This window comes from Hyperolius riggenbachi, chromosome 12 (assembly GCF_040937935.1).
Source record: "Hyperolius riggenbachi isolate aHypRig1 chromosome 12, aHypRig1.pri, whole genome shotgun sequence".
In the NCBI taxonomy this organism is placed as follows: domain Eukaryota; kingdom Metazoa; phylum Chordata; class Amphibia; order Anura; family Hyperoliidae; genus Hyperolius; species Hyperolius riggenbachi.
The window spans coordinates 220,964,222-221,036,310 of NC_090657.1; the positions used below are offsets into that span (position 1 = coordinate 220,964,222).

General features: G+C 47.1%; 1 protein-coding gene across 1 annotated transcript; it reads right to left on the reverse strand.

Moving 5' to 3' along the window:
• Positions 1–26,372: 26,372 nt before the first annotated feature.
• LOC137542470 (uncharacterized) lies at positions 26,373–48,606 on the reverse strand. The gene is made up of 6 exons (XM_068264407.1): positions 48,422–48,606; positions 41,943–42,029; positions 40,612–40,652; positions 35,895–36,024; positions 33,483–33,653; positions 26,373–27,939 (listed from the first exon to the last, which is right to left on the reverse strand). The coding sequence occupies exons 2-6, from the start codon at positions 41,997–41,999 to the stop codon at positions 27,148–27,150; spliced, it is 1,191 nt and encodes a 396-aa protein (XP_068120508.1). The 5' UTR covers positions 42,000–42,029; positions 48,422–48,606; the 3' UTR covers positions 26,373–27,147.
• Between the last annotated feature and the right edge of the window lie 23,483 nt (positions 48,607–72,089).

Here is a 72,089-nt window from a genome sequence, read left to right on the forward strand (position 1 = left end):
GAGACCACCGCTAGGTCCCATGGCATAAGCGACACCTGCTGCTGCAAAAAAAAAAAATTACTAGTGGAACCACTAGGTCCCATGGGCTACTATTTAGCAAAAACGAGGTTTCATTTGCGATTACTTTAATTTTTCCGCCGGAATGTGGAAATCCGCAAAATTCTGCGGAAATGTAATGGTAATGAAATTTAGCGCTGGTGGAATTCTGGCGGAACCGAATTTGCTCTTTCTGATCATCCCTAGTCCAGACATCTCAATTTCACCAGGACTGCCCCGGATTGGGAGATATATTTCCATGTTCTGCAACACAAAAACCCTCAGGTCCTTCTCTCCACCCAGCAGTATAAATGCAGACCATTGGGCACAGCAGAAGCCATGAATCTCTCACTTCTCAAAGGCTGTGAATCCTCCTGTAACCACTCCCTCTAGTGCTGGCTTCTCCATTTCCTCACATCAGGTGTAATCCTCACCTCAGGAGGAAATGCCGGGTACTACAGGGAGCGGTGACAGGAGGATTCTCAGTGCTGGAAAGGTGAGAGATGCACTGCTTCTGCTTCTGCTAAGCAGTATGCCGCGGGCAACGTGGGCTTGATTGACAGCAGTGCTTCATGCAGGTGCAGTAAGGAGGACCTCAAGATCGTCTTCTGCACCGTACGGGGACCCCAGGCAGGCGTCTGCGAACGGAGCTGTCAGCCTTGGACAGACAGCTGCAGGGAGGGGGGGGGGGGGGGGGCTGGAGGAGGCCCCAGTTAAGTAAATCGGATTTGCATTAACTTTGCCAGATGATTCCTTTAAAGGGACTCCGAGCACAAAAAAAAAAAGAAAGTTGTACTCACCATGGGCTTTCTCCAGCCCAGTGCTGGTCGGGAGGTCCCACGCCGGCGTCCTGGCTCCTCTCCTTCTCCCCGCTCCGGAATGGCTGGCAGGCCGCAGCCCGGGCGACACTCTCCCGAGTGTCGGGCTTCTTCTTCCGCATATGACGCGGATTACGTCACACGCCGGCCGCCTCGCGTCATCATGGCGGCCGGCGTGAAAGTACTGCGCATGCGCGAACAAAGCGCGCATGCGCAGTACTTTCACGCCGGCCGCCATGATGACGCGAGGCGGCCGGCGTGTGACGTAATCCGCGTCATATGCGGAAGAAGAAGCCCGACACTCGGGAGAGTGTCGCCCGGGCTGCGGCCTGCCAGCCATTCCGGAGCGGGGAGAAGGAGAGGAGCCAGGACGCCGGCGTGGGACCTCCCGACCAGCACTGGGCTGGAGAAAGCCCATGGTGAGTACAACTTTCTTTTTTTTTTTGTGCTCGGAGTCCCTTTAAGCCTCATCTACACAGTTCAATTTTCCATCAGATAGACGGATCTTCTAGAGGAATCTAATAAGAAATTGCATCGTGTCTAAACGTCCAGATTGTTTCAGATCAATTTTGTGATCGATTTTGCTTTGATCTATTGGGTACCCGGCAGTAACTTGTCCTGGAAAACTATTCTGGAGAGCTGTACAGCCTCATCTACACAGTACAATTTTCTGCCAGATTGGCTCTGTTAGATAATTTCCAACCGGTCCAATCGGATTACATTATGAGTACTTATCAAAATCTATCGCAAAATTGATCTGAAACAATGTGGACGTCTCCACACGATGCAATTTCTTATTAGATCTATCTAATAGATCGGTGTATCCGTCTTTGTGATGTACTGTGTAGATGAGGCTCATGCTGGGGACACACCATACGTTTTTCCGCTCGATAGATAATTTCTGACATCTCCGATATTCCTTCCGATCCTTTTCTGAAACGATTTCTCATAGAAGTAAATGGAAAAAGGTAAGAAAAACAAGCAGCAGATAAAAGAATAGAGCGCAGAATCGAGCAGAAAAAATGATCGGATGGAAAATCGAGCAGAAAAATGTATCGTGTACCCAGCATTAACCCCCTTGGCGGTATGAAAAATACCGCCAGGGGGAAGCGCAGCAGTTTTTTTTTTTTTTTTATCATGTAGCGGGCCGAGGGCTCGCTACATGATAGCCGCTGCTCAGCGGCATCCCCCCAGCCCCGCCGATCGCCTTCGGCGATCACCGATCAGGAAATCCCGTTCAAAGAACGGGATTTCCAGGAGGGCTTCCCCCGTCGCCATGGCGACGGGGCGGGATGACGTCACCGACGTCAGGGACGTCATTGGGAGACCCGATCCACCCCTCGGCGCTGCCTGGCACTGATTGGCCAGGCAGCGCTCGGGGTCTGGGGGGGGCGGCCGCGCGCCGCACCAGATAGCGGCGATCGGGCGCGCGGCGGCGGCGATCGGGGTGCTGGCGCAGCTAGCAAAGTGCTAGCTGCGTCCAGCAAAAAAAAAATTAAGTAAATCGGCCCAGCAGGGCCTGAGCGGCACCCTCCGGCGGCTTACCCCGTGTCACACACGGGGTTACCGCCAAGGAGGTTAAGGCCTGCAGTATGCTTCTGTTGTGTAAAAACAAGGCCATTGTTCAATGACGTCACTAAGGCAGGCCGGTCCCGCTGGCAAAGTTTCAAGTCTCCTGAAACGAAACTTCTAAGAAGATGTTTATTCTTCTCAATACCCACTAGAGGGCTTTCTGAGAGGAATGCAAATGACTGCTGTTGTAAGAATGCAAGATTGTGTTTTTGGTAGTGACGCACAAAGTTTTGAAAGAGAATGATTCCAATAGTCTATTAATGCTTGGGATGCAGAAAGACTGGATAGCTAGCGGGGAACTCCACCTGGTCTGCCATTTCCTGGCAAGTACTAGACTGACTAGTTTCCTGAGGAAGCTGGGATACACCATGTCACCAGGGCTGTCTTCATGCAAAGGCTGACCAGGTCTGGCCCCGCAGTGCTGCCAGTCCAGGCCGGATTATCCACATTATTATTATTCTTATTTATTGTATTTATAAAGCGCCAACATATTACGCAGCGCTGGACAATAAATATATACAATGATACAAGGATGACAGACATAGGGTTATACACATAGAACAAAGTTATACATGCAAATTGTACAAAATACATGATCATGCAATATGGGCTGGTTAGGTAGGCCCAGTAATACAAGTACAGGCTGTCATAGGACAGGAGCACATGATCCTGTAGATTACACTAGGGAGTGGAGGACCCTGCCAGAGGCTTACAATCTAAAGGGAGGGGTGGAAACACTAGGGGGGGTTATTAAATATTCCTTAGAGAGTTACTGTGTGGCAGGAGGTGGGTAGGCCATCATAAAGAGGTGGGTTTTGAGGGCTTGCTTGAATGTGTTGAAAGAGGGAGCAAGTCTGATGGGTGGTGGAAGGGAATTCCAGAGGGTGGGGGCAGCTCTTGAGAAATCCTGCAGGCGGGCATGGGAGTGTGAAATGCGTGGGGTGGTGAGGCGAAGGTCGTTGGAGGAACGGAGGGGGCGACCTGGTGTATACTTGTGAACAAGCTCCGAGATGTAGGTAGGGCACGTTTTGTGCACAGATTTATACGCCAGGCATAGAATCTTGAAATCTTGAAACACATGCTAATTAAAGGCAGCTGCCTAGGGCTATAGAGTCAAGGGGCATTCTGGATGCTAGCACCAACCAAATCTAGTTAAAAAAGCCAGGTGATCAGCAGCGGTGGGCAAAAACTGCTATCTTGCCTAGCGCCCCGTTTCATCTCAATCCTTCCCTGCTGCCAGTGCAAAAGGCATGCTTTTATGTCCCCGACCCTTTAATGCTCCTGCGGCATGACCCTGTTAAATCACGGGTGCGCAGCTGGGTCAGGTCTCCCACCGATAGCTGTCGCCGTCTCATTCCTAAACCCCCCCCCCCCCCCTCCCTCCCGTTCCAAATTTGACAAAGAATGATTAGAGGCACTGGGGAGCGGAACCTTTTGTAATATTACTTAGCAAATGCTTATACTGTAAAGACAAGGCCTGGAAGTGCAGCGCAGGGGAATCTGGAAGGCCGCACATGATAGTGCAGCCTGCCAGTAAGGAAAGGGTTAAGTGTGGGAAGGAAGTAGGAGGAGAAGAGAAAGTAGTTTGGGGAAGGCCGGGGGTGGGGCTAATCAGTCAGGCGTTGGACGTCAAGCTGAACAGACCTACCCGACTGCAGCATGGCGGATCTGGAGGCCCTCGTGCAGAGAGTGAGAGCGGAGGCAGCGTCCAGGGGTCCCGAGTGGGTCCAGCGACAGATGGCGGCGATGGCGGCTGGTCCCAGTGATCAGCCACAGGAGCCGGAGGCGGCGGCGGGTCCCAGCGAGCAGCCACAGGAGCTCGCGAGAAGAGAGTCCAGGCCGCCGGAGCGGCTCAGCCCGGAGCCGACCTCCCGGTCGCAGAGGAGGAATGGAAGTCCTGTTCCCCACCCTCCGGCGCCCCCTGCCAAGAGGAAGACAGCGGCGAAGGGGCCAGCCGGGAGGAGAGAAAGCGGGAAGAGCGCCTCATCCGGAGGAGGTAGGCGGGGAAAAGTAGCAAAGAAAACAGGGGCGTCAGCCTCTTCGCAGCAGGCCGCACGCACCTCCGGAAGCAAGACAGGCGGCAGCAGATCCAGCAGTGCGGGCACCTCTTCCTCGCAGAGCGGGGAGGGGGGGGGGGCTCGGGGGACATCTGCAGCAAGAGCATCCACCAGGAGAGGAGACGGGGCAGCGGCAGCTAGTTCCGGGGGCGAGCGACATGGAGGCAGTGATCAGCAGAGGAGCAGCCAGGCGGAGTACGAGGCCCACCAGCACGGTGGGGCCTCCAGGAGGTCGAGTGACACAGCACCGCAGCATGGTGGAGGGGGACCGAGCGCAGCAGGATCCGGACCAGCGGTCGGGCAGGTGCGAGTACCTGCGCCACCAGGTGAGGCCTCTATACCGGCTACTGTTACCAGCATGACATGTGGGTTAGGTTCAGGGATGTTAGGGGGGACGGGGCAGGTTGGAGAGGGCTGGGGGGGTAATGCTCAAGCGGTCATTCTCCCAGCTTTAGAATCTTTTATGACGGGCATGAGGAACTTGTTGGGGGCCCCTCGTCACCTTTGGGATCACCGGTGGGGGCATGGGCAGGTCAAGCACAGGCTCAGGTCGCCCCTTGGTCGGGTCAGCAGAGGGAGTTGCCACTTACTGGTTCGGGACAGCAGGCAGCTCCAATAGGCTTGGTAACAGCGGGTTCAGGGTTGCACCGGGATCTTTCCCCGGGGGTAAGGGTACAGGCGGCCTCAGTCAGCTCTGAAGTAGCAGTACAAACCGTTGAGGTTCCTGGGGAAGTGTCAGCAGTGGGGGAGGTTGAGACAATTCGGTTGGCGGACGCGGCTAAGGCGGAAATGTACGTGTGCCTGACGGGGCCGTTAGGGATTCACTTGAAGGAGGAGGTGCGTGAACGGATTTGGAAAGGCGAGTTCGTGGAAATTTTTTCGCTGCTGCAACTTGCGAAGTTTAACTTGGACAAGGTAAAGTCTACCGAGTCCAAGAAGGAAGAGGAGGAACGGCGTAGGTATCGTTTGATTCCGCGCACGTTTCAGAATTGGCTTCAGGCATTTGAGATTTTGGCGTGCGTGATTGGCGAAAAGAACCCTGAATGCTGTTTAGCACTTTTCTGCTACCAGAATGCGATTGGCGAGGCATACAGGAGGTATGGGGGTGACGCTTGGCTCAGATATGATGAGTTGTTCAGGCAAAGCGGTTCGGCCCTCTGTGTGTTGGAACCACAAGGATATTGAACTGTGGATGAGCTTGATGATCCCAGCTACGGGGCAGCAGTCCTTTCGGGGGCGCGAGGAGGCAGGTGGCACAAGTAAGGCAGGCTCAAGGACAAAAGGATTGTGCTGGCAATTCAATGACGGCACATGCAGATTCGGGTCCTCGTGCCGTTTCAAGCACGAGTGCTCGGGATGCGGCGGTTCTCATCCGGCAACAAGATGCTACAAACAGAAGAAGGGAAGGGCTGCAGAGACTGGAAGTAAGAGGGAGGACTCCGGTGAGGGTTCAAAAGATGGAGCCATATCTCTGTAAGTATCCGCGTGCCGACGATGCCTCGTTCCTCCGGCGGGGTTTTTTCCGAAGGTTTCGTCATCCCCAGCCAATGTGCGGCGCTGGGTGGGGAGCGACATAGGAATCTTCGATCGGCATTGGAACTTCCTGAGGTAGTGTCTGTAAAGTTGGCCAAGGAATCTGCAGCTGGACGCGTAGCAGGACCTTTCGCGCAGTGTCCACTGGAGGGATTGATTGTCTCGCCGCTAGGGGTGGTCCCTAAAAAAGAGCCGGGCGCTTTTCGCCTCATTCACCACCTGTCTTACCCAAAAGGGTCATCAGTCAATGATGGTTTGTCAGGGGAAGACACGTCTGTAGTGTATACGTCATTTGACGTGGCACTTAGATGGGTTAGGAGGTTGGGCCAGGGTTCGCTGTTAGCCAAGACGGACATCGAGTCGGCTTTTAGGTTGCTGCCGGTCCATCCTTCCAGTTTCAGGCTGCTGGGGATTGTTTGGGAGGGGAAGTACTTTGTTGACCTTTGCCTCCCAATGGGTTGCGCGATTTCGTGTTCATTTTTTGAAAAGTTCAGTTGTTTCGTTGAATGGGTGGTAAGAAAAGTTGCAGGTGTCCGTTCAGTGATACATTATTTGGACGATTTCCTTTTTATGGGAACGGCGGCTTCTTCTGATTGCGCTGCTGCCTTGGCAGTAATGTATCAGATCTGCGAGTCCTTTGGAATTCCATTAGCATTGGAAAAAACGGAAGGGCCTACCACAGCCTTGAAGTTTTTGGGGGTTCACATTGACACGGTTGCCATGGAATGTAGCCTTCCAATGGACAAGGTCAGGGATCTTCAGGCTACCATTCAGTCCATAGTGATGAAGCGTAAGATTACCCTGCGGGACCTTCAGTCCCTTCTCGGTAAATTGAACTTCGCGTGCAGAATTATGCTCATGGGACGCATTTTCTGCAGGCGTTTGTCCAACGCCACGGCTGGAATTGCCTCGCCACATCATCGTATTCGCATGACGGGGGATATGAGGGATGATTTGAAGGTATGGTTAACATTTTTACAGGAGTTCAACGGCAGGTCCTTGTGGATGGAGGAAGAGGTAAGTAATTATGCCATAGAGCTATTCACGGACGCGTCAGGGTCTCACGGTCTCGGCATATTCATGGCAGGAGAATGGTGTGCTTCCCTATGGCACCCCTCGTGGGTGGAAGCTGGGTTTACTTCAAACCTGGTTTTGCTAGAGCTGTTCCCTATAATGGTGGCTCTGGAGTTGTGGGGGCAACGGTTGGCTAACAAACGTATTCGGTTCAATTGTGACAACTTGGGGGTAGTGCTAGCAGTAAACAGGTTTTCGGCATCCTCGCCCCCAGTGGTTCGGGTTATGAGACAACTGGTTTTGTTGTGTTTACGGTGGGATATTTGTATCTTTGCGGTGCACTTGCCAGGGGTGGACAACATCATTGCTGATGCCCTCTCTCGATTCCAGTGGGACAGGTTCCGGGCAGCGGCACCTGCGGCGGAAGAGAGTGGGGTCCCTTGTCCAGAAGCGTTGTGGAGGATTCCGTTCAAGTGATTTCGCAGCTGATTAGGAGATCTCTATCTGAGTCATCATGGGCAGCGTACACGCCTGTCTGGAATGCGTGGGACGCTCTGGTGGGAACGATCGGGGACTGCTCAACGGATGAGGATCGCGCATGCTTGCTCCTGTACTTTGTAGGAAAACATTTTGCGGAGGGCACGTCAGCGGCGGCCATGTCAAAAAAGTTGGCGGCATTGGCCTTCTTGTTTAAGTTTAGGGGTCAGAAGGACGTGACGAAGGATTTTAGGGTAGGGCAGGCGATGAGAGGTTTTAGGGCTGGTTTGGTTAGGAGGGATTCCAGACGCCCGGTCACATTTGAGGTATTAGGTAGGGTGGTTTCGGCTCTGCATGAGGTGTGCTCATGCCAAAATGAGGTGGTTCTTTTTAGCACAGCTTTTGTTTTAGCTTTCTTTGGGGCTTTTCGTGTGGGGGAGTTGGTGAGCAGGTCAAAATCTACGGTGGGAGGCATCCTCACCGGAGACGTGATGGTACAAGATGGAGTAGTGGCTATTACTCTACGTAGATCTAAGACGGACCGGGTGGGAAAAGGAAGGATCATCACCCTTTTCCCGATAGGGGGTTTGTTGTGCCCCAGGGAAAATGTTTTGCGTCTTCTGCAGACTAGGCCGCAGTCGGCTCAGGTCTTTTTGGCTCATGGGGACGGGTCGCCATTGACACGTTTTCAGTTTTCAGCTATATTTCGCAAGTGCCTGGCGAAATCGGGCTACCTTCCCGGCGAATTTGCCTCCCACTCGTTCAGAATAGGGGCGGCGACTGAGGCATCGCGTTGGGGCCTCGGTGAGGAGGTAGTGAAGAGGATAGGCAGATGGGATTCAGTTAGATACAGGTCTTATGTTAGGTTGCATTTGATTTAAGACGGTAGTAGTTTTAGGAGATGAGCGTTAGTGGTTCTTTGTTTATTATTTGTTTTTCAGGTGAACCAGCCCTGGTATGGATCTTCGGGCACTCCTACGTCGCTAGGGGTGCGAGAAGAGCTGCGGTTCGCCCTGAGGGGCGACAACTTGGATTCCCGAGGCAGGAGGTCCTTATTTCGGTGGCTGGGTTTCCCGGGCATGGTGTGGGCACGAGTATGGCCAGAAATTAGTAGACACGTTGGGTGAGACAGGGCCCCGGATGTGCTGGTGCTGCACGTCGGGGGCAACGACTTGGCTTCCAAATCTACAAGGGCCATCATTAGGGAGATTAAGTTTGATGTGCTTAGGTTAAAACGGGAGTTTCCGGCCACAGTATTAGTCTGGTCAGATGTTGTGGCCAGGTCAGCATGGAGGTTTGCGAGGTCAGTTGATAAAATTAACAAGGCCAGGGTAAAATTAAATAAAGAAGTATCAAAATTTGTTACTCTTAATGGGGGCATAGCAGTTAGGCATGTGGAGCTAGAGAGTGACCTTCATTTGCTCCTCAGCAGGGATGGGGTTCATTTAAACGATCTAGGGACGGATTTATGGGCGTTGGCAATAGAGGAAGGGATCCAGAGAGCGTTGAGGGTGTGGGCCTCTCTGCCGTGAGGGGTCACGTCGGTTCGTTGTGGAGGGGTAAGGGCTCCGAAGGTTGGTTGTTTCTGGGGGGATTCGCCTTAGGTGCGAATCAACCGTTTAGGATCTCTACAAGTGAGAGTAAGTCGGTGGTGCAAGCAGCTGTCCCTGAGCCGGTGACCGCGGCGGGGGCCGGTTCCAGGCTGCTCGCCATTTTTAACGTTACATGCTAAATGCTTGGTAACCTCGGACCCCCTTACCTCAGCTCTCTGGAAGTTATATGTTAATTTTTGTATTTGGTAAATAAACGGGCTGCTTTGGCCTATTAAATCCATACTGGTGGTCGTTTGCCTTATTTGGGAGGGGTATTGGGGTAGTGTTGCCGGAATGGCTAGGCTATACTACTATCATGTAATGTTTGCTAGGTATGTTAAGAAGAACAGTGGGAACTAGGGTAATATTTTTTCTTTCAAAAATGTTCATGCATGCTTGATCCCATGCCAATGTCCTCTGAATGGTGATTAAAGATTCCCACTGCCCTTCGGCACAAACATTGCTCCCCACTGGAACTTGCAATAATTATGTATAGCAAGCCCTGGCTAATGCTACATACACACTTGAGATAAAAGTCTTTGGAAAAGGCAAGATCACAGACCAATTTTACCCCCTTCCATGTAGTATGAGAGCCATACACTACACAGTCTATTCTATGGAGCTGAACTCCCCATCAGACAAAAATCTTTGCAAGATGCTGCACACACAGATGCTGTACACATGCAACAGATCAGTATCTGCAAAAGATCTGTTCCTGCAAAAGATCCATCCTTGCAAAATGCATTCATAGTCTATGATATCTGCAGATCCTCATACACACCGTGTTTAACAGACAATCATCTGCAGATCAGATCCACCGGGATGGATTTTCAGATCTGCAGATGATTGCCAGATATGCAGATGAAGTCTGTTAAACAAGGTGTGTATGATGATCTGCAGATAGGGGGGGGGGGGGGGGGGCACCACTCAGAAAACCCTCTTGCGTGTTGGGGATGGAGATAGCCCAAACCTCCGATTTTCAGTTCACGAACCTCCTGCGAAAGTTCGGTTTGCGTGAACTTTCGTGAACCCTCAATAATTTATGCTGGCCACAAAAGTGATGGAAAAGATGTTTCAAGGGCTCTAACACCTGGAGGGGGGCATGGCGGAGTGGGATAGACGCCAAAAGTCCCGGAGAAAAATCTGGATTTGACGCAAAGCAGCGTTTTAAGGGCAGAAATCGCATTGAATGCTAATTTGCAGGCCTAAAGTGCTTTAAAACCTCTATACATCAATCAGGGAGTGTAATTAGAGTACTGCTTCACACTGACACACTAAACGCACTGTGTAATGCACCGCAAACAGCTGTTTGTGTAGTGACGGCCGTGCTGGATTGGTGCGCACCATGATGAGTGCAGGCCGTGGCAGTTTTCAAGCCCATATGGTCGCCGGGCTGAGGTAGCTGAATCGCAGAACAGTGACTGTCCAGCTGATCGAATTTGGTCTGTCCACAATGAAGCAACAACCTTATTATCTTGGGTGTGCCACCCCCTCCCGAGACACTCATATAGCGGCGGTCATTGCTTCATTGTGATACGCAAGCCCCTTCACTGCGGCAAGGTAATGATCACGAATATGCCCCTCTTCCACCTGCCTGGTTAATGCTAATTTCCAAAGTTTCTGTATCCCTCCTTCCATAACAGTTTTCACTCCTCCCCCCCAACATCCATGCCTTGCTTACCTGCTTTTTATTGGTGGTCAGTGGCAATGAATCACTGCCTGCCCATGACCCACTTAGTATGAAACCCTATGGGCCACATCCCCACCCAGTACTGACAGGTGGAAAAGCCATTATGATTCGATCATAGTGCAAGAATCTGTCAGTAACAATTGATGCATGTATGGCCAGCTTTAGATTATGGTTTCTAATAACAAGACTGGAGAGAGGAGAGAAGGCAAAACGGGTGGTTTTGGTGCACGGCGCTCAGCACCGGTTACCCAAACTAGGAGTACCATAGCAACAATAATATGCTGCGCGGGGCGTGTAAGGGAAATTCGGGGCTCCGGTGATCGCCGTACCCAAAATTACACCTCCCTCAGAGTTGCAAAGACTTGGAGGGGGAATAGTATTTAACACCGCCACGGAGTTTAGTGGCAGCAGGAAGAGCAGTCATTCGGCGCTCCTGGTGCCCAACTTACCCGCAGCGTACAAATACTAGGGGCTCATGCACACTATAAGCGCTTTTATGAGCACTTTTTAGCCATCAGAACTTTCAGAGAGCTTTTTTTAAAAAAAAAGGCTTCCATTGACTTACATTAAAATCATGGTAAAATCACGATTGCGGTAAAATCGCTCAGAAAAGCGCTTATAGTGTGTCTGAGCCCTTATGCAGAGAAGGGGAGAAATGGTGAGGAGAGAAAAGCTGAAAGAGGGAAGAAGATAGTTAAGTGACAAGACAATATGTTCTGTACAGTGCTGCGGAAGATGGTGGCGCTATATAAATACTAAATAATAATATCAATAATTTGTCTCACCAGGATTGCACTTTCATTTAGATTTCCTGTATAAGAAGAAGACACAGCCAGCTCTAGGGGAAGAGGGAAACAAAGGTGAATGAGGGAGGGCTGCTGCACACCAAGAGGGCTTCTGAGCGTTTTTCAAATCGACAGTGATTTGGAAAGCGCTTGGCTAATGTTACCCTATGACGATGTTCTCACAGCAGAGTTGTTGTTTTTTTAAAATCGCAAACACACTGCATGTAGCATTTTTTGGAGCGATTCATTAAAAAAAATCGCTCTGAAAACCGCTTCACAAAATCGCACTCACAAATTGCTAGCGATTGCTATTGTGATTTTGGCGTGCACTAGCCCAGAGAGAGCAGGAGTGGAGAGAGAGTGAGAATACCCTTAGATGGAGCAGAACTGTATTGCAGTCCCACATCACACAGAGGCTACTTGCCTGTAATATGACTCCTGTCCCTGCCAGTCCCTCACACAAGTCAGAATGCAGCCCTCCTGGAGTCTAGGAACTGTCAAAAACTTTTCAACTTGTTTAACACCTTATCCACACATGCAGCCATTATAACAATGGGGAGAGACCAGGCAGATATTCTGCCACAGACCTTCCAGGCAAGCTCTGCACCACGCTGTGTATATTTACCAGCTTGCCTGCCCTCTAATTGCACTTTTATCAGCTAGCCAAGTGCTTCACATTGCCTTTAAATAACAAACCTGAATACACCGGACTCCAGGCGGCCCTAAATCACTGAATGAAAGGCGGCCTGGGGGGAGATTGCCCCCCTTCCCCCCCCTGGCCAGTCCGCCCCTGGTGCCAGTAAAAACACTTGCCTTTCAACATCATGGTACAGTTTGGGTATCGCCTTTTTTGAGAAATAATTGCATATCTTCCACTGCGGTGTGTGGATTTGCTTTTGTGTGCTGCTTTCCCTCAAGTGGTCATCCCATTGCAGTTTGTGCTTTGTAATCATGTGCCTTCGTAAGGTAGTTGTTCCTACGCGGGTCTTGGTCTTTCCACGGCTCAATTTTCGGTGGCAGAGAGTACAGATGGCATTGCTCTCATCTGAGGAAGACACACAAAATAATTTCCACACTGCTGAGCACTGGGGTGATGGCACTTTGGTGGTGGCAGCTGACTGAGTGTTAAGTGGGGTGCCAGAATCAGAGCAGGAGGAGGAAGATATGTCATGGTTCTGTGCGGAAGGTGAGAAAGATGAGGTGTTCTGTGTTAAATAGTCAACTACGTCCTGACAATATTGGGGGTTGATGGCACGTGCCGTCCTCTGAACACTGTACTTTGGTCGCGGGCCGCATGAAATCATGACGGCGCAACCTCGAACAGACCTGCCAGGTGGCCTGCCTCTGCCTTTTGTTTTGTCTATATTGGGAGGGATGAAGTGAAAGGTATGCACTGACTTGTCTAATACAATGTGCAGTCACACAGGTGCAGTTAACAGGTATGCACGGAGTTGTATATCACACTGCGTGCGCTCACGTAGGTAGGTGGGTGCACTGAAGTGAACACAACAGGTAGTAGGTATATGCAGTGATGGGTATTACATGTGCACCTGTCACACACAGACAGGCACAGTGACGCTAACTGACAGGGCTGTATATAATGCAAGTGGGCCACACACAAAAAAAAAATAGATCACAAGAACAAGATTAGAGTTGAGGGGTGCTTTTTTTTTTTTTAGCAATAACCAGCCAGGAGCAAGCTAACAAGCCTGCAAGAGCCTAACTAAGCTTTCCCTATGAGAGTCTGCAGCAGCTATCCCTTCACTAATTACTGAAGGCACATGAGTGAGTCCACTGCCTGACGCTGCCTGCTTTTGATAAGGGGGGGGGGGGGCTCCAGGAGGGAGTGTAGCCTAATTGGCTACAATGTACCTGCTGACTGTGATGTAAAGGGTCAAAATTGACCCTCATGATGCACTATGGGGGCGAACCGAACTTCCGGAAAAATTCCCGGTTTGCCGCGATCGCGAACCACGGAGGTTCGCCGGGAACCGTTAGCCAGCGAACCGTTCATGCCATCTCTCGTTGGGGAACCCATTGGGCCTTCGCTAAATCTCTTCCTGACAAAGTTTTCTCCAGAATTACCCAGTTTTTCAATTTCAGTTCATATGTCCAGTCAAGCAGTCTATTCATGTCAATTGCTCTTTAGTATTGTCATGAACCGCAGTCTCACCTCTGCAGCCACGAGCGCCACTCTCATTCACGTACGGGTCTGTTACTTCCGCAGCCCCCAGGCGTGATCGGGTTTCCTCTGCGCACAGGCCTCTCGAGGATGCTAGTAATGCTGGCACTTTCAAACATACGCGCGCAGCAAGTGAGAGGCCTTATAGACTTAGGAAGCGTGTCAGCTGATCAAGCAATCAGCTGACACATCTCCGCCCTAGTTTACTCCTGATTGATCACCTGTTCAGGAGGCAGGGCTACAGACCCAGAGCTGCCTATATATTCCTTGAGCTGCCAGTGCTCTGGTGTCTGTTGTAGCTCACAGTTCTCTGTTAAGCCTCACTGCTGACAATTTACCTCCATAAAGCAGACACGAAACACTGTCTGAATAGTAGCAATCATATTTATTTTATAATACCCCAAAAAGTGCAGTGCAACGCGTTTCGCAGGCCAAGCCCGCTTCATCAGGCAATAAACGTGTTCCCATGTTTGCCTGATGAAGCGGGCTTGGCCTGCGAAACGCGTTGCACTGCACTTTTTGGGGTACTATATAATAAATGTGATTGCTACTATTCAGACAGTGTTTTGTGTTTGCTTTATGGAAGTAAGTCCACCACTTCCTCCAAGCAAATTTTAAAGGTTTTATCCATTTTTACCCTGCTGGCGCCTCTGTTCTCCTACTGCTATACTGTGTCCACCCCTGGTGGAGGGGTGATCTACCATTTTGTTCTGATCTATAGAGAGCAACTTCTTATCCCTGAGTGAGGACAGGTCTAATCTCCTCACCTGCCTATACAGTGGTGCCTATGTGGTAACCCACGCTTGTGAGTATACTCTTCTCACTGATTATCCTTACTTTATTTTTGCATAACATACTACATTATATTGGGCTCACGGTTTCTCTAAAATTTAATCAGATTAATAGTTCCACTAAGATGTCTCCTTTTCAATGCACTTTCTGGTATTTCCAATCTTTCTGAGTTAGAAGAATGGTCCTCAAGGTGTAATTCAATTTGGAACAAGTACAGAATAACATAGGAATGCTGTAAATACCAAGAAATTGCTTTCTGATATGCACCGAACTGTTGAGGATGAATTTATACCTGAGGATTTGGTATGGGTTTCAACCCATCGCATTCCATTACGTCAGCCTTCTGTGAAGCTGGGACACAGATTTATTGGTCCATATCCAGTGGTGGAAAAGATTAACCGGGTTACTTATCGAGCCAAATTGCCCAAATCCATTAGAGGGGTTAATTCTTTTGAAATCCGCAGGTAACTACAATACTTCGGTCCCACCCTTTCCACCCATGGAAGTTGACGGTGAACAAGAATTTGAAGTTGAGAGAATTCTTAATTCCCATTTTGTGAGAAGTTCATTACAATTCTTAATTGATTGGAAGGGATATGGACCAGAAGAGAGATCTTTGGTTCCTGATAAACAGGTTCATGCTAATTTAGCAGTTAGAGTTTTATGAGAAGTAACCTGATAAACCTGTCCAGAGTCCACTCCTAGGGGAGGGGATACTGTAAGGTCTGCAACTCGTGTCAGCGGCGGAACACCGAGACCCGACATGTAGCTCTAACTTCCGGTTCTCAGTGGGCCGCTGACGTCACTGAAGCGCACGAGGATGCACAGCTCCCATTGGACAGGCAGAGGACGTGCTCTCAGTATGCGCTCCGCTGATGTAAACAGTAGCCACGTGTGCCCCTGCGAGTCAGCTGATTGCTGACACGCTAAACTATCATTGGTTTGCTATCAATTCCGCTTTTTGTTCATTGGTTAGTCCTTGTATTTAAACCAGGTGAGCGCTCCCATATAATATATATTTGTGAATAATGTGCCCCATAGAGATGTCCCCTCTCTCTCCTGGAGCCCCACCCCCCTTATAAAAGGCCCTTGTGCCGTTTTACTCACTAGTCTTCCTGCACTTATTAGTTAAGGGACAGCTGCTGACAGACTCTGCTAGGGAGAGTTTAGTTAGGCTCTTATAGGCTTGTTCCGAGCTAATTGTTATTACTTTCCTTCCTCCCTCACTCCTCCCGGAGGGAGGAGGGTCTTATCTTCCAGGGAATTGTAGAATTTCAAAAGCCAGCTTATATACCTTGGCCGGGAATTGAACCCAGGTCTGAGTGCTTGCTAGTCAGCTCTCTTAACCGCTATACCACCACCAACACTTAGTGGTGGTATAGTGGTTAAGAGAGCTATCTACCATGCACTCAGACCTGGGTTCAATTCCCGGCCAAGGTATGTAAGCTGGCTTTTAAAAGCCTACAAATCTTTAAGCAAGCTCATTTTTCTCAAGGGATATATAATAATGGTGCATGCTAGGCTGCCTTCAGCATGTAGTGTTGGTGGAGGTATAGCGCTGATGGTGGGGGTTGAGAGCTGACTACCAAGCACTCAGACCTGGGTTCAATTCCCGGCCAAGGTATATAAGCTGGCTTTTGAAATTCTACAATTCCCTGGAATATGAGACCCTCCTCCCTCCGGGAGAGGGAGAGAGGGAAGAGGGAGAGAGGAAGAGATGCACTGCTTGCCTGTTGTAAAGCAGTGTAGGCCTGTAATAGGGGTTTATGTGAAATCTAGATTTTTGCCTGGGACTTTTGATGTGTATTTCACTCAATCATGTCTTCCTCCAGGTATTAGATCTAGAGATGTTGCGAACCTCCGATTTTCGGTTCGCGAACTTCCATGGAAAGTTCGGTTTGCGTAAAAGTTCGCGAACCGCAATAGACTTCAATGGGGAGGCGAACTTTGCAAAATAGAAAAAATTATGCTGGCCACAAAAGTGATGGAAAAGATGTTTCAAGGGGTCTAACACCTGGAGGGGGGCATGGCGGAGTGGGACACATGCCCAAAGTCCCGGGGAAAAATCTGGATTTTACGCAAAGCAGCGTTTTAAGGGCAGAAATCACATTGAATGCTAAATTGCAGGCCTAAAGTGCTTTTAAACATCTTGCATGTGTATGCATCAATCAGGGAGTGTAATTAGAGTACTGCTTCACACTGACACACCAAACTCACTGTGTAACGCACCGCAAACAACTGTTTGCTTAGTGACGGCCGTGCTGGACTGGTGCGCAACATGGCCAGAGTGCAGGCCGTGGCAGTTTTCCAGCCCATATGGTCGCCGGGCTGTGGTAGCTCAATGATCGAACAACTGTCAAGCTGATCAAATTTAGTCTGTCCACAATGAAGCAACGACCTTATTATCTTCTTGTATGTAGGTAGGCATAGGTAGGAGTCCCAGTGTAGGTAGGTAGGCATAGGTAGGAGTTCCAGTATAGGTAGGTAGGCATAGGTAGGTGTCCCAGTAGTTAGCTAGGCATAGGTAGGAGACCCAGTATAGGTAGGTAGGCATAGGTAGGAGTCCCAGTATAGGTAGGTACCATAGGCATAGGTAGGTGCCTCAGTAGTTAGCTAGGCATAGGTAGGAGACCCAGTATAGGTAGCTAAGCATAGGTAGGAGTCCCAGGATAGGTAGGTAGGTGCCTCAGTAGTTAGCTAGGCATAGGTAGGAGACCCAGTATAGGTAGGTAGGTGCCTCAGTAGTTAGCTAGGCATAGGTAGGAGACCCAGTATAGGTAGGTAGGTAGGTGCCTCAGTAGTTAGCTAGGCATAGGTAGGAGACCCAGTATAGGTAGGTAAGCATAGGTATGAGTCCCAGTATAGGTAGGTAGGTGCCTCAGTAGTTAGCTAGGCATAGGTAGGAGACCCAGTATAGGTAGTTAGGTGCCTCAGTAGTTAGCTAGGCATAGGTAGGAGACCCAGTATAGGTAGGTAAGCATAGGTAGGAGTCCCAGTATAGGTAGGTAGGCATAGGTAGGTGCCTCAGTAGTTAGCTAGGCATAGGTAGGAGACCCAGTATAGGTAGGTAAGCATAGGTAGGAGTCCCAGTATAGGTAGGTAGGTGCCTCAGTAGTTAGCTAGGCATAGGTAGGAGACCCAGTATAGGTAGTTAGGTGCCTCAGTAGTTAGCTAGGCATAGGTAGGAGACCCAGTATAGGTAGGTAAGTATAGGTAGGTGTCCCAGTAGTTAGCTAGGCAAAGGTAGGAGTCCCAGTATAGGTAGGTAGGCATAGATACGTCCCCTAGTATAGGTAGGTGTCCCCGTATAGGTAAGTAGGCGCCCCAGTAGTTAGGTAGGCATCCCAGTATAGATAGTTAGGCAGGACCTGGCTGGCACAGTAATAACAATTACCAAGGTCCAGCTGCAACAGATAGGGCTGTATAATGTCCGTGTCAGTGAGCAACACACAAAAAATAAGCACATCAGGAAAACATTAGAGCTCTCAAAAGAGCTGTTGAGGGGTGCTATTTTAGCAATAACAATCAGCCAGGAGCAAGCCGAGAGCCTAACTAATCTTTCCCTGGGAGAAAAAATCTGCAGCAGCTCTCCCTAGTCTGTCTATTTGCAGTAGACACACGAGTGAGTGTAATGGCCGCCGGAGCCTGCATTATATAAGGGGGGGGGGGGGGGGGCTCCAGGGCTTAGTGTAGCCTGAATGGCTACAATGTGCCTGCTGACTGATGCAGAGGTTCAAAGTTGACCCTCATAGTGCATTATGGGGCAAATCGAACTTCCGCAAAAGTTCGCATAGTCCAGGCGAACGCGAACCCCCAAAGTTCGCCTGGAACCGTTCGCAGGCGAACCGTTCACAACATCTCTAATTAGATCCCTTGAAACATGTTTTCTATCATTTTTCCAGCCGGTAGAAATTTTTCTAAATTTGTAATTTCGCCTCCCCATTGAAGTCTATTGCGGTTCGCGAACTTTTTCACGAACCGAACCTTCAGCAGAGGTTCGCGAACTGAAAATCGGAGGTTCGCGACATCGCTAGTGCCCTATTGCATTACTCAAAGTTATTGGTTCTGTTTGGTGGATTACTATCTGGTTCTGTTTGGTGGATTACTATCTGTCAGTCTGTATGCTACATCTACCTGTAGGGTGTACTGTAGTTTTGTGTTAGGTAGGAGTTTGCGCAGGTGTTGCAGGCTGGGCTATAGGTCAGTCATATGGGCATACAGCCTGACCTATAGTCATTGACCAGACAAGCCTGACAGCCACTGTCTGTGTGGAACAGCTGGCTACCTAATGCCATTTTCTGTGTAGAACAGCTGACTACCTAATGCCACTTTCTGTGTAGAACAGCTGACTACCGAATGCCACTGTCTGTGTGGAACAGCTGACTACTTAATGCCACTGTCTGTGTAGAACAGCTGACCACCTAATGCCACTGCCTGTGTAGAACAGCTGACTACCTAATGCCACTGCCTGTGTAGAAAAGCTGACTACCTAATGCCACTGCCTGTGTAGAACAGCTGACTACCTAATGCCACTGCCTGTGTAGAACAGCTGACCACCTAATGCCACTGTCTGGGTGGCACAGCTGGCTACCTAATGCCACTGTCTGGATGGCACAGCTGGTTACCTAATGCCACTGTCTGTGTGAAACAGCTGACTACCTAATACCACTGCCTGTGTGGAACAGCTGACTACCTAATGCCACTGCCTGTGTAGAACAGCTGACTACCTAATGCCACTGCCTGTGTAGAGCAGCTGACTACCTAATGCCACTGTCTGGGTGGCACAGCTGGCTACCTAATGCCACTGTCTGTGTGGAACAGCTGACTACCTAATACCACTGCCTGTGTGGAACAGCTGACTACCTAATGCCACTGCCTGTGTAGAACAGCTGACTACCTAATGCCACTGTCTGGGTGGCACAGCTGGCTACCTAATGCCACTGTCTGGGTGGCACAGCTGGCTACCTAATGCGCCATCCTGGAGGAGAAATACCGTCTACTGGTAAGTCTAACGAGTATTTTATCCCTACGTCCTCCAGGATGGCCCCTGGTTGAGAGACCACAGAAAAGTCATACCTCATATTTTTAGGGCGGGATAACAGACTGCAGGACCTTCCTTCCAAAGGTCATGTCTTGACTTGAAAGAAGGTCTATTCTGTAGTGTTTGACGAAAGTCGTTGGCGTAGACCATGTTGCTGTTTTGCATGTCTGCTCTACTGATGCTCCTGCCCTTTCTGCCCACGAGGTGGAGACTGATCTTGTCGAGTGAGCTGACATTTGAGCGGGTACTGGTTTGTTTGCCATGACATATGCCTGGTAAATTGTTTGTCTGATCCACCTAATGCCACTGCCTGTGTAGAAAAGCTGACTACCTAATGCCACTGTGTAGAACAGCTGGCTACCTAATGCCACTGTCTGGATGGCACAGCTGGCTACCTAATGCCACTGCCTGTGTAGAACAGCTGACCACCTAATGCCACTGCCTGTGTAGAAAAGCTGACTACCTAATGCCACTTTCTGTGTAGAACAGCTGGCTACCTAATGCCACTGTCTGGATGGCACAGCTGGCTACCTAATGCCACTGCCTGTGTAGAACAGCTGACCACCTAATGCCACTGCCTGTGTGGAACAGCTGACTACCTAATGCCACTGCCTGTGTAGAACAGCTGACTACCTAATACCACTGCCTGTGTGGAACAGCTGACTACCTAATGCCACTGCCTGTGTAGAACAGCTGACTACCTAATGCCACTGTCTGGGTGGCACAGCTGGCTACCTAATGCCACTGTCTGGGTGGCACAGCTGGCTACCTAATGCGCCATCCTGGAGGAGAAATACCGTCTACTGGTAAGTCTAACGAGTATTTTATCCCTACGTCCTCCAGGATGGCCCCTGGTTGAGAGACCACAGAGAAGTCATACCTCATATTTTTAGGGCGGGATAACAGACTGCAGGACCTTCCTTCCAAAGGTCATGTCTTGACTTGAAAGAAGGTCTATTCTGTAGTGTTTGACGAAAGTCGTTGGCGTAGACCATGTTGCTGTTTTGCATGTCTGCTCTACTGATGCTCCTGCCCTTTCTGCCCACGAGGTGGAGACTGATCTTGTCGAGTGAGCTGACATTTGAGCGGGTACTGGTTTGTTTGCCATGACATATGCCTGGTAAATTGTTTGTCTGATCCATCTGGAAATTGTATTTTTACTTGCTGCCTGACCCTTCCTCTGGCCCATGAATATAACTAGTAGGTTATTACTCTTCCTCCACTCTTTTGTCCTATTTAAGTAAATAAGAATTGCCCTTCTTACGTCCAGTCGGTGTAGTGACCTTTCCTTTTCATTTTTTGGTTTATCACAAAAGGGTGGGATGATTATGTCTTGTTTCCTATGAAAGTTTGAACTTACTTTTGGTCTGTAGGTCAGGTCTGGCCTGAATATGATTTTGTCGTCTAGGACTGTCATGTAAGGTTCTTTAATCGATAAAGCTTGCAAGTCGCTAACTCTTCTGGCTGATGTGATCGCTACAAGGAAAGCTATTTTGAGAGTCAGGAGATTGTCAGAACAATCCTCTAGCGGTTCAAAGGGTTGCTTTATTAGTTGTTGCAAAACTAACAAAAGATCCCAAGGAGGAAAGGTTTGTAGCTTAATTGGTCTAGTTTTAGAAATTGCTTTAATAAAAGATATGATATATCTATTTTTAGCTAGCCTTCTGTCCAGAAAGACTGAAAGTGCCGCAATTTGCACTTTGATTGCACTCACAGACAGGTTCATGTCGACCCCGTCTTGGAGGAAGTCCAGAATCAAAGGTAGACTGTTCAGTCTCAGCGTAGCCCCTTTCCTAGTCTTCCACCCACAGAAAGTTTTCCATACTTTCAGATAAATTTTCCTTGTTATTTCTTTCCTTTCTGAAACTAGTGTTGAAATTGCTTTTTCTGAGAACCCTTGTCTTCTTAGAAGCTGTTTCTCAGGATCCATACCGTCAGTCGTAACCTGTCTACATGCGGATGATTCTGACCCTTCTGAGATAGCAGGTCCTGTCTCATGGGGAGCGTCCAGGGGTCTTGAGTTGCTAATGATTTGACCAGTGGGAACCACGCTCTCTTGGGCCACCAGGGGGTGATGAGAATGACTGTAGCTTATTCCTGCATAATCTTTCCCACCACTCTGGGCCGTAGGTTGAATGGAGGGAAAGCATAAACTAGCCCCCTGCCCCATGATGTGGTTAGAGCATCCCTGCTTTCTTGTGAAGATGAATCTGTGAGGGAATAGTAATCTGGGAGTTTTGCGTTCATTGGTGATGCAAACAGGTCTTTGCTTGGAAGACCCCATCTTGCTATAATTTGATGGAATACTTCCGGACAGAGTTCCCACTCTGACTCCTGGAGACAGTTCCTGCTTAGGCTGTCCGCCAGCCAGTTTTGGGTGCCTTTTATGTAGGTAGCTGTTAGGGATTTCACATGAGTTTCCGCCCAGTGTGAAATCTCTAGCGAAAGGGTAAGAAGATCTTACCCTTGTCCCCCCTTGCTTGTTTATGTAGCTTACCACTACTAGATTGTCCGAGAGGACCAATACTTCTTGGTCTCTCAGACTCTCTTCGAAGTAACATAGTGCTTCCTTGACAGCTAGAAGCTCTTTGAAGTGGGACGACCTTTCCTTTTGGTGTATTGCCCAACTCCCCTGAACCTGCATGTCCTGGCAATGGGCCCCCCAGCCCCATGCACTGGCGTCTGTTGTTATACGTATAGTAGGGTGCTGAAGCCATGGCCTCCCCTGAGTAAGGTTTTTTGGTTGTAACCACCAAGCTAGGGACTCTCTTGCCGAGACGTCTAGAGTTCTGCTCTGGTTCAGAGATCTGTGATTTTTGTCCCAATTTTTTAGAAACCATTGTTGAAGTCCCCTGGAGTGAGCTTGCGCCCACTGCACCGCAGGGATACAAGACGTCATTGATCCTACCAAAGACAACACTTGCCTCAGTGTTACCTTTTGTAGAGACAATAGATTCCGAGACTTTTCGGTAATCTTTGAGACCTTTTCTGCAGGTAGGAATATTTTCTGTGACATGGAATCTATAAGGTAACCTAGAAATATTTTGGACTGGGCCGGTACTAAGTCCGACTTGTCGTAATTTATAATCCAACCTAGAAATTTTAGTGTCTGAATGCAGAGGCTTAGATCCTTCTCTAGTCCTTCTGCATTTTTCCCTATTATTAGAAAATCGTCTAGATAGGGGATAATTGTTATGTTCTTCAAATGAAGATACGCCGTGACTTCCGCCATGATCTTTGTGAAAATACGTGGAGACGCCGCAAGGCCGAAGGGGAGCGCGCGAAACTGATAATGGCAAGTCGTGCCTCCGACTCTTAAGGCAAAACGTAGATACTTTTGATGCTTCTCTAGAATGGGTACGTGGAGATATGCATCATGGAGGTCCAGGGTGCACATAAAGACTTCCGGCATTAGAATACTCCTTACGGAATAAATGCTTTCCATCTTGAATTTTTTCTCGCGGAGAAAAAATTTAGCTCTCTTAGGTTGATGATCATACGGTACTTGCCCGACGGTTTCTGCACTACGAAAACGTGGGAATAGAACCCTTTCCCCCACTGATCCCGGGGTACCGCCGTTATCACTTCTTGATTCATGAGGGAAGTCACGGCCTCTTTTAAGGCTTTTGCTTTTACTTGATCTTTCGGTAGGCTGGTTAAATAAGGTCTTGGGGGGGGGGGGGGGGGGGGGGGGAGAGAGTTCCCTGAACTCCAGCCTGTAGCCCATTTTTATAATGTTTAAAATAAATTGACTTTGGGACACTGCACTCCACTGATCTCGGAAGTACAGTAGCCTCCCCCCCACCTTTACACTGTCACTTTGCGTCTTTGCTTCCCAGAGTTGGCGGTCTCTGGGAAGTGGAAGCTCCCCTACCTCTGCCTCGGGAATAGGACCAGGCTCTTTTAGGGTCTGGGGTCTTACTTTTGGGTATGTTCGTACCTCTCCCCCGAAAATACTTTTTTAGTTGTCCCCTCTTTCGCTTATCTGGGAACTTTTTTCCTTCTGTCTGCTGATCGAGTAAGGACCTCATTTAGGTCTTTCCCGAACAGTAGGGTGCCCTGGAACTTCATAGCACACAGGCGGGTTTTTGAAGTGACATCCCCCTCCCATGTCTTGAGCCACGTGGCCCTTCTAATTGAATTTACCAGGGCCAAAGCCTTAGCCGAAACTCTCAATGACTCCACTAGAGCATCTGCTAGGAAAGCTAGAGCCCTGGCGATAACTGGGAGAGATTCCAAAATTTCTAAGCGAGAAGTGCCTGAAACTAAATGATTTTGAAGTTCATCAATCCATGTTTTCAGGTTCCTGGAAACACACACTGATGAAATGGTGGGTCTACAAAGGAAAGATATCGCTTCCCAAGCATGTTTAGATAACATTTCAACTTTTTTGTCCATCGGGTCCTTAAGGGCCCCGGTATCCTCGAACGACAAGTCTGCGTCTTTCGAGTACTGGGATAGGCTGGCGTCCAGTTTTGGGCATTTAGCCCATCTTTGGACCTCCTCCTCATTAAAGAGAACCCGAGGTGTGTTTAAAGAATGTTATCTGCATACAGAGGCTGGATCTGCCTATACAGCCCAGCCTCTGTTGCTATCCCAAACCCCACTAAGGTCCCCCTGCACTCTGCAATCCCTCATAAATCACAGCCGTGCTGTGAGGCTGTGTTTACATCTGTAGTGTCAGTCTCAGCTGCTCCCCCGCCTCTTGCACAGCTCCAGTCCCTGCCCTCGTCCCTTCCCTCCAATCAGCAGGGAGGGAAGGGATGCAGGCGGGGACTGGAGTTCTGCAGGAGGCAGGGAGAGCAGCAGACTGACACTATAGAGATAAACACAGCCAGCTCTGACAAGCAGTTTGTCAGCAGCGTGGCTGTGATTTATGAGGGATTGCAGAGTGCAGGGGGAGCTTAGGGGGGTTTGGGATAGCAACAGAGGCTGGGCTGTATAGGCAGATCCAGCCTCTGTATGCAGATAATATTCTTCAAACCCACCTCGGGTTCTCTTTAAAGGGGAATCTTCTTTCGAAGGATTTGGGGATAGCTAATCTCCAATCAGGTGCTTCCCACTGGTCATCCATAATATAATCAAGTGCTCTATGAATGGGAAAAACTCTACCCGCCGGCACTTGTAGCCCTTTATAGATGACGTCTTGCACAGAGGTCTCCTGGACCGTCATAGGGATCTGTTCAGAGTCGTAAATTGCTTTTAATAACTCAGAAGTCTCGTCTGCACTAAATAAATATTTAGAAGTTGCTTTTAGTACCGGTCCGTCTCCTGATTCCCCTTCAGAGACACCCTCCTTCATCTCTTCCATCTCCTCTACTGAGGACTCATACTGCTCCTGAGCCTGTAGAGGGGTAGCTGAGCTTCTTGCATGGGAGGTCTGTGGAGACTGAGACTTCCCTGCCATAACCGCTCTGAGTGCTTGAAATGTAGTTTGCATCTCAGCGGTGAAAGAGGTCAAAAACTGCTTTACCACCGTTGATGACTCTTGCTCTGTGGAGTCATCCGAGCATTTCTGACAAAGTGCTTTTGACCAGGTGTCAGGCAACTTAGCATTACAGGTGTTACACCTTTTCGATTTTTTTTTTTCTTGTGGGTGATTGAGACTCTGCTGGAGACAGCAGATTAATAAGACAGCCAGGCAACTGGTATTGTTTAAAAGGGAATAAATGTCAGCCTCCATATCCTTTAAACAATAAAAGTCCAATAATGATGCATTGTTATTGTTCTCTGCATACTGCAGGACATGACATCAACTAAGGCCCCTTTTTACGCTTAATCAGTTGCTCTGTTATAACTAAAAAAAAAAAAAAAGGGTTTTCAAACGAACGTCCATGTTTTCCTATGGCTCAGTTCCCACTATACACGTTTTAACGGAAATCTTTTTCACAATGCACTTCTATGGAAAAAAACGCATACCAACACGTACTAATACATACCGCGTTTCCCCGAATTTAAGACCTCCCCCAAAAATAAGACCTACCATATATTTTGAGTATGCTCAAAATATAAGACCTCCCCATAATGAGACCTAGTGTTAGACCTGCTCACCCGCCCGCTCCCTTTACCGCCCCTGTTCTCACTCCTGGCTCCTAACCGCGCCGCCCTATACAGGAAGTGATCTCAATTTACTTCCTGTTGGCGCTGTTACTAGATACATTACATTGCTTTCACCGCAAGTCACTGCTAATCTGCGGTGTGAATTATCCCAGGCATAATCAGCAGAGGGTTCCGGACTTTAAGGAGGGGACCAGGAGCAAGAGCAGGGGAGGTAAAGGGAGCAGGCGGGCAGGTGGGGGGAATCTAGCTATTATATACACTAAAGGGGAACTGGCTACCACCATAGAATGTAAGACCTCCCCAAAAATAAGCCCTAGCACAACTTTTGAAAGACAAATTAATATAAGACAGTGTCTTATTTTCGGGGAAACACGGTACTAACGCATTAAGTGTAAAAGGGCCCTAAGAGGAAGATTAATTCTGACATTTCAACACCAACATGTACAAAGTGGTTTTTAAAAGCGAGCTTTAATATTTCTGTGCAAAAACATTTTTCATTAGAAGAACATTTATTCCATTGCAAGAATATTTATTTCATTAGAAGAACATTTATTCCATTGCAAGAATATTTATTTCATTAGAACATTTATTCCATTGCAAGAATATTTATATTATTACAAGAACATTTATTTAATTGCAAGAATATTTATTTCATTAGAAGAACATTTATTGCAATGCAAGAATATTTATTTCATTACAAGAACATTTATTCCATTGCAAGAATATTTATTTAATTGCAAGAATGTTTATTTCATTACAAGAATATGTATTTCATTACATGAATGTTGCACTTTATGATCTAGCCTGATTTTACACATACAAAATGTATTTATACACTTCCAGAATACAGAGCATTTCATTTCTTGGACAGACATGATAGGAGGATATTGCAAAAGCCCGATTAATATGTATATTGAACAGGGTGACCCCAGCAACAGTCAGGGGACAGTTGCCAGTAATTTCTAAATGCAGCATATTACACATTCCCTATCACAGAACTTCCTGTGTACACAGGAAGTTGCTCTTAGAGAACGGAAGACCTCCAGCGAGAAGGAGGTAATGTGTTCAGCTTCAGCCTGCCGCCGCTGCTGCCACGAACACCACCAATGATTGCAGGAGGGGGAGCGCTGAGAGGAGAGGCTGAGGTGAGGGGGGAAATAGGGGAATTTCCCCCCTCCTCCACCGATCTGCCACACTCTCATCTTATGCTGCGACCCCTCCTGCCCCCAAAAGTTCCTGAGCGGGGGAGCCGGATTTTTTTCTTGCAGGGGGCCCGGGGATTTCTAGGTACGCCCCTGCCTTCAGCCACATGCTACTGTACTTCTCACGGACATGGCCCGCAGGATCCCTCTCCCCTCCCTTCCTCCCCCCCCTCCCATGGGGTTGGATGTACTGCTCATTAACCAAATCTAAGTAGGATCATTTGTAAACGGTCACCCAAAATGATCATTGGAGCAACACAACTCTAGTATGTGTTGGAGGTCTTACAATAATTTCCCTACCGGCCGTGCTGCTCTTCTTCCTCAGAAGGGAAAAGCTGCAGCTCCTGTTGGCCCTTTAGTTGGAAACCACGACCGCCTAAGAGAACTCTAAGCTCTTTTGTCATGTCATTTACATATTTGTCATTAAATACTTTCTCCATCTCCTTCCAGCCCTTGGTCCTTCTGTTGTCACCTGCAGGTGTTTCAGTGGACAAATGCAGGTCACTAAGAGATTCTATAATATCCCTCTCTATGGTCTCCCTATTGCCACCTTCTTTCACATCATTTCTCACATGTTTATTACGGCGTAGAAGATTACTTAAAGACTCTGCTTCGGCACAGTTACCGTACGGCCAGGTCTGTTTATCAGAGGTCTTCTGATACTTGAGTTCATACTGTACATTAAACATTCTGTCACATTTTCTGCAGGGGGGGATAACCTCATAGTCGCACTCTTTCCCGTTAAACCTGCAGGCACAACATTGCACATTGTTTGGGAAGGTGAGACCCCTCCCGTTGTCACCACAACGCACGATGTATGAAATGGCTTTGTCCCAAATATACAAGGAAGATATGGAAATCATGATCTTCCTCGGTACTTTGTCTTTATAGGATATTGATGCGCCATAGTACCAGTCGGTGTCATTGCTGATGCTTGGATCTCTGGCACGACTATACGCAATCACAGAAGCAGAAAAGTCATTGGCCACAGTTTCGTTTTCGTTGTTGTTCCTCAACAATGAGTTGTTTATATCCTTCAGGTTTTGTTTAAGCGGTTCTGGCTTCTTAGCGTCATCAGCTGTAGTCATCTATGCATGAACAGAAACAAAAAAACAGGGCTTATTACCTCGGACAGTGATGCTCTCCGGATTGAATTCGGATTAAATCCGAATGACTTTCAATCGGATTTCATCCTCCTAATTAATGCAGCTGAGCGGGTGGGCGAGGGGGGGTTAAATTTACCCAGCATCCGTCTTCTTTCATCCGTCCCATGCCGCCTCCCACGCTGCGTTCCAAGCCGCGTCACGGGACTACAAACACTTCCTCCTTCCAGGATTTGCACACATTCGCACACATTCCTCCTTCTAGGATTTGCACACATTCGCACATATTCCTCCTTTCAGGATTTGCACACATTCGCACACATTCCTCCTTCCAGGATTTGCACACATTCGCACACATTCCTCCTTCCAGGATTTGCACACATTCCTCCTTCCAGGATTTGCACACATTCGCACACATTCCTCCTTTCAGGATTTGCACACATTCGCACACATTCCTCTTTCCAGGATTTGCACACATTCGCACACATTCCTCCTTCCAGGATTTGCACACATTCCTCCTTCCAGGATTTGCACACATTCGCACACATTCCTCCTTTCAGGATTTGCACACATTCGCACACATTCCTCCTTCCAGGATTTGCACACATTCGCACACATTCCTCCCAGGATTTGCACACATTCGCACACATTCCTCCTTCCAGGATTTGCACACATTCGCACACATTCCTCCTTCCAGGATTTGCACACATTCGCACACATTCCTCCCAGGATTTGCACACATTCGCACACATTCCTCCTTCCAGGATTTGCACACATTCGCACACATTCCTCCTTCCAGGATTTGCACACATTCGCACACATTCTTTAGTGTGTTATTTTGGTACCAAACATAGTCGAACTTTAAACCAACTAGCACACCGTTACAGATTCTGTACTGTTGGCCAGAAAATGCTCATAAAATTTTGCTCACTGAAAACGCCCCTTAGGCATCTGTTTTGTTTGTTGTTGTTTTTTTTTTGAAACTTTACCAAGGTAGGAGGTGCTGGACTGAGATGGAATGCAGCTTACCCTTTAGGGCTTGTTTCCACTGTTGCGACGCGATTTCGGCCGCATTCCGACGCTTGTAAAAACGCATGCGGATGCGTTTCCACATGCGTTTTTACCCGCGATTTCGCATGCGATTTCGCATGGCAGGGTGCCATGCGAAATTAACCATGACACTGCCAGGGCTAAATAAAATTGAAAAAGGTGCGAAATCGCACGCGAAATCGCGAGTAAAAACGCATGTAACAAACGCATGCGTTTTTACTATTAAATACATTAGCGGCGATTCGCACGGATTCCCGACGCAGGCGAAATCGTTGGCTCTTTTGTGCGTTTTTTTCACGCTGAAAAAAACGCACCTCAACAACGCTACAGTGGAAACAGGCCCATCCACTTGTATTACATGTGCGGATCTGCATGCGTTGGACGCATGCAGATTCGCGATAGTGGAAACGAGCCCTTACAGGATACACAAGGTGACATGATGAGATAGGCATGTATATGGCAAGCACACTCATAACTATGCTGTGTTCCTTTTTTTTCTTTCTGAAAGAATTAAAAATCAGGTATGCAAATGACTGTGTCTGTCCAGGTCAGTACCAGGTCAGTCTATAGCATAACCCTCACTGATAAGGAATTACAACCATAAAACACTTTCCAGGCAGAAAATGGCTTCTGAGAGCAGGAAAGGGATAAAAACAGTCAATAGTCCATAGATTTTAGCTCTTGCACACTTCAATGAATGTGTCAATGAGCAAACACTGTGAAACAATAAAAACCTAAAAATTAAATTAACCTTTTGCCAACCACTCTACGGCAATTGTTGTGAACATGGCGGCAGCCCCAGGAACGCTCAACGCCAATTGACATGATATCCTGGGGGTGGAGATTGCAGGCATGGGCGTAGGGCCTGGGGTCGCAGCGGTCGCCTTCGCGACCGGGCCCGCCTCCTAAAGAGGCGGGGGAGGGGCCCGGGGACCATGCTCGTTTCTAGGGCCGTTCGGCCCCTGCCTGAGCGCCATGAGCGTTGCTAGCATCATATTTCCATGGCCTGTGCCACGGATATGCTGTTGGGGTGCCCCGTATACCTTTCACTAGGGTGCCCGAACATTTTCTGATCGCGGCCGCCGGGTGTACGATATGGGAGCCGCCATCTTGTGGGCGGAGTTCGCCGCCTGTCACCTGCAGCTAAAGCTCCAGCCGAGTCCAGCCAAGTATTCATCCGCCCCCTGCCCAATCACGAGCACTTGGCAAGGGGGCGTGTAATTAGATTCTAAAGGAAGGGGGCTGGAAAGAGCTTGAGTAGCTCCGCCCCCTGCAAGAGTAAATTTCGGAGAGGTGATTTGCCCATCCACCGCATGGCATCCTGCTGCTGTCCTCAGCCTGGAATTAATAAGGGGTGCAGGCATACAGGGTGCTGCTGCAATCACAATACAGCACATCGGATAGCTGAACTATCAAAGCTGTGTATGTGTGTCTGGGCAGCCCCGCCTCCCTCCATTCGTTTCCTCGTGGCTGCACAGAAATGTCTCTGCTCCGTCCAGCTAGAGCAGAGAAAGCCTAACACTGCAGTGTGTGACACTGGAGGGGAGGGGGTAAGAAACTACATTTAGGAATAAGATTCTCACTTGATTACAGAGATACATAGGGCATTCTCATATGTAAATGACTGCAGCATGGGGTGCCTGGCTGGCTGTGAGTGGCTAAAGTTGACCCCATTAGCATTTTCAAAACAATGGGATCCAACACCAGTGTTAACCCCACATGCAGGCAAGGTATGCTAATAAGCCAGACATGAGATAAGGTACAGGGAGAAGAATCCTTCCTGCAGTATCCCCCTCCCCCTAGTATGCTCTGTATATCTGAGCTTATTAGAGTGCAGTTTCTGGCCAACCCTGCTGCTTTTAGCTGGTAAGCAGCAAAGTGAATGTATAGTTTGCCTCCCTTATAGCTGCCTCTTTTTTTCTTATTTAAAGCCATGCTGTGATAATGGAAAAAACCTATCCCTCTGTAGGCTTCCCACATCCTACTCCAGACTACCACTGCTGCCAAGGAAGCTTGTCTGTGAGTGACCGACCACAGTTGTACTGCACAGGTGACTGATCACCCTTGCCTATGCAGTAGCACAGAGCCATTTATGCACAGCAGAAAAAAATCCCAGCATAAGTGGCTCCGTGCTACTGCATAGGTGTAAGTGGTCTTGCACCCGCTTGTACACGGGCAGGGGTGCAGGTACACAACAGTCCCTTGTTGAAGAGGTTTGGAGGTCCCAGTGCTGGAACGAGGATGGGGACAGGGAAGCCATGTGCCTGTACATCTAGTAAACTAGCTGCTGCATGTGCTAATCTCTGCTACCACCAGTATGTAGGGTGTAAGCTGTTATTCTGTGCCTGTACTGATAGTAAACTAGCTGCAGTGTGTGCTGATCTCTGCTGCCTCCAGTATGTAAAGTATAAGCTGTTACTCTGTGCCTGTACTGATAGTAAACTAGCTGCAGCGTGTGCTGATCTCTGCTGCCTCCAGTATGTACAGTATAAGCTGTTACTCTTTGCCTGTACTGATAGTAAACTAGCTGCAGTGTGTGCTGATCTCTGCTGCCTCCAGTATGTAAAGTATAAGCTGTTACTCTGTGTCTGTACTGATAGTAAACTAGCTGCAGCGTGTGCTGATCTCTGCTGCCTCCAGTATGTACAGTATAAGCTGTTACTCTTTGCCTGTACTGATAGTAAACTAGCTGCAGCGTGTGCTGATCTCTGCTGCCTCCAGTATGTACAGTATAAGCTGTTACTCTTTGCCTGTACTGATAGTAAACTAGCTGCAGTGTGTGCTGATCTCTGCTGCCTCCAGTATGTAAAGTATAAGCTGTTACTCTGTGTCTGTACTGATAGTAAACTAGCTGCAGCGTGTGCTGATCTCTGCTGCCTCCAGTATGTACAGTATAAGCTGTTACTCTTTGCCTGTACTGATAGTAAACTAGCTGCAGTGTGTGCTGATCTCTGCTAGCTCCAGTATGTACAGTATAAGCTGTTACTCTGTGCCTGTACTGATAGTAAACTAGCTGCAGCGTGTGCTGATCTCTACTACCTCCAGTATGTACAGTATAAGCTGTTACTCTGTGCCTGTACTGATAGTAAACTAGCTGCAGTGTGAGCTGATCTCTGCTACCTCCAGTATATACAGTATAAGCTGGTACTCTATACCTGTAATGATACTCACTGTACCATATGCTGTTAACTTCTACTCCCAGTATGTACATTGTGAGCTGTAACTGTGTCTTTACTGATTGTAAACCAGCTGTATTGTGTGCCTGTCCCTGCTACCTCCAGTATAAGCTGTAAATCTTGGTACACATATACAATTCTGATTAGCCAGTTTTACTACTTCTAGGTATTATGAGAGCTCAGCTCTGTTCATAGTATTTAAAGTCTTTTTTTTTTGTTCATACGACATGGGGGTTATAAAATTGGTTAGTGATTGCTCAATCAAAATTGAATATGTGTATGCATCTTTACTCTATGCTTATACAGTACTGATAGAAACTACTGTAATTAAATGATAGGGGGCAGAAACTAATTAAAGGATAGGGGGCTCCATCCAACATTTTTGTTGAACAGATCCATTAACTTAGGTTATACCGATGCTAAGTTCATGTACATTTGGCCCCACCCACTTACTGAATGGCCCCGCCCCCTTGGCTAACCTATACTGCAGGCACCTATACCTTGCTCGGGGGGGGGGGCGCAATTTTTACACCCACCCAATAAGATTGCATTTGTGGTGAAATCTGCTGCCAGGGGGGGGAAGGGGGGCCCACATCCAGATTCCGCATCGGGGCCCAGAGGTTTGTAGCTACGCCACTGATTGCAGGGGATCGCGCGTGCCGGTCCATCATCAGTCTCCCAGCAGCTATCGCCGCTAGGAGACTGTTAGATGGTGAAACCGCCGTCTGTTTACATGGTACAGTGCTGTGACCTAAGGCCGTGTCACTTGGCTGTCCCCCGGAGAGGCTGAAGAGCGATCGGCTCTCATAGGCTGATAAAAAAAAAAAAGCCTGCAGCAGCGATCAGAGCCCACCAACAGAAATCTGTTGGTGGGCAGAAAAGGGGGGGGGGTGACTTGTGTGCTGAGATGTACGCTCCTACAGCTAGCCCCTTAAAGCTGCAGTGGCCTGAATTGCAAAAAATTGCCTGGTCACTAGGGGGTGTAAGCCTGTGGTTAAAATATAAAATTAAACTGTGGGATAGCTACAAAAAAAAAAAAAAAGTTGTTTTTTTTATCAGATATGATGGTTTATCTCATCCGTTTATATTCACCTCATGTCTCCTTTTATCACTTTCACTGCTGCTGTTTTTTTTAAAGGAAGCAAAATCAGAAATGCAAACCACTTGCATTATTTATCAGTGCCTATGTGAAGTTGCTTTCATACTAAACGTTACGGAAATTGTGTTTTTTTACATCTCTCACTATTTTTGTAAGCAGCAAATCAATGTACTCATGTTAGTCTTGGAAGACAGAATACTTACATATTCCAGTAGGATAGAAAACGGGGACTGACGTGGCAGATGTGTTTTGTATATATCAAATACCTCTTGGAACCTGTTCCTATATACATTCAAACTTTTCTCGTGAAAAAATTCTTCAGGTTTAACTCGTGGGTTATTAATGTGTCCAAAAAAGAAAATGGAGTGTAGTAGCTGAGGAGAGAAGAAAACATTGCATTAGTTTATACTAGACATCAAACAAATGACAGGGCTCATAGGCTGCAACTGAACTGTAGACCAACAGAGGCATGCAGAGCCCCACAGGTGCTAAATACATGCATTGAATGCAAATCAGATGCAAATCGTACTAGTTCTAATCTATAATTTGAATGCAAATTGATGCACATGGATGCAGCTAGCCATAAGTATACTTACAGGAGTTTTGTACAGCAGGAGACATTGGCAGCGCTTCCGTCCTCCTTTGCTGTACCTGTTTTGAATGCATGTTGTGTATTTTAGTCCACAGTTGTGGAGCTCTGCACATCTATTGCAGGTAGTCAATTCGGGTGCAGCCTCTGTTTGGAAGCATTAGTTTATACTAGCTGATGGCCCGGCGTTGCCTAGGTCTGTATTTGGCTGGTGTTGGCTCCGCCCACTTCTTCTAACCCTAACGCACAATTACTCAATGACCTAGTTTGTGAGCTTTGCAAGGACATTGGCCCCAATTCACTAAGCTTATCTCCTGTCTTTAATAACGTTTCTGAGCTGTTTCTAGTGTTATCACCATGGTGATAAGGCATGTAATATTCACTAAAGAATTCACCTCAGGCAGCCCTAAACTTAAAGGTGGCCATACACTTATAGATTTTCAGCAGATTCGACCATCATATAGATTTCTGTCAGATGCCTGTCAAGTCGGAATCTGACAGGAGTCTATCTGATGTGTGCCACACACTAGGAACAGATTTCAGAATGAAATCTATTGGAAATCGAGCTAAATGCATTATTGGACAATTACATCCAATGCAACTCTATGGGCCATCGATCTGCAGGCAGCAGCAGATCGACCTAGATTTTCCATCCTGTCAGATCGACCAAATCGATCAAAATCTGCCACAAATCGATTGGTCATTGATCGGCAATCGATTTCCGATCGATCGATTTGATCAAATCGGTCGATCAACGGCTGAAATCGGCCATTGTATGGGCCCCTTTAGTGGCCTCAATTCACTAAGATCATGCTGGTGATAATAAGGGAAGAGAAAACTTACCTCCACACATCAGTCGGTATTTTCAGTGGCCTTCCCTTTCCTATCATGACCACGCCCCCCTTTTTTACGGTTTGGCTGAGCGACCCTTTTTCCTGGCTCCAAAAGTTGGGACTTATGCTTTAAACTGATTTAGCTCCAGGTAATGGCTTTCATTAGTGTGATCATAATAATGCTCAGCTAGTTGGGGATTGTTTCTTAAAGTGTAACTGTCGGGCATAAAATCAAAAATCAATTCTTTATTTTTATCTGGTACACAAGTACTAAGGATTCTAACCAGACAATCCAAAAGTTAAAATCTCTATTACTTTTTTTGTTTATAAATGATCATTCCCCAGTTTTCCTGACTCTTATTTGGTACGTTGCCGCACAAAGGAAGTTGCAAGGCATGCTGGGTTGTCTTTTTTTGCTTCTTTATTTCCCCTCAGACTTAACTAATGTACAGAAGCAAAAAAGGACAACCCAGCATGCCCTGCAACTTCCGTTGTGTGGCAACGTACCAAATAAGAGTCAGGTAAACTGGGGAATGATCATTTATAAACAAGAAAATTAATAGAGATTTAACTTTTGGATTGCCTGATTAGCATCCTTATTACTTGTTTACCAGATAAAAATAAAGAATTGATTTTTGACTTTATGCCCGACCGTTACATTTTAAGGTGTGTACACACGCACTACAGAAGCGAACGACGGGCGGACATTCAGCAGACTGTAGTGCGTGTGTACGCACTGTCGGCGGACTGATAGGGCCCTTTTCCACTAGCAATCGCTAGCGTTCACGCTGAACGCTAGCGATTGCTGAATCGCAATTAGCGGCGATTCCCCGACGTTCGCGGCCGCGATTTTGCTATGCTATGCACTACATAGCAAAATCGCGGCAAAAGTCGCTCCGCGGCGCGATCGCGATCAAGTAAAAAACGAATCGCGGTAGTGGAAATGACCTACCGCGATTCCTATGTTAAAAAGCAAACCGTAGCGATTGTAAAATCGCTAGCGGTTTGCGTTTTTGCGATTCAGCCAGCGCAAACGCGCTGGTGGAAAAGGGCCCATAAGGCTGTTCCTGAACGATCCGCTCAGCGGTAGGGTCCGACGGACCCGTCATTGGCTTCTGCAGTGTGTGTGTACGCACCTTTATAGATTGCCACTGTGCTACTCCAGCCCCACAACACTCTTCAGGAATACTTACCCTTTGCATATAAAAGTTTTTGACTTCTTTTTTCTTTTCTTTGTCAAGAAGTTTCTTGAAGGCTTCAATAAAGATGTTTCCGCTTAATTGAAATTGTTGCTTTAGGTTCTCTTTATATATGGAAACTTTCCTACAAAATAAATCAAATGAGGTTTGCATGAGATTGAAATCCGCCTTTCATTCTGTTTTTTTTAAATCCTCCCTCAGCTGTATAATTTTTTGTCAGACAAATCCCGTCCATTCTTATTCATTTGTCACTACCATAGATTAGATTAATCTGCAAGTGTAAATGTATTGCTATACTAGTAAGGATGCTTATATTGCACTAATCCTTGTCACCAATGAATGTTAGACAGTGCAACACCAACACAATCTTTGCATGCAGGACAGAATTATTTGAATGCCATTGCCCATCTGTAGTGGCAGTCAGAGTGGAGTGCAAATTTATTACAAATTGTATGCAATTTGGAATTGGACCAATGAAGACTAGCAGGAAGTGCACTTGATTGGAACACTCCCAAGCTGCATGCTATATGCATAAAATTTGTATACACTAGCAGAAAACATATGAAACCGTTTACTATAGAGGCACAAGGCCAGCGCTATAATGCAGGCGAAGAGGGGTAATTGCCCCACAGTCAGCAGCCCCCCCCCCCCCCCCCCAGTGTCCCCCATTCACCACAATGGCACGACTCGCGCCGTTGCCATGGTTCCCTTTCTATCCTTTACTGTTGCGGCCTGCCGCAGCAGCGCTCTCCCCGACGTGACACAGGCATGTGACGTCACATCAGTACGTACATGCCTATTCACTATCTGCCTAAACCACACGTGTCAAACCCCGGCCCGCGGGCCAAATATGGCCCTCAGAGCCATTAAATTTGGCCCTCAAGTGGTTTCCCCACTTTGCATTATGTTTGGCTCCTTCTAGACCACCAGGGAAGCTGGACTGGAGGTAAAGCCCCAAAACACCTGGGAAGCCATATTGGTAGGTAGGGGGGAAGCACTAGACTCCAGGGAACTGTATAGCGGAGGGTGGGGGGCCTCTAGACACCGGGAGATTGTATAAGGCAGGGAGGACCACTAGACACCAGGGAGCTGTATAGGGGTTGGAGGGATGACATTAGACACCTGGGAGCAGTATAGGGGAGGGAGGAAGCCAGTAGACACCAGGGAGTTATATAAGGGAAGAAGGGGGCACTAAATACGAGAGAACTGTATAGGGTTGGCGGCACTAGACACCAGGAAACTTTAAAGGGAGGAAGGTGGCCAGTAGACATTGAGGTTGGACCGCGACTAGGTCCCAGTGTACAATTTTGGCCCACTTTGTATTTGAGTTTGACTTCCCTGGCCTAAACAAACACAGAGCAATGAGAAATGAATTTTTTCAGCAATTATGGGCCTGATCCGATTCACTTTTCTTCCTATGTTTTCTTCTAGGAGATAATGTTTTCATATTCTGTTTAAAATAACTTTCCAGTACTCTGCAATTGAAAAAGTACTAAAAAGCATGAGAAAAAGTACTGCCGAAATTATTCTGAGTATTTTCTTGCTTGCTGTTGGCTCAGAAGACATTTTATTACTAAGATGTTAAAATATCGCCTAGAAGTCATCTCATGAGAAAAAGTGAAATGGATTAAGCTCTATACTGTATATACTGTATTTTCCGGCGTATAAGACGACTTAACTTTTCCAGTTAAAATATAGAGTTTGGGATATACTCGCCGTATAAGACTTCCCCTCTTCCAACGCACACCAAATAAAAATTAAAAAACATATACTGGTGCTATATATGAACAGATACTGGTGCTGTACTGTATGTGGTACCCAGTATAGAACAGTATACAGGGGGTTGTTAGCCATGGAACAGAGGTTGCTTCATGTGGGAGAGGAGGCTACAGATGGAATAGTAAGGCTGCAACAAGTAATTCGGCCTACAGAAGGAAAACCTCTGCAGCCTCGGCCGAGAATCTAGCGTTAATGCAGTGTGTGTACAGTGGCTGCACGATGTCTGTTACTGATCCCCAACACCCCAATCACATTGTTTTCCCCACTCCTCCACTTCCCGGGAAGCTGCTCCTTCACTCCTTCTCCCCCACCTGGTATAGCAACAGGCACGTCTTAGCCTGGAAGCAAGTGACACGCCTCAGCCGAGTTCAATCCAGCGTGCGCACATAGCTTACGTTTGTGAATCTGATTTCAGCAAAATGAACAGTAAGAGGTCTAGTCAATGGCAATGGTAATGTCAGCTCTGATGCCGCTGAAATGGTTTCTTGAAAGGGGCAAAGGTTTTCCAGACATCAGATTTGATCAAAGAGGGATCTATCTGATGGCCATCTGCCAGTGTATGGGCACCTAGAGAATAAGTCTGTACAAGCAGGTTAGGTAAATTCAATGTCATCTTGTTTACAAACACCAGTTTCTGGCACGTAACTGCTTTAAAGTCGATCCAAGATAAACTTTTACACATTTCATAATTGTGCCCCTTGCATATATTTTATAGGACATTACTCAACCAAATACTTTTTTTTTGTTTTAATGCCCTAATTCCTTATAAACTAAACAAGCCTCGCCCCCAGCTCCTCCAGCCTCTAGGCATTCTGAGTCCCATGTAGCAAGTGCTCATGGGAGCTCAGTAAGGGGAGGAGGAGGCGGCTTTCCCCGAAGGAGGAGGAGGTGTTTCCAGTCAGAGATTTCAGAGGCAAGGGGACGGAGAGGGGAGGAGAGAGTGGAGTTTTCACAGGCTGAGGAGTGGAGATGCAGAGCAGCTTGCGTGTGTAATGACAAGCAGAATATGGCTGCTGTCATTTGATCACAGGAAGAAATAATCATATACTGTTGAAACTGTTTGCAGCTAGATTTACTGTGTAAACTATCTAAACTTTAGATAAGGTATATAGACAAGTTACTTGTTCTAGTTAGTTTTTCATCTCGGATCTGTTTAAGGTTATTGCCCAATTGCAAAATTTATAGATTTTAGGTCATAGATTGTTTATTTGCACCTGACCTGTTGCCTCAGTATTACATATGAGAAGGACCCTCAGGAACTGGGAGATGTAAAGACCATCGTACAAATGTATGCTGAATAAGGCCATCCATTTGGTTCAACTCCATGGATTTCCATACTATTTGTTTAGCAGAAGTTTGAGGCAGCTCCCCCACTTATCCATACATCTTCAGGATCTTTTGAGCCAACCCCAAATTTCTGGCCTACACGGTGGAGGTACCAACGATTTGAGACTAAGGGCAGTTCGATAAAATAATTTAGATCTGTAAAATACCGCATTCTGTATTTTACACTTTTTTCCCCCAAACTCATTAAGATTTCCTTTGCATGCGGTAGAAGTTCAGTCATTTACAGAACGAACTTGCTTCAATCCACTAAGCCCTGCTTGGTAAGTCTCACCAGCTGAGGAGCAGGTCAGGGGTCAGGCGGGAAGCTGTGGGTAAGAGTCGGTGCTTTCTGTGCAGTGCATCTCCCACATCCCTTTGGGTGTGCTGCATTGCACGCGATAATTCACAATTGCGCACGATAATTTGAAATGCGGAAATGCGCACGAAAACGGTCGTGATATGAGTTATCACAGTTTAGTGAATCAAGCCCCTTATCAAAGATATCACACCTTATCAAAGTGAACACGCCTTATCAGAGTAGCATAGCGAGTGCTGCGAACCCGCAGGGGCTCAGGGCAGGATGAGCCAGGCATAAGTTCGTAGTGCTCACTATGCTACTCTGATAAGGTGTGTTAACTTTGATAAGGTGTGATATCTTTGATCGGGTGAATTTAGTGAATCAAGCCCCATGTGTGTTTCTATGCAGGAAAACGCGCACGTTTTTTTCACAGCAGATAATGTAAGAAAACTGACAAAATGTGCAGAATTATACAGAATGTATTTTTTTTTTTCTGCGCTCGAAAATCGCATTAAAGGAATACTGTACGGGATTGTGGGAAAATGAGTTGAACTTACCTGGAGCTTCTAATGGTCCCCCGCAGACATCCTGTGCCCGTGCAGCCACTCACCGATGCTCTGGCCCCGCCTCCAGTTCACTTCTGGAATTTCAGACTTTAAAGTCTGAAAACCATTGCGCCTGCGTTGCCGTGTCCTCGCTTCTGCTGTGTTACCAGGAGTGTACTGCGCAGGCACACACCATACTGGGCTTGTGCTATACACTCCTGGTGACATCAGTGGGATTGAGGACACGGCAACGCAGGCGCAGTGGTTTTCAGACTTTAAAGTCTGAAATTCCAGAAGTGAACCGGAGGCAGGGCCGGAGCATCTGTAAGTGGCTGCGCGGGCACAGGATGTCTGCGGGGGACCATTAGAAGCCCCGGGTAAGTTCAACTCCTTTTCCCCCGACACCCCTACAGTATCCCTTTAAGTGCGAATTAGCCCATTGATTAACACGAGTTCTCAGTTTTTCTGTGCAGAAGAAGCGCATGAAAATAGTCTAGTGTGTTCCCTGCCCTAACACTTTTACTTGCATTACCAAATGCGTAAATCTTTAAAAAATGTCAAATTGCAATTCACAAAGTATTTACCTCACTAGTCGACAATTTTGCTTTTCAGTGCGGTAATAGGTTTGGTGAATTGTAATTTGGGAAGCTGATCGGTAAAATCGGCTGTTTTCTGCATTACCCAATGTGGTAATGCTCAGTGAATTGATGCCTATGTAATGGAATCCTCAGAAAATTGGTAACAAAACTTGAAACAAAATTACCTCTGCCGGTCTGGTCTAGAATTTGACGTATTGTGGTTTCCCTGTGGGAGAGAAAAAACATCATAGGAATAATATTTTAATACATTCAACAGTTCAAACAATAAACTGAATGGAACGCTTTTTCTCAAAGGAAAGCTTATATTTGTTCTGATAGATGAAGTCTTTTTACAAGGGAGGCTCAAATCTCGGAGCAGTTGAGAAGGGCACAAGACATGTGGTGTGTTGGGCACCTAGGCCGTACATTACTTTTGAACCTAAAGGATACCCGAGGTGACATGATGAGATAGACATGTATATGTACAGTGCCAGGCACCCAAATTACTATGCTGTGTTCCTTTTTTACTTTCTCTGACTGAAAGAGTTAAATATCAGGTATGTAAGTGGCTGACTCAGTCCTGACTCAGGCCCAGTGCACACCAAAAACCTCTAGCAGATCTGCAAAAGCGCTTGAGGTTTTTGAAGCAGATTTCAGAGCGATTCTAGGCATGAGAGGTTTTCTAAACATGCCTAGCGTTTTTTGAAGCATTTTTGTGTAGGAGATTACAAATATTGTTACAGTAAAGCTGTTACTGAGCAGCTTCTGTAACAAAACCGCCTGGAAAACCGCTCTGATCTAGCGTTTTTTAGAGCTGTTTTCCACTTTCCTATACTTTACCATTTAGGCAGAAATGCCTCAGAAATCCAAAAAATGCTGCAGCCTGAGTTTGCGTTTGTGGAAAAAATGAGCCGCTCTGGTGTGCACCATTCCATTCACTTTCATTAGCCAAGCGGTTTTCCCCCTGCAAGTGGTTTAAAAAACGCTTCAGAACCGCTCTGGTGTGCACCAGCCCTCAGACAGGAAGTGACTACAGTGTGACCCTCACTGATAAGATATTACAACTATAAAACACTTTCCTAGCAGAAAATGGCTTTTGAAAGCAGGAAACAGATAAAAAGGGTCAATAGTTCATAGATTTTAGCTCTGGCATACTTCAATGAATGTGTCATTGAGCAAAAGAAATAAAACAGTAAAAAATTAAAAAAGTAGATTTAAACATAAACTAATCAATATCTGTTGAGGGACCTGGCTTGACTTGTAGGTGAAATGGCATTACTGCAGTTATTTGCAGAGGAACATGGCTGTTGCTGTACTTACTGAACCAATGCAATGCCATGTTTCCGATAAGTATCGGGGCAAATTTGAGTATGAAAATACCCTGCAACTTTTGACCCTGTTACACTGGAAAATGAAAAGTCAGTCAATACACAAAATCAAAGGCAACTATTTTATATTTATACAGTATTTATCCACACTGTAAATATTGTATAATTTCACAGAGAAATGGTCTTACGTTGCTGTCTACTTGGGGGCAGGCTGGCGCCTCTGGCTGGGCTTCGGTTGTACTCATGATGGTACTGGTGATGACTATTCCGGAATCCTGATAAAGAAATAAATGATTAAATCAAATTTGTCACTTAATCTTAAGGTGCGTACACACGTCCAACTTTTTCGAACGTGTCGTTTGAACGACTTGTAGTGCAAACAACAAGTTGTTCAGACTTCATGTACACACTGACCAACAAAGCGGCTGATATGCTAATGTACATGTGGTTTAACCAACTTGATAATGAACTGGATAGAACGATGGACTAGATGACTAAATGACTGATCAAACGACTTGTTGTACACATGTACAACAAGTTTGAATGACAGTTACTCCAACGGATCCACCAAGCGGATCAGTCAAAACTGCTGCTATCAGTCTAAAGCTGGCCACTACTGGTCCAATTTCTAGCGAAAAATCGTTAGAGCGATCAGAAATTCTGATCGGACGAAAAATCGTTCACTACACCATCAACTAACCAATCATTGCTTCCTATCTATCACGACCACCAAGAAAATCCAAATTTTCGTTCGACGAAAATTCATTCTGGCGACATTTTTTTCACTCATTCATAATTGATTGTGTCCACCAATGGAGAATATTTACAACCAATCCAATCAGAATTTCTGATCGCTCGAACGATTTTTCGCTAGAAATTGGACCGTTAGTGGCCAGCTTAACGATCGAACGTACAGACGTCCAACTGTCATTCAAATGACAGGTTTGAAAGAGAAGACGTTCTGAAAAATCAGACGTGTACATACCTTGTTATGTTACCAGCATTCTGTCCCCAGCCCCCTGCTGGGAAAGGAGACTGTATAGAGCAGTAACTGAAGTCTAAAGGTGGGCATACACGGGTCGATCCGTGTATGCCTGTTTTTAGATACCATGGTGATCCATCAAGGAAACCATTTTATCACGGACCTTTATGTTAACCACCCTGGCGTTCTGATTAAATCGCCAGGGTGGCTGCGGGAGGGTTTTTTTTAAATAAAAAAAAAACTATTTCATGCAGCCAACTGAAAGTTGGCTGCATGAAAGCCCACTAGAGGGCGCTCCGGAGGCGATCTTCCGATCGCCTCCGGCGCCCAGAATAAACAAGGAAGGCCGCAATGAGCGGCCTTCCTTGTTTTGCTTATATCGTCGCCATAGCGACGAGCGGAGTGACGTCATCGACGTCAGCCGACGTCCTGACGTCAGCCGCCTCCGATCCAGCCCTTAGCGCTGGCCGGAACTTTTTGTTCCGGCTACGCTGGGCTCAGGCGGCTGGGGGGACCCTCTTTCGCCGCTGCTCGCGGCGAATCGCCGCAGAGCGGCGGCGATCAGGCAGCACACGCGGCTGGCAAAGTGCCGGCTGCGTGTGCTGCTTTTTATTTCATTAAAATCGGCCCAGCAGGGCCTGAGCGGCAGCCGCTGGCGGTGTTGGACGAGCTGAGCTCGTCCAGACCGCTCAGCTGGTTAAATCAACTGACCGTAATTCCCTCTTAGAATTTTCTAGTTTCCATACCCGATCAGTGAGAGGACATATTCCCCGGGGACAATTTGCGAGAGTTTCTAAGATAGTTTCAGATCCGACTATGCGTGACCAACGACTCCAGGAGACTGTTTCTAAATTTAAAGAACGAGGTTATCCTGACCATACTTTCAAGGAACGGGACAGTAGACCTAGACGCCAGCAGGGCCTTAGACTCCCCTTTGTTTCCACCTATAATGCCTGCAGCGCTCAGCTGGGGTTCATTATCCGGAAACACTGGGGCCTCTTACGCCAGTCCTTTCCACAAGTTCATGAGTTTAGATATCCTCCACTTCTGTCCTTGAAAAGACCTCCCACGATTAGGGATAAAGTGGGACGAGACAAATATGGGACGACCCCTGCAGCGACTGACTTGGCGAGCAAATTTGGCACTTATCCATGCTTAAGTTGCCATGCTTGTAGCCACATTGTGAAGGGTGTAAGTTTTAATCACCCATCTTTGGGAACTGAGTTTAAGATCCGTGGACACTATTCTTGCGATTCAACATATGTAGTATATCTCATAAAAAGCCCTTGTGGCTTAGCTTATGCCGGTATGACGACACAACCTTCATGTGTGCGTCTTTCATCACACTAGTGTGCGATACGTGGCCAGAATCGGAAACAAGCAGTGTCGTCCCATTTTGTCGAGTTTCGACATTCAGTGTCACAACTTAGGATTCAAGTCATAGACAGCGTACCTAGGACGTTACGTGGTGGAGATAGATTGAAAGCATTGTTAAAATGTGAAGCAGGATGGATTAGACGTTTAGGAACTATGGGTCGAGGAAGTTTAAATAGGGAGTATGATTTATCCTTTTGTATTTGAGATAAGTTGGGTCTGGGTGGCAATCGGGGCCAGTGTATCTTAGGCTGAGGTTTCTTCTGCACTTTTAGGGATAATTTATGGGATGCATCTAGTATTTATATATTGAGAAGACCTTTTTCTTAAGGTTATTCCTGTATTTTTCTATATCTTTCATGTGATTAGTTGCTCTTGATGTGTATGTATGAGGAGTGACCATTCTGAGCTTTTCAATATTGCTAATTTTTTTATGCTTGTTGCGTATATTTTTACGTGTTTTTTCGCGTATTGCATTCATTTTTATGCACTGTCTTTTTTTGAATTCTTTTGCGTATTTTTATGCGCAACTGCCACAATTTTTACCCGTTCTTTTTGTCGGTATTCATGCAGATGTTTTTACGTGTCTGAATACAATCTATGCGTACATTTTTACGCATCACGTGACTTTTTACGCGTACACGACAGTTCCCCATCAGGTCCGTTTTTTCCTATTGGGTGTGGTTTAGTAGCCGTTTTTTCTGTGGGAGTGTTGTTTTGACAGTGATGTCATAGGTTGGATATACTTCCTGTGTACTGAAGTTCCCCATCAGGTCCTCTGCTTTTTGATCTGCTCTGATTGGTCACTTCTCAAGTCCTATTTGTGGATTGGTTAACATTTGAATGTGTAGCCATATAAAAGGAGATATGTGAGCACTCTTTGTCATTATGAGCTTGCAACTTGAAGAAGAAGCATGTCGCTTCGAAACATCAGGCTGTAGTTGCCTTCAGCTCAATTTTGTTATGTGATTTTATTGCACAAATAAAAGAGCTATCTTTTTCACTTTAGCGGTGCTGCTGATACTTCTTTTTTGATCACAGTGGACAAATGGGACGCAAGAGAGGAGAAACAGATTGAGTAGTAGACTACACAGGAGGTAAGTATGACCTGTGTATTGTTATTTTGACTTTTTATTTTCAGTTCAGGTTCTCTTTAAAGAGAACCTGTACTGAGTAAAAATATTTAAAATAAACACATGAGGTAATTTCAAATGATCATTACATAGTTACCTTGCCATCAGTTCCTCTCAGAAACTCACCATTTTCTTCTGACAATAACCCCTTCCAGTTCTGACAACATTTTGTCAGATCTGAAATATATCAGTTGCTGTCAGTAAAATATCAGTTGCTGTCAGTTATAGCTGAGAGGAAAACTGATGTGCCAGGTAATGTCCATGTTTCCCTATGGCTCAAGTGGGCGATGTTACAGTTTAACTGTGTGCTGACCAGAAAGCTGTTATGGGTAATGGCCATTTTCAAAATGGAGGACGGAAAATGCCCTTGATCACAGTGAACAAACAGGATGCGGACAGGAGAAAGACACTGAGGAGTAGACTACATGGAAGGTAAGTATGACTTGTCTATGTTTATTTTGACTTTTAATTTTCAGTTCAGGTTTTCTTTAAGGGCTATTTTACACTTAATCAGTTGCTCTCAGTTATAACTGAAAGACAACTGATTTTCAAAGTAATACCCATGTTTCCCAATGGCACCGTTCACACTATACACGTTTTTACTGAAAGCTTTTTCACAATGCACTGCTATGGAAAAAACACATACTAACGCACACTAACACACACCAACGCATTAAGTGTAATAAGGCCCCTTTTACACTTAATGCGTTGGCATGCGTTAGTGTGCGTTAGTATGCGTTGGTACGCCTTTTTTCCATGGCAGTGCATTATGAAAAACATTTCAGATTAAACGCATATAGTGGGAACTGTGCCATAGGGAAACATGGGCATTACTTTGAAAATCAGTTTAATAAATAAATGCATCAGATGTCAGAACATTTTGACAGCATTAAGTCCATTCCATTGATAACATGTGACAATGGGTGATTGGATTAGGACTGCAGACTCTAATGCTGGGCATACACTATACGTTTCTGCGGCTCGATTAGCCGCCGGATCGACTCCCGCCGCGTTCCCGCGCGCCTGGATCCATTCCCGCTCGTCCCCGCGGGCGCTTCCTTATCTTGCGCTCGTTTAGTTCCATTGTCCTGCCCGCGGGTATCGAGCACGGAATCGATCCGGCGGGCAATCGGACATGATAAAGAAAAAACGTATAGTGTATGCCCAGCATTAAGGCTCATACACACGACAGGTTGTTTGGAAAAATCCGACATGTGTATGTACCTTTATGCTGGGAATACACCATACAATTTTGTTCGATTTTCTGTAATTTACTTGCCAGATAGATAATTTCCAACATGTTGGAAATTATCTATCAAACCATCTACCTGCTGTGCAATTAGGCATTGTTCTACTCAGCAGGAGATGATCAGAAGACAATGCACCCGAGATAATGACCAGTCTCTACAGGAAATAATCTAATTACAGTATGCCTAGTACACACCATACAATTTTCTGTTAGATTTTCTGTTAAAGTGGCCATACATTCGTTAGATTAGCAGCAGATAGATCATCAGATAGATTTATGATCTATCTGATGTATTTAGGAACGGTGAGCCGCCCTGTTGTCTGCCTCTCATAGGCATCAGCCTATGAGAGGACAGCGATTCCTGGCCAATCAGAGGCCGAGGATCGCCAATCTCGTACAGCGCTGCTGGAGACCGCAGCGCTAGACGGAAATAAACAAATGGATTTCTTTCCCCTTCCATTTACAAACAGCCTACTGGCCAACTGGCAGGGTACGATCGTGAATGCGCGCGGCCATTCCCTGGGAAACCACAGCTCCAGGACTTGATGCCAATTGGCTTTAGCGGTCCTGGGGCTTCCGCCGCGGTCACGCCCGTTGGCGTGACACGGTCATTAGATAGTTAAAGGTGTCCCTCTTTTTTATATCAAAATGTTGGAAGGTATGTCCTGTAGGCTGACAAGATGTTAGAAGACAAGACACAGAACATTTATATCGCGCTTTTCTCCTGTTGATCTCAAAGCGCCAGAGCTGCAGCCACTAGGGCGCGCTCTATAGGCAGTAGCAGTGTTAAGGCTCAAACCCACTAGAAACCGCTAGCGATTTCCCTAAATGCTCAGCTAATGTTAATGGATGAGCCAAATTCCACCAGAGCGATTGCGATTACCAAATCGTAAAATGCAGGACATGCAGCATTTTTAGAGATTAGCATTTCTGCAATGTAAAGTATATAAACGCTGGCGTAATCGCTCATCAAAACCTACACAGAGTGATTTTGCTAGTGTTTTGACATTACTGCACACTAAAAAATTTTAAATTAATTGAAAGGACCAATCAGAATTAAAATCGCTACGCAATTACTGGCAAAAAGCTTAAACTTTTTAAAAACGCTGCAATCGCTCATGGAATTGCTTACAAACAGTTCGTTAAAACCGCTAGTGATTGTGATTAGCAATAGCGTTTTGTAGTGGGTTCAGAGACCTTAGGGAATCTTGCCCCTGGACTCCTTACTGAATAGGTGCAGGCTAAGTGAACAGGCTTCGAAGCCCAGCTTCAAACCCTGGTCTCCTGTGTAAGTTCACTATCCATCCACTGCTGGTTAGAAGAACACACAGCGTATGTCCATTTGACATCTGACGTAGGAAGAGAACATGGGCGTAACAATCACCCCTGCAACCCCTGCCATAGCAGGGGGGTCCAGAGACTTCGGGGGCACCTCCCTCTTCCCAACCACAAGTGCAGCCAGTTAGCTAAAAAACCTCCCCATTCGCTCACATAAACTGTGTGCAATTTTTTTCCCTGCTTTCAGAGGCTGCTTCACAGCAGAACACTCTCTGCTGCCATTCACTGGCTCCCAAACACGTGGGGTTCAGGAAGAAAGGGGGCCCGTGCTATCATTTTTGAGGGGGGGGGGGGTAGTCTAGTTATGCCCCTGGTAAAGAGAGATTGCAAATATAAATAAATGTCATTCAGATGCATTCATTACAACAGCACGTCACAAGGGTTCTTACATGGATGTCTGCTAATTCCTCAAGCCCTGTGTGGTATTTATCACCAATAGATATATAGCACTTTACATGTGTAGGACTCAGGCTGATCTGGAGAGATTCTGCCCAACACCTCCTCTCCCTTTCAGGACAAAACAAAGTAACTGAATGAGATGTTAGTGTGTAGTTCAGGCTTAACAAGGAAGAATGATTACAGCAGTCCTACCTGTAGAAGAGTCCAGGCGTCCAGATGAATTAATGAAGCTTCTCTTAGCTACGACAAGTTCTCCAATCTTCATGAAAACGGGGGAATCGAAAGCAAGCTATACGTACTAGGAAGCTCTGTGAATCAGGAAGGGCTGAGATATCCATTTACATTCCATCCCATTGCACCTCCCACAGCACTGTACTCTGTGTACACAAGGAAGTGATTTGTCTATGTGATATCTACTGCGAGAGCAAAAGTCACATTTCTCCATTTTGTTTAATTATGGATGTGATTTCATTATATTATATAAGTCTTTTGTTACTAAGTATGCAACTAATCAACTAATTTCCGTTATATAAATAGAGATGTTAGGTATGGAGGTATAACTGTAAGCAGTGGTGTAACTACAATTCTTAAAGTGTAACTGTCGGGCATAAAATCAAAAAACAATTATTTATTTTTATCTGGTAAACAAGTAATAAAGATGTTATAGTGTAAAGAAACTGCTGCGCTCTCCAGACCTAAAACAGAATCAGACTCCACATAGGGTAATAACGTTCAGAATATGCAGATAATTCCACTTCTAATGACACTATTCTAATTTCAGCAGTAGAGCAGGGACAAGGTCCTCCGGCACCCAAGGCTGAGACAGCAAAGTGCGCCCCTCCATCCCTGCCACCCCAGCCATCACACGCTAATTGCTGTTAGACTAAGAGGGCCACAGGGCCCACAACCTCCCCAACACCTTAATATCTAGTTATCTGGCTTGCATTCACTGCTATGTATCCCCTTTTCTTATTTCTTTCTGCTTCATACACAATTAGGAATGACAGCTGAATGAATTGTGCGCCCCCTCCTACACTGCGCCCTGAGGCTGGAGCCTCTCCAGCCTATGCCTCGGCCCGACCCTGTTCAGCAGAACCCGGTGCATGAATAGAACCTCCGTGCTAGTAATCTCACTCAGTGATCACTCAGTGCCAATCCCAAAAGAAGTATATGCCAAAAGGCTCACCAGATGCTGCCCACCTCCGCTTGCAGGTGGATACAACGCTTAGATTAGCTGTCAATCAATACCATAGATCTGATCTTGTAAATCTTCTTTTAATCCGATAAAGTTATCTCAATAAAAAACATAAAAAAGGTATATAGCGTAATCCTGTACAGTTAGCCTCTGGGCGCATGTAAAATTGCACTTACGCGTCCCGGAGTTTATTTAGCACATATCAATCCTTGCCGATGCCCATCCGCTGGGTCTACGCAATAGAAGGAGGACTTCCGCGGTATTCCGCTCCTGGTCCTGCCCTCAGCCGCAGGGTCTATCACTCGTACGCGCTTGCTGCTCCCAACCGGCCGGTCCGTTCGCTCCCTGGTGCACTTAACGACGTCAGACGTTAGCTCCGCCCTACGCGCGTTTCGTCCTCACGCCAGACTCATCAGGGGCTACGCCTCCTGACGTCTGACGCCATGTTAACATAGTGCCTGCTGGCTGATGATTGGCAGAAAGCCCCACATGTGCGGGATGGGCAACGTTTACAATTTTAATACAAAACCGCAACCTTAAATCAATTTAAAACGTCAACAATTCAATTTATTACAAAAACTGTGAAATTCATATGTGTCCCTCATAGTGAACTACTGAAATCCGCCATCTTGTGGTATTATTTCCAATTGCTTTTAGCTAAATACATGTACAAATTCCCCACCCTCCTGTGGCCATATTAGAACGTTACAAGCCATTTGACTTGTCAGTTAATTATAGTGAAAGACACGCCATCTAGTGGCCCTTTATAAATACTAAGTGCCAATTAATTTGTTTCAAAAAACATACATTACTGTATAAGTGAGAAAACCTCAAATCAGAATTAATAATGGGTAAGCATTAGTGTCAGGACATTGGCCTAGCCCTATATTAATTATAAGTATAAATAATTAATAAAGAGAGGGTCTCTTGGTATATACAATGAATATGAGGATATAAAAATAAAAATTAAAATTAGCATAATCAAATTTGTGTAGTAAACATATTAGTCTAATCCCATCTATATTTGTAATGGGGCCTACATCAACTTGAATGGCTGGGCCTGTCAGATTTGGTTGCTCTGTGTCAAATCCTCATTTGCCTATGCTTTTACTGTGCCCTAGTCATTAGATATATGACAGTTCAGATCGAACTCTATATTCAATCCATCTGGGGTCATAGTCTTGAGATTGAAGATCCATTTTCCTTCAGCTTTTGATATTTCCTTTGTCAGGTTTGACCCTCTCCATTTCTTCACATATTTTTCTAGGGCCATAAACTTCAACCCAGCCGGATCATTATTATGATGTGTTCTGAAATTATTTGAAACACTATGACTGGCCAGACCCTTCTTGATGTTATTGATGTGTTCTCTAATGCAAAACAGACAAAACAGACAAATGCATGCTGGGTGTGTAATTTAGTCCAGTTTCTGGAGCTCTGCTCACCATTGCAGTTAACCACCCTGGCGTTCTGATTAAATCGCCAGGGTGGCTGCGGGAGGGTTTTTTTTAAATAAAAAAAAAACTATTTCATGCAGCCAACTGAAAGTTGGCTGCATGAAAGCCCACTAGAGGGCGCTCCGGAGGCGATCTTCCGATCGCCTCCGGCGCCCAGAATAAACAAGGAAGGCCGCAATGAGCGGCCTTCCTTGTTTTGCTTATATCGTCGCCATAGCGACGAGCGGAGTGACGTCATCGACGTCAGCCGACGTCGTGACGTCAGCCGCCTCCGATCCAGCCCTTAGCGCTGGCCGGAACTTTTTGTTCCGGCTGCGCAGGGCTCAGGCGGCTAGGGGGGCCCTCTTTCGCCGCTGCTCGCGGCGAATCGCCGCAGAGCGGCGGCGATCAGGCAGCACACGCGGCTGGCAAAGTGCCGGCTGCGTGTGCTGCTTTTTATTTCATCAAAATCGGCCCAGCAGGGCCTGAGCGGCAGCCGCTGGCGGTGTTGGACGAGCTGAGCTCGTCCAGACCGCTCAGCTGGTTAAACCATTCAGGTATGAGGTTTGTTTGAAAGCGCTGCCATGTCTCCCACTGTGCAAAATTAAATGTAAGTATACTAGTGGCTAGCTGCCTTCACTGTTTTAAATTCACTCTCAAATTTTTAGATTAGAGTTAGCACATAATTTTGCATCTGTTTTGCATTAGAGGCATGCATTTAGCCCTAGGGGGCTCTGCATTGCCGCTGATGGCTTACAATTCAGGTGCATCCTTGAGTGCTTATCATTTGTCTGTTTTGCTTGTCTTATGAAATGTGTATACCATTTATGAATAGCAGCACGAGGAATTATGTTTTTATTGCTAGGTTAGAGGTCGGTCTTCCCCAAGGGGGTACGTCACCGCCGTGGGGAAGTCTATTAGGTCATAATTTGTGCACTAATTATCACTGAAGCTAACACCCCCCTCCCCCCCCCCCCCCCCCTTGGTCTATAGTGATGCAGGGTGTGTAATATAGTCCAGTTTCTGGAGCTCTGCCCACTGATGCAGCTTAATCACTAATTCCCCCTCCCTCTCTTTGCCTGCAGTGTATGCTGGGTGTGTAATTTAGTCCAGTTTCTGGAGCTCTGCTCACCATTGCAGTTAAACCATTCAGGTATGAGGTTTGTTTGAAAGCGCTGCCATGTCTCCCACTGTGTGTTCTCTAATGCGTTTAAAAAGTTCTCTGGTGGTGCGCCCTATATACTCTAACCCACATGGGCACCATAAAATATACACTACCCCTTTGGTTCTGCACGTAATGCATTGTTTAATCTTAAAAATTCTTCCAGTGTTCCTTGATATAATCTGATTGTCACATATTCCATTGGCTTCTCTACACCCCAAACATCCTCTGCATGGGAAAAAAACAACTTGACCCAATAGATTGCTTTCTAATGTTCTTGTGGGTTCCATACAGCTCGACACCAGAGTGGATTTTAGTGTTGGGGCCTTTCTATAGATAAACTGTGGTTTGTCTGGTAGCACTCTCTTCAGTATTCCATCTGCTTTAATGATGATCCAGTTCTTTTTAATCAATCTCTCCAGATCTCTGTGTTGTTGATTAAAATAAAAAATAATGGAATATTCTTTATTTACTTTATCCCTTCTGAAGTTATCAGCTAGTAGATTTTGTCTGGAGAGCTGTCCCACCTGTATTCGTTCTGTTCTCAATGTCTGCTCATCATATCCCTTCTCCAGGAATCTGTTTAGAAGTATTTCGCTTTGTATCAGATAATCTTCCATATGGGAACAATTTCGTCTAATTCTTACAAATTGGCCCCTGGGGATGTTCCTTAACCAATTTCTATGGTGACAACTCTCCATCGGGATAAAGCCATTTCGATCTGTGCTTTTAAAATACGTCTTTGTAGTGAGTGTGTTAGACTCCTTCCTGATCTGTAGATCCAGGAAGTTTACTTGTTTTTTACTGATGGTGACTGTTAGGTTTATTTCTGGCCAAATTTGATTCAGATCCTGACAAAACTCTTCCAGTGCCATTTCTGGACCTCTCCACACGAAAAAAAGGTCGTCTATAAACCTCGACCATGACACTACCTTCTCGTATTCTGCAAGCTCTTGGACCTGTCTTTCCCACTCCCCCATATACAGATTCTCCACGCTGGGAGCGAATTTCGCGCCCATTGCGCAGCCTGACTGTTGTAAGTAGTATGAACCTTCATACCAGAAGTAATTATAGTTGAGGGAAAAATCTAATAATTTGATGATAAACTCAATCTGAGCTGTTTTTAAGGATCCATCTATATCCAATGTCTCTTTAATAATTTGTAGACTTTTCTCATGGGGGATTACTGTATATAATGAGGCCACATCCCCGGTGACTAAGAGGTCCCCCTCCTGTACTTCAGGATAATAATAAAGATGCTAACCAGGCAATCCAAAAGTTAAAAATCACTATTACTTTTCTTGTTGATAAATTATCATTCCCCAGTTTACATGACTCTTATTTGGTACACAGAAAATTTGGTACACAAAAGAGAAGTTGCAGGGCATGCTGGGTTGTCCTTTTTTGCTTCTCTACTTCCTCTCAGACTTAACTGATGCAGCCTGATTGGCTGAAGCCTCTTTCCCTCCTGTTTCCCCTCCCACACCTCTGTTCCTCTCTGATTGGCCAATATTTCTCAGGCTGAAACAATGCACTTTCTATAGTGAAGGGGCGGGCAAATCAGCGGAGACTAAGGGCGAATATTACATCAGGACTGGCTTCAAAATAGCCACAGTAATTATGGAAACTGTCTGGATTCTCTACTTTTCCTTTATAAAATTCACAGGAATCATAATGTGGACAGTGCAATACATACAGTATGTTATGTAAGTAGAAGTAGTATTTATCTACTTATATATTATACCCCCAGCGAAATTCTGATGGGGCCCTCCTGATGTTAACACTCCTTCCCTTGCCTCCCCTTGATGCTCTTCACTATTTGGGGCCCATCTTACAAGGGTCATAAAACAAGTGTGGCCACCATGATCTTCACACCCATAACAAGTGTAGCCACAAAACACCTGATCTGACGTATAGTCCTCTGCATGGGAGGAAGGAAGGTTAGTAGTTATTGTTGTTCCCCCTACACACACACAGTTCTGTGTCCCTTACAGAGAGAGACCAGGTGCCCTGTATGGTGTAGTATGTCAAAGTAAGTGAAAATGAATAGGAATGATCGGAGTACTCATAAGCTCGGGTTGATAGTCCACAAACCCATCTTCACTCGGATGGTACTGGGTCTTGTTCACTCTCTAAGGAAAAAAATGTGTAGAGCAGTGTGCTGGTATGAACTACTCTTTACTGCCGGACCTCATCTAATGAGGACCGTATGAAACTGGATGGGGAGGAGGCGCCACTAATGTGTTAAAACTCTTAAAAGCATTACAACGGTAAGAAAGAACAAACAAAACTGGGGGTAGCACTAAAAGTGATATTTAAACAGTTTGTATCTTCAATACCAAATCATTTTTTGCGCTATCTTGAGGGGTAAGCCTGTTCCTTCTGACCTTTTTATTGTTTTTAAACTGTACCCAAGCCGAAGCTCGGTTACAAAATCCCATAAGGTCCTTGGTATCTACATAGGTGGGATTGCCAGGTGCCAGATATGTGTTCTTGCCAGTTGCTTGAGAAGTCCAGCAACCAGTGTAAACTTAACACTAACCTCACTCCTCTGGATGAAAAGCAGAGCACAGCACAGTGTAAACAACGTACAAATCTTCCAGGCGCAAGTCTTCTTCAGTCCCGCAGCTCCCAGCTGCTTTGCTGCATCCCCTGTGCACAGCTTAGATGCATCATGTGACCCGATGCAGGTCAGGTGACACACGGGGAAGCTGTATGAGGATGCAGCAAAGCGACTGCTGCACTGAAAATGACCAGAACCCAGAGGATTTGTAAGGCTTGTCTGTACTCTGATTTGGGCTGTGTGAGTATGAAAGTCGGAGCTGCTCATGTACGTGCTACTGCTAAGGCACGGCTGCGCTCATGAAAGCCGTGTAGACCGTTGATGTGAGAAATCTCTGTACTCTCATCCACAAACTACATCTCCCGGCATGAATTGCAGCGGCCTTGTATGAGACTTCACTGGGAAGTACAAAATCTGGCAGAGGTGGGTCAGAGGAGCAGCATCTCATGACTAATGATGCTCACCCCAGGCACACTCTATCACGAACCTCCTTTATGGGAGGATTTTATTTCAGGTGCACAGTTGCCTTTAAAAAAACTTTGGACCAAACTGTCCATGGGTGGAGATCACCATTGTCCTCCGATATTGCGGGATAACCGTCTCACCTTGAGGTCCAAGTAACTGGATGGTCAGAGGGCAATCCCCGCGTTTGTCAGCATAGATGAAAGATTCACGTGGGCTAATTAAATAAATGTAGTGGCAGAAGCCTACTGAGTTAAAAGGACCAGAAATCTGATCCAAATAGATAGTCAATAAATATGAAGTGCTTTTTATTAAACTAGTAAGTTACTCTTGCAATGCTTTTCCAAAGCTTTTGTGTGCCTTATCTGGAGAAGTGGTGTCCTCCTTGTTCTGCATCAGTGGAACCCAGCAGTGTGCAGTGTCCGTTGGATTGTCTGCCTTGAGACATTGCCACCAGCAGAGCCCAGATTCACCAGGATGGCCTTGGTGGTGATCCTTGGCAGTGCTGCTCGGATACCCCTTTTCACTATCTGGATCCGATTCGGATCCGGATACCGAGATATCCAATCCGGGTCGGATATCCGTGTTCAAAATTTTCCAATCCAAATCGGATATCCGACCTCAGTATCCGGGGTATCCGGCCGGATTCGGATATCTGGATAGAAAAACCGGAAGTGGCCTTTAAATTGCTTTAACCTCCTTGACGGTATGGACGAGCTCAGCTCGTCCATGACCGCCGTTGTGCACCGCTCAGGCCCTGGTGGGCCGATTTGCACATTTTTTTTTAAAAACACGCAGCTAGCACTCTGCTAGCTCGCTGCCGATTTGCCGCTACCTGGCGCGTAACAAGCCCCCCCCCCAGGACCCTTGCGCAGCCTGGCCAATTAGTGTCAGGCAGTGCTGAGGGGTGGATCGGGACTCCGTGTGACGTCACGACGTCGATGACGTCATCGCGATCGTCGTCATGGCGACGGGGGAAGCCCTAAAGGAAATCTCATTCAGAACGGGATTTCCTGGTGGGTTTGATCACCGGCGGCGATCGGAAAGGGCGGGGGGATGCCGCTGCACAGCGGCCATCATGTAGCTAGCGCTAGGCTAGCTACATGATTTTTAAAAAAAAATTCAAAAAATAGTGCTGCGCAGCCTCCCTGGCGATCTTAATAGAACGCCAGGGAGGTTAAAAAGGGGTTTTAGGGTAAATAAGGCATGTATCATCATTATTTTGTAAAGGGGAACACTAATTGATGATGTGGGGACTTCAAACCCACCCAAAAAAATAAAAATAAAATAAAATGGCTGTCAATTAACATTAGACCTAGGTTCCAGACAGTGGTCGTGCAGCCCACATTGGCCTCAATTCACTGAGCTTTATCAAACACTTTATCGCACGTTTGATAATTTACCTCATGGGTAAAATCTAATTTTGAATTCACTAAGGTGTTATAGACTTATTGAACGTTTTATCGATAAAACGTTCAATAAATCTATAACACCTTAGTGAATTCAAAAGTATTGAGTGCATAACTGAACATAATTATTTGAAGGTTGACTTTTTTTGTTTTAAAAACACTTTTCTTTTATTGGTCGGATGAAATATGCTAATTTTTTGAGATAGGAAATTTGGGTTTTCATGAGCTGTATGCCAAAATCATCAATATTAAAACAATTAGGCCTGGTTCACATTAGCGTTCCCTGTCCGGATCCGCCTGATCGGATCCGGACCGTATACTGTACAAACGGAACGTACGTTCTGCATAGCAATGCAAAGGCTATGCGGACGTTCACATGCGTACGTTCCGTACAGAACGGAGCCGGATCGGATCTGGACTCCGGGCACTTTTCCAACATGCGCTATTTTTCGGGTCCGGTCATCCGGCCCACGCACCCGGGCCGGATCCTGACCCTTCGCATGCGGCCATGCTGTGCAATGAGAAACGGATGTTTCTCATCACACTGGCAATAGGACCGGATGCTTCCAGCACCGGTCCTATGCCACTTGCATATCTCCCAACATTTCATCTTCACAAAACGGGACACAGGCCACACCCCCTAACCACACCCCCAAAATCCCTAGTCACGCCCATCATTTTTTTTTAAAATAAATATTTGTATTTTATTATTAGCAAATTTTACTTCTGAAAGGGGGGGGGGGGGGAGCGTGAGGGTGCCCGTGGGTGGGGAGGAGGGGAGAGAAAAACCTGATCGAGGCACCAGCCGCGGGGGATCCCGTACGCTATTTGGGATGGGTGGCCGCTATTTCTCCCTCCCTCCCTCCTAATGTGCCCCCCAGTGTCCCCCCTGCAGAGATAAATGCGCAGCAGCGGAGCGGGCTGTCATTAATCTTACCATTGCCTCTCCGACTACCGGGATCTCATCTGGTCTTCTCGGCTTCCTGTGACGTCATAGGAAGCCGGAAGCCTAGAAGAGCCAGATGCCGGTAGTCGGAGAGGCAATAATGACAGCCCGCTCCGCTGCTGCGCATTTATCTCTGCAGGGGGGACACTGGGGAGCACATTAAGAGGGAGGGAGGGAGGGAGAAATGGCGTCCACCCATCCCAAATAGCGTACGGGATCCCCCACGGCTGGTGCCTCGATCAGGTTTTTTTCCCCCCTTGTCCAGCGGCCGGGACACAAGAGGGGGTAGCGCGGGATGGCGGGAGGGGCCCCCCAAATCGGGACCATCCCGATGAAAACGGGACGGTTGGGGCCACTGCACTTGGGCCTGGACTACACGCCGGTATCCCCCATGCTTGCAGTGCCTTTCCGGCACTGCAATGTATCTAGTTCCGGCTACTTTATAGTAGCCGGAACTGATACATTCCGGATCCGCAACTGGTGGCAACTTGTGGCCACCGCAGAGACCTGTGCGGTCTCTTTGCAGCCCCCGGACACTTGCGGACTCGAGCCACAAGTGTGAACGGGGCCTAAAAGGCTTGAACTACTTCAGTTGTGTGTAGTGAATCTAAAATATATGAAAGTCTAATGTTTATCAGTACATTACAGAAAATAATGAACTTTATCACAATATGCTAATTTTTTTAGAAGATCCGGTATGTGTGTATGTATATACACACACACACACACACACACACACACACACACACACACACACACACACACACACACACACACACACACACACACACACACACACACACACACACACACACACACACACACACACACACACACACTGTAGACAGACTACAGACACAGACACGCACACACACGCACACACACACACACACACACACACTACTAGGGCCACACACACACACACACACACACACACACACACACACACACACACACACACACACACACACACACACACACACACACACAGTATATACATCTACAGTGCTTCCAGAAAGTATTCACAGCGCATCACTTTTTCAAAAAAAGTATGCATATAACATTTTACAAAGTGCAAAATTCAATTTTAAAAGAAAACATTACATGACTATTGTATCCCATTGTATAACACACAATTGGAGATGGGCCGAACCTCCAATTTTTGGTTCGCGAACTTCCGTGGAAGGTTTGTTTCGCGCGAACTTTCGCGAACCGCAATAGACTTCAATGTAGAGGCGAACTTTGAAAAATAGAAACACTTATGCTGGCCACAAAAGTGATGGAAAAGATGTTTCAAGGGGTCTAACACCTGGAGTGGGATACATGCCAAAAGTCCCAGGGAAAAATCTGGATTTGATGCAAAGCAGCGTTTTAAGGGCAGAAATCACATTGAATGCTAAATTGCAGGCCGACGTGCTTTAAAACATCTTGCATGTGTATATATCAATCAGGGAGTGTAATTAGAGTACTGCTTCACACTGACACACCAAACTCACTGTGTAACGCACCGCAAACAGCTGATTGTGTAGTGACGGACGTGCTGGACTGGTGCGCAACATGGCGAGATTGCTCTTCCTCAGTGATATCAGGTAATGTCTGACTGCCTTATCAACTTTCGATGGTTCTTTTTCTACCATTGTTAAAGCTTAGCTTACATCTATTTTTACGAATTTCATTTTCTACTTGTTGTTCAGTACCTGCAACGAGAATCTGTTATGGAGGGCAAGTCTGCCATTGTCGCCACCGGTAATGGCCGGGGAATCCAGGTTCGATTTTGGTCCGAAGTGAGAGCCTGAGACCCATGCTGTACCTGCCCTGACCGTGCTTTGCAGACCAGGCATCTGTGGTCAGATGGACCCTTGACCCAGCGAAAGACAAACCAACTCGAAAGCATTTGCCAAGAATGTTTTATGGAGGGCAAGTCTGCCATTCATTCAACTGTGTGAAACTTTCGATGGTACTAGTTTCTCAGTACCATGGTGACTGACCACAGGTAATGGCCGGGGAATCTGGTTTCTGTTCCGTTCCGGAGTTGGAGCCTAAGAAACGGCTATCACCACACACCCAGGCAAGGAAGGCAGCAGGCATGGCATGCCCGCCCCGAGGTAGTGACCAAAAATATCAATACGGGAGGACTTTTGAGGCCCTGCTGTGCATGTGAAGTGAATCAACTTTAAATCCTTTAATGAGAATCTGTTATGGAGGGCAATGATTCCATCATCACCCTCCTTTATGAGAATCTGTTCTGGAGGGCTAGTCTGCCATCCATTCAAGTGAAAGGTATGCACTGACTGCCAGGTATAATACAATGTGCAGTCACAGATGCAGTGAAAGGTATGCAGTGACTGCAAACAGCCGTTTGTGTAGTGACAGCCATGCTGGACTGGTGCACACCATGACGAGAGTGCAGGTGATGGTGGCTTTACAGCCCATATAGTCGCCCGGCTGATGTAGCTGAATGACAGAACAGTAACTGTCCAGCTGATCAAATTTGGTCTGACCACAATGAAGCAACGACCTTATTATCTTTGGTGTGCCAACCCCCGAGACACTCATATAGCGGGGGGTCATTGCTTCATTGTGATACGCAAGCCCCTTCACCGCGGCAAGGTAATGATCACGAAGGGGGATGGGCACATGTACATGCCTTTTGTTTTGTTGTTGCAGCCGCCCGCAGTGCAGCCAGAAAAATTAGGCAGGTATGTAGACGCCCCAGAAAAAGTTATTATAGCGGCCGCTGCTAGCGACCTTAAAAATTCAGGAATCCGCCTGGAGTCCTGGACCCTATTGGTGGTGGCGGAGAAGGCAGTCAAGTGGCCGGCGGGCAGAGGTGCTGTGTGGGGAGCGACTTAGTCTTGGGGCAGACAGCCAGTCACACGGCGTGCAGGCAGAGATGCTGTGTGTGGGCTGGACACTGACTTAGTCTTTGTGCAGGCAGTAGCCCTCCGGGATCCATTCTTAATTCATTTTGATAAAGGTGAGGTACTGAACACTGTTGTGACTTAGGCGACTTCTCTTCTCAGTGACAATGCCTCCAGCTGCGCTGAAGGTCCTTTCTGACAGGACGCTTGTGGCAGGGCAAGACAGAAGTTGGATGGCAAATTGGGACAGCTCTGGCCACAGGTCAAGCCTGCGCACCCAGTAGTCCAAGGGTTTATCTCTTCTTCCTTCTCCTCCCCCCTCTGTGCTGCCGCAGGTGTTGAGGAAACATCTGGTTCCGATGAAAATTGCTCCCACGACTCTTCCTGCCGTAACTGTTCCTGTTCACGCTCCTCCACAGCTTGATCCACCACTCTACACACAGCACGCTCCAGGAAGTAAGCGTAGGGGGATCAAGTCGCTGATGGTGCCTTCAGTGCGACTCACCAGGTTGGTCACCTCCTCAAACGGCCACATGAGCCTGCATGCATTTCGCATCAGTATCCAGTTCGGTGGCCAGAACATCCCCATCTTCCCAGATTGTGTCCTTCTACTGTAATTGTACAGGTACTGGGTGACGGCTTTCTCCTGGTCTAGCAGGTGAGAGAACATGAGCAGGGTCGAATTCCAGAGAGTTGGGCTCGCATATCAGGCGTCTCACATGCAAGATGTTTCTCTGCTGAATGTCCGCAAAGCGTGCCATGGCCGTGTAAGACCGCCTGAAATGCCCACACAACTTCCTGGCCTGCTTCAGGACGCCCTCTAAGCCTGGGTACTTTGACACAAATCTTTGAATGACCAGATTCAAAACATGTGCCATGCAAGGTACATGTCAGGTTTCCCAAATTCAAAGCAGAAAGGATATTGCTGCTATTGTCACACACCATGTTGCCGATCTCCAGCTGGTGCGGGGTCAGCCAGTGCTCCACCTGTTTGTTAAGAGCAGCCAGGAGAGCTGTTCCAGTGTGACTCTCCGCTTCAAGGCAGAATGTCTAAGATGGCGTGACACCGTCATACCTGGCATGCAGCATAGGCTCTGGGGAGATGGGGCTGTGTAGCGGGAGAGGAGATGGCCGCACCACTAGAGTTGAACTGCCAATCAGCCGAGGAGGAGGACGACAGCAAAGAGGATGTAGCAGGAGGAGTAGGAAAGGAGGTGGCAAGAGGCCTGCCTGCAAGCCGTGGAGGTGTCACTAGTTGGTCCGCTGTGCAGCCACGTACTCCCTGCTTGCCGTCGTTCACCAAGTTGACCCAATGGGCTGTGTAAGTAATGTAGCGGCCCTGACCGTGCTCGGCAGACCAGGCATCCGTGGTCAGGTGGACCCTTGACCCAACGCTGTTCGCCAAAGTTGACATCACTTGCTCTGAACTTCACGGTACAGTTTGGGTATCGCCTTTCTAGAAAAATAAGTGCGGCCTGGCTGCTGTGGGCAGAGGAGCAGGAACCGCTCAAGGGCAGAGGCGGAGTGGAGGAGGGTGGCTGTGAAGGTGCAAGGGAGAAAGCGGCTGAAGATGCTGCACCTGAAGGAGGAAGAGGAGAAGGAGGGTGGCTTTTCTTTTGTGTGGTTTTGCTCAGGTGTTCTTCCCATTGCTGTTTGTGCCTTTTCTCCAGGTGCCTTCGTAAGGCACTTGTCCCTACGTGAGTGTTGGCCTTTCCACGGCTCAATTTTTGGAGACAGAGAGAACAGATGGCTTTACTCCGATCTATGGCAGACACATCAAAACATTTCCAAGTGGTAGCTGCAGGACCAGCGACGCAGTATTGCGTCGCCGGCTGCAGGCTAATTAATCAGGAAGCAGCCGCTCGCGCGAGCGGCTGCTTCCTGTCAATTCACGGCGGGGGGCTCCGTGAATAGCCTGCGGGCCGCCGATGGCGGCTCGCAGGCTAAATGTAAACACAAGCGGAAATAATCCGCTTTGTTTACATTGTACGGCGCTGCTGCGCAGCAGCGCCGTAAGGCAGATCGGCGATCCCCGGCCAATCAGCGGCCGGGGATCGCCGCCATGTGACAGGGGACGTCCTGTCACTGGCTGCACAGGACGGATAGCGTCCTGTGCAGCCCCGATCACCGGGGATGACAGGTAGGAGAGGGAGGGGGGGAATTTCGCCGCGGAGGGGGGCTTTGAGGTGCCCCCCCCCGCAACATGCCAGCCAAGAGGAGCGATCAGACCCCCCCTGCACACCATCCCCATAGGGGGGAAAAAAGGGGGGCGATCTGATCGCTCTGCGTGCTACCTGATCTGTGCTGGGGGCTGCAGAGCCCACCCAACACAGATCACAGAATACTGCGCTGGTCCTTAAGGGGGGGGGTAAAGGGTGGGTCCTCAAGTGGTTAAAGTACACGCTGACTGGCAGCAGTACAGTGGCAGTACAGAAATGCTATACAGTGGTGGGTGAGCGGTGTACCACTATTGCCAGCAGCGACACAGAGCACAATGCTATATAGTGTGGCTGAGCCGTGTACACACAGTGGCAGTAAACAATGCTATATAGTCTGGCTGAGCCGTGTACACACAGTGGCAGTACACACAATGCTATATAGTCTGGCTGAGCGGTGTATACAGAGTGGCAGTAAACAATGCTATATAGTCTGGCTGAGCGGTGTACACAGAGTGGCAGTACACACAATGCTATATAGTCTGGCTGAGCGGTGTACACAGAGTGGCAGTACACACAATGCTATATAGTCTGGCTGAGCGGTGTACACACAGTGGCAGTACACACAATGCTATATAGTCTGGCTGAGCGGTGTACACACAGTGGCAGTACACACAATGCTATATAGTCTGGCTGAGCGGTGTACACAGAGTGGCAGTAAACAATGCTATATAGTCTGGCTGAGCGGTGTACACAGAGTGGCAGTACACACAATGCTATATAGTCTGGCTGAGCGGTGTACACAGAGTGGCAGTAAACAATGCTATATAGTCTGGCTGAGCGGTGTACACAGAGTGGCAGTACACACAATGCTATATAGTCTGGCTGAGCGGTGTACACACAGTGGCAGTACACACAATGCTATATAGTCTGGCTGAGCGGTGTACACAGAGTGGCAGTACACACAATGCTATATAGTCTGGCTGAGCGGTGTACACAGAGTGGCAGTAAACAATGCTATATAGTCTGGCTGAGCGGTGTACACAGAGTGGCAGTAAACAATGCTATATAGTCTGGCTGAGCGGTGTACACAGAGTGGCAGTACACACAATGCTATATAGTCTGGCTGAGCGGTGTACACACAGTGGCAGTACACACAATGCTATATAGTCTGGCTGAGCGGTGTACACAGAGTGGCAGTAAACAATGCTATATAGTCTGGCTGAGCGGTGTACACAGAGTGGCAGTACACACAATGCTATATAGTCTGACTGAGCGGTGTACACAGAGTGGCAGTACACACAATGCTATATAGTCTGGCTGAGCGGTGTACACAGAGTGGCAGTACACACAATGCTATATAGTCTGGCTGAGCGGTGTACACACAGTGGCAGTACACACAATGCTATATAGTCTGGCTGAGCGGTGTACACAGAGTGGCAGTAAACAATGCTATATAGTCTGGCTGAGCGGTGTACACAGAGTGGCAGTACACACAATGCTATATAGTCTGGCTGAGCGGTGTACACACAGTGGCAGTACACACAATGCTATATAGTCTGGCTGAGCGGTGTACACAGAGTGGCAGTACACACAATGCTATATAGTCTGGCTGAGCGGTGTACACAGAGTGGCAGTAAACAATGCTATATAGTCTGGCTGAGCGGTGTACACAATGCTATATAGTCTGGCTGAGCGGTGTATACAGAGTGGCAGTAAACAATGCTATATATAGAGTGGCTGAGTGAGGTACACAGTGGCAGTACACACAATGCTATATAGTGTGGCTGAGCGAGCGGTGTACTACTGTTCCCAGCAGCGACACACAATGACTGGGGGGACCCTGGCTAGCGTGGCTGGAGCGCGAACTACCCTGCCTGCCTACCCAAAGCTAAACCCACAGACAAATGGTGGAGATATGACGTGGTTCGGGTATTTATATACCCGAACCACGTGACCGTTCGGCCAATCAGAGCGCGTTCTGGCCGAACCACGTGACCCGTTCGGCCAATCAGAGCGCGTTCGGGGTCCGAACCACGTGACCCGTTCGGCCAATCACAGCGCTAGCCGAACGTTCGGGGAACGTTCGGCCATGCGCTCTTAGTTCGGCCATGTGGCAGAACGGTTTGGCCGAGCACCATCAGGTGTTCGGCCGAACTCGAACATCACCCGAACAGGGTGATGTTCTGCAGAACCCGAACAGTGGCGAACACTGTTCGCCCAACACTAGCCCAGATTCATCACCAGGATGTAGCCATTGGAACTTTAAAACCTTTAGAAATGGCCTTGTAGTCCTTTCCTGACATATGGGCTGCCGCAATGCGCAGCCGCAGGTCCTCACTGAGCTCCTTTGTCGTAGCCATGACTGTCCCCAAACCAACTGCAGAGAGCTGCTGTTTTCCACATGCTGAGTTGATTAAAGCAGCTGTTCCCAATTAATCAGTGTAATTAGGATGCTTTAGAACAGCTTGGACTATTTGGAATGGTATAGAACTTTGGATTTTCCCACAGCCTGCAACAGTTTGTGAAGGGTATGAATAATTTTGGACTGGACACTTTTTGCTGAAATGTAATTAAAAGCTGAGAAATTGTGAGGAAACGCGGAAAAGCCGTCGCAAGTTCTCAGAGTGAGGCGGCTGTTTCCGCGTCCAACATGGCGGCGCAACGCGGAGAAACCGCCGCATGCCGCATGGGCAGAGCGGTGGAATCCGCGTTGGATTCGGCAGATTGCGCGCATGATAATGTTGATATCAGTGTGGATGAACGCGGGGAAGCCGCCGCTTACAGTGCGGCGGGTCCCGCATCCAGTTCGGCGCATGCATTGCAAAACATGTCTGGTATGGCTGGGACTCATATTCCACACAGGTTCAGAGTGACGCGCGCGTGCTGAGAGGCAGAGCTTATATGGTAGCCAGAAGAAAGTCAGCTGACCTGGCCGGTCAGCTGACACTTTCACCACTTCTCATTGGCCAGCACTTAGGGGAGGCGCTGGAGAGCGCTAGAGTATATATACTGGTTGCTGGTCATTTCTCTGGTGTCTGGCGTTGCGATCACTACGTGGTAGCACTCAGACCTTGTCAGTTCTGTGATATTATCAGTATTATATTTAGACCAGTTTCCTAGGTGTTGACGGCTAAGGATCTCACACCTTAGACTAGGAATTGTGATTATCTGTTATGACCTTCTGCTTGCCTGACCATTCTTCTGAACTTTGATTCTGTACTTTGCTATTCTGATACTCTGTTGCCGAACCCCGGCTCGCCCTTAGACTCTGCATCTGCCTCCTGATTCTGTACCTTGTTATTCCGATACCCTGTTGCCGAACTCTGCTTGTCTATTTACTCTGCATCTGTCTCCTGATTTAGTACCTGATCTGTCTGTGTGTTAACGACCTGGCTTGCCTGACCTCGAGAACTGTCTGCTCTGACAGAGGCAGTTCCCAAACCTGTTAGTGACACTCCCTCATTGGTGTCACTTACGTTTCTGTCCTTCCTACGCTCAGCCTGACTCCTCCCTCAAGGGGGTTCCAGGCTAACGGAAGGAAAATGCATTTGTGCAGTACTCCTTACTGCTGTGCATCTGCGTCTCAGGATCTTTCCTCAAAGTATTAGTACAGTAAAGTTGCACCAAACACACTCTCTACTCAGGTGTCCAGAGGTTAGTGATATATCTGATTATCGGTGATACTGCAGATCATCAATAATCGGGTATATATCTGCATTCTCGGTGATACTGCAGATCACCGGTAATCAGATTATATAATTCTTCTTAAAACAATTAATCATATAAGAAATAATTACACATTAAATCTTAATAATAATATAAAATCATTGTCTATATATTTGTCTTTCTGATGAAGAAATAAATATCTAATTTCAACCGGCAGAGGTCAGCATTTAATAACAAATAACAATCTATTAATAATGTTGATTTCATAAGAATATGAAACCACCAGGTGGCATCATTGTCATCTTTAACTAATTGGGAAAACCCCTTCTTTGTTTAATATTTATATAACTTGTTGCCAAAACATCATGTGTTATCAGCTTTCTGAGACTAGAGCACGTCAACAACCTTCCAGAATCATAACAATCTCACGAGAATGTCTTACTGTCTCATCTTTCACGGGTAGAATACAGCTTACATGTAATTCAACGTAATACATTCTTTATATAGGGTTTAACAATAACTATTTCTTCCTTTAGAAGGACTGTATTGATCATTAATATTTAGATTAATAATATCTGTGTGTAATAATTATGTGCATTTATAATTACTGTAGTAATGTGAGTTTAACTTGCTTCTCTGTCTTCACACAGAAGCTTCTTTAAATATCAAGGCCACGCACTAGCATAAACATGAATGCTCTGACTTTTTGTAACTAGAATAATCTTATAGGCCTCACAGCCTGGAATATGCTATGTCACAGAGCAATATAAAGTACTCTAACTTTTCACTTTACAATGAAATTTTGCATAGAACATTAAAACTTAACACATATACATATGACATCTTTTCCTGCATAAATAAAACCGCTAGAATTCTGACAATGCCACTGTCTGCGTGGAACAGATGGCTGCCTAATGCCACTGTCTGCGTAGAACAGATGGCTGCCTAATGCCACTGTCTGCGTGGAACAGCTGGCTGCCTAATGCCAATGTCTGCGCGGAACAGCTGTCTGCCTTATGCCACTGTCTGCGCGGAACAGCTGGCTGCCTTATGCCACTGTCTGTGTGGAACAGCTGTCTGCCTTATGCCACTGTCTGCGCGGAACAGCTGGCTGCCTAATGCCACTGTCTGCATGGAACAGCTGGCTGTCTAATGCCACTGTCTGCGTGGAACAGCTGACTACTTGATGCCTCTGTCTGCGTGGAACAGCTGGCTGCCTAATGCCACTGTCTGCATGGAACAGCTGGCTGCCTAATGCCAGTATGCCACTGTCTGCGTGGAACAGCTGGCTGCCTAATGCCACTGTCTGCGTGGAACAGCTGGCTGCCTAATGCCACTGTCTGCATGGAACAGCTGGCTGCCTAATGCCACTGTCTGCGTGGAACAGCTGGCTGCCTAATGCCACTGTCTGTGTAGAACAGCTGGCTGTCTAATGCCCAAATCTGGCTGCCTAGTGCCACTGTCTGTGTGGAACAGCTGTCTGTCTTATGCCACTGTCTGCGTGCAACAGCTGTCTGTCTTTTGCCACTGTCTGCGTGGAACAGCTGGCTGTCTAATGCCACTGTATGCGTGGAACAGCTGGCTGTCTAATGCCACTGTCTGCGTGGAACAGCTGACTACTTAATGCCACTGTCTGCATGGAACAGCTGACTACTTAATGCCGCTGTCTGCGTGGAACAACTGGCTGCCTAATGCCACTGCCTGCATGGAACAGCTGGCTGCATAATGCCACTGTCTGCATGGAACAGGTGGCTGCCTAATGCCAGTATGCTACTGTCTGCGTGGAACAGCTGGCTGCCTAATGCCACTGTTTGTGTGGAACAGCTGGCTATATAATGCCACTGTCTGGGCAGCACAGCTGGCTGCCTAATACTGCAGTCTGGACTGCACAGTTAGCTGCCATCTTGGTGGCACAACTGGCTACCAATGCCAATGTTTGGGCTGCACAGCTGGCTATCTCATGCTGCCATCTGGGAGGCACATCCATTCTGGTGACCATGCTGCTGAGTGATGAAATGACTGTATTTATGAACTTATATACTGTAAGAGTAGAGGAAAATACAGGCGTGGAACAGCTGGCTGCCTAATGCCACTGTCTGCGTGGAACAGCTGGCTCCCTAATGCCACTGTCTGCGTTGAACAGCTGGCTGTCTAATGCCACTGTCTGCGTGGAACAGCTGTTTGCCTAATGCCACTGTCTGCATGGAACAGCTGGCTGCCTAATGCCACTGTCTGTGTGGAACAGCTGGCTGCCTTATGCCACTGTCTGTGTGGAACAGCTGGCTACTTAATGCCACTGTCTGCGTGGAACAGCTGGCTGCCTTATGCCACTGTCTGCGTGGAACAGATGGCTGTCTAATGCCACTGTCTGCATGGAACAGCTGACTACCTAATGCCACTGTCTGCATGGAACAGCTGGCTGCCTAATGCCACTGTCTGTGTGGAACAGCTTGCTGCCTAATGCCACTGTCTGTGTGGAACAGCTGGCTGCCTAATGCCACTGTCTGTGTGGAACAGCTGGCTGCCTAATGCCACTGTCTGTGTGGAATAGTGTTGGGCGAACAGTGTTCGCCACTGTTCGGGTTCTGCAGAACATCACCCTGTTCGGGTGATGTTCGAGTTCGGCCGAACACCTGATGGTGTTCGGCCAAACTGTTCGGCCATATGGCCGAACTAAGAGCACATGGCCGAACGTTACCCGAACGTTCGGCTAGCGCTGTGATTGGCCGAACGGGTCACGTGGTTCGGACCCGAACGCGCTCTGATTGGCCGAACGGGTCACGTGGTTCGGGTAAATAAATACCCGATCCACGTCATTTCTCCGCCATTTGTCTGTGGGTTTAGCTTTGGGTAGGTAGGCAGGGTAGTTCTCTCTCCAGCCAGGCTAGCCAGGGTCCCCCCAGTCATTGTGTCGCTTCTGGGAACAGTAGTAGTACACCGCTCACCCACACTATATAGCATTGTGTTTACTGCCACTCTGTGTGTCTGCTGGGAACAGTAGTACACCGCTCACCCTGTATAGCATTTTGCTCTGTGTCGCTGCTGGGAATAGTAGTACACCGCTCACCCACACTATATAGCATTGTGTTTACTGCCACTCTGTGTGTCTGCTGGGAACAGTAGTACACCGCTCACCCTGTATAGCATTGTGCTCTGTGTCGCTGCTGGGAATAGTAGTACACCGCTCACCCACACTATATAGAATTGTGTTTACTGCCACTCTGTGTCTCTGCTGGGAACAGTAGTACACCGCTCACCCTGTATAGCATTGTGCTCTGTGTCGCTGCTGGGAATAGTAGTACACCGCTCACCCACACTATATAGCATTGTGTTTACTGCCACTCTGTGTGTCTGCTGGGAACAGTAGTACACCGCTCACCCTGTATAGCATTGTGCTCTGTGTCGCTGCTGGGAATAGTAGTACACCGCTCACCCACACTATATAGTATTGTGTCTATAGTAGAAAAAGACCGCTCAACCTCTGATACCTTGTGCAAGGTGCTGGAAACCAGACAGCAGAACAGGAACACAGGGAGGAAGTCCGCACACTCGCTGGTATATTCCAAGGGTTTTTATTTCAATCCAAATCGCACATACAGAAATTGGCTGACATGTTTCGGAAAGAATCCTTACTCATAGCCTCAAACACTGACATCTTGGTGGAACATATATACTACCAGGACCGCCCTGAAAGGCGTGTACTCGTCTGGCATGGGAAAAAACCTTTAATTCAAATTTAAAGGCACAGACCTAATGTATAGACATGTCCACCATAGAATTGTACATAAAATAACAAAGTACAATAACACAATAAAATGTTACAAAGATACAAAAATACAAAAATACAAAAATGCAAAATGGTTAAAAAGATATCAGTATACAAAGTTAATATCCCACCTGGCATTTAAGCCATTAGGTTCCCTAGTACCCATCTGCAGGATCCAAAAGGCCTCTCTTGTTCGTAATTTTTTGTAAACATCACCTCGTCTAAACGAGACCGTGACCCTCTCAATCCCTTGAAAAGTAAAGCCCCTCATAATACCATCATGTTTCTCCCTAAAGTGTCTCGCCACATTGCTAATATTTTCCGTCTTCCAAGAAGCCCCATTAAAATGTTCAGAAATCCTTTGCCTTAAACAACGTGTAGTGCAACCCACATACTGTAGGCTGCAAACTGTACACGTAACTACATAAATAACGGATTTCGTGTTACAGTTTATAAACTGTCGTAGGGGGAAAGTCTTGTGATTAGAAACGGACGAGACAGTACGGGAGGAATGGTGGTGAATGCAAAAATTACAGGTGGAGAAGCCACACCTGTACGACCCAACAGTGGATAACCATGTGGGCCGCACTGGGGCAATGTGGGACTGAAAAAGACTGGGAGAAAGGGTGGATCCCAAAGATGGAGCCTTTTTATAGGCGAACCTACAGCCTGACTGAAGCACCTGATGCAGCTTGTCATCCGCATATAGCACAGGAATATATTTCTTAATAACTCCTATGACCTTGTTATATTGCTGGCTATATGTGGTTATAAAATTGACAGAACTAGCATTGTAATCTTGTGCCAATACACCAATAGATTTATCTCTCAAAAGTTGATCTCTGTCCCTAGAGACAGCAATTTTCTGAGCCCTATCTAAATCTGAATCGGGATAACCCCTAGCTCTAAAACGTGATCTAAGAGTGGAAAACTCCTGTGAAGTGAACTCGTCAGTGGAGCAATTCCTTCTTGCTCTAATGTACTCCCCTATAGGTAGTGTTGGGCGAACAGTGTTCGCCACTGTTCGGGTTCTGCAGAACATCACCCTGTTCGGGTGATGTTCGAGTTCGGCCGAACACCTGACGGTGCTCGGCCAAACCGTTCGGCCATATGGCCGAACTAAGAGCGCATGGCCGAACGTTCCCCGAACGTTCGGCTAGCGCTGTGATTGGCCGAACGGGTCACGTGGTTCGGACCCGAACGCGCTCTGATTGGCCGAACGGTCACGTGGTTCGGGTAAATAAATACCCGAACCACGTCATATCTCCGCCATTTGTCTGTGGGTTTAGCTTTGGGTAGGCAGGCAGGGTAGTTCGCGCTCCAGCCACGCTAGCCAGGGTCCCCCCTGTCATTGTGTCACTGCTGGGAACAGTAGTACACCGCTTGCTCAGCCACACTATATAGCATTCTGTTTACTGCCACTCTGTGTACCTCGCTCAGCCACACTATATAGCATTCTGTTTACTGCCACTCTGTGTCTGCTGGGAATAGTAGTACACCGCTTGCTCAGCCACACTATATAGCATTCTGTTTACTGCCACTCTGTGTACCTCGCTCAGCCACACTATATAGCATTCTGTTTACTGCCACTCTGTGTCTGCTGGGAATAGTGGTACACCGCTCGCTCAGCCACACTATATAGCATTCTGTTCACTGTTCTGTGTCTGCTTGGAATAGTGGTACACCGCTCGCTCAGCCACACTATATAGCATTCTGTTTACTGTTCTGTGTCTGCTGGGAATAGTGGTACACCGCTCGCTCAGCCACACTATATAGCATTCTGTTTACTGTTCTGTGTCTGCTGGGAATAGTGGTACACCGCTCGCTCAGCCACACTATATAGCATTCTGTGCACTGTTCTGTGTCTGCTGGGAATAGTGGTACACCGCTCGCTCAGCCACACTATATAGCATTCTGTTCACTGTTCTGTGTCTGCTGGGAATAGTGGTACACCGCTCGCTCAGCCACACTATATAGCATTCTGTTTACTGTTCTGTGTCTGCTGGGAATAGTGGTACACCGCTCGCTCATCCACACTATATAGCATTCTGTTCACTGTTCTGTGTCTGCTGGGAATAGTGGTACACCGCCCGCTCAGCCACACTATATAGCATTCTGTTCACTGTTCTGTGTCTGCTGGGAATAGTGGTACACCGCTCGCTCAGCCACACTATATAGCATTCTGTTCACTGTTCTGTGTCTGCTGGGAACAGTAGTACACCGCTCGCTCAGCCA

Coding starts and splice junctions, on each gene's coding strand:
- LOC137542470 (XM_068264407.1), bottom strand. CDS start 41,999: ATGAGTACAACCGAAGCCCAGCCAGAGGCGCCAGCCTGCCCCCAAGTA. Junction 40,653..41,942: donor GCCCCCAAGTAGACAGCAAC/GTAAGACCATTT, acceptor TCTCTCCCACAG/GGAAACCACAATACGTCAAA. Junction 36,025..40,611: donor TCTAGACCAGACCGGCAGAG/GTAATTTTGTTT, acceptor TTTATTTTGTAG/GAAAGTTTCCATATATAAAG.